The sequence below is a fragment of the Argentina anserina genome, chromosome 7 (assembly GCF_933775445.1).
Source record: "Argentina anserina chromosome 7, drPotAnse1.1, whole genome shotgun sequence".
Taxonomy (NCBI): domain Eukaryota; kingdom Viridiplantae; phylum Streptophyta; class Magnoliopsida; order Rosales; family Rosaceae; genus Argentina; species Argentina anserina.
The window spans coordinates 14,402,859-14,474,947 of NC_065878.1; the positions used below are offsets into that span (position 1 = coordinate 14,402,859).

At 37.1% G+C, this 72,089-nt stretch overlaps 4 protein-coding genes and 1 pseudogene across 7 annotated transcripts; 2 read left to right on the top strand and 3 right to left on the bottom strand.

The window, feature by feature from the left end:
* The first annotated feature begins 18,710 nt into the window (after positions 1–18,710).
* Positions 18,711–24,584, top strand: LOC126801905 (U-box domain-containing protein 33). 4 transcript variants are annotated; one of them, XM_050529392.1, is made up of 9 exons: positions 18,711–19,651; positions 20,086–20,207; positions 20,517–20,638; positions 20,790–20,897; positions 21,181–21,628; positions 21,773–21,913; positions 22,364–22,891; positions 23,169–23,933; positions 24,117–24,584. In XM_050529392.1, the coding sequence occupies exons 1-9, from the start codon at positions 19,396–19,398 to the stop codon at positions 24,297–24,299; spliced, it is 2,673 nt and encodes an 890-aa protein (XP_050385349.1). In that variant the 5' UTR covers positions 18,711–19,395; the 3' UTR covers positions 24,300–24,584. The 4 variants fall into 4 exon arrangements, with proteins under 4 accessions (XP_050385349.1, XP_050385350.1, XP_050385351.1 ...); XM_050529393.1 differs by having other exon boundaries at positions 18,712–19,651; positions 20,793–20,897; XM_050529394.1 differs by having other exon boundaries at positions 18,713–19,651; positions 21,776–21,913.
* A 1,885-nt stretch (positions 24,585–26,469) lies between these two features.
* Positions 26,470–33,376, top strand: LOC126801907 (signal peptide peptidase-like 4). Its single transcript, XM_050529398.1, has 15 exons — positions 26,470–26,591; positions 26,882–27,004; positions 27,783–27,941; positions 28,572–28,683; positions 28,993–29,112; positions 29,229–29,380; positions 29,505–29,687; positions 29,835–29,869; positions 30,136–30,298; positions 31,207–31,260; positions 31,663–31,755; positions 31,857–31,999; positions 32,326–32,396; positions 32,897–32,980; positions 33,097–33,376. Exons 1-15 carry the CDS (start codon positions 26,559–26,561, stop codon positions 33,207–33,209), a joined length of 1,638 nt encoding a protein of 545 aa, XP_050385355.1. The 5' UTR covers positions 26,470–26,558; the 3' UTR covers positions 33,210–33,376.
* Positions 33,377–33,934: 558 nt separating this feature from the next.
* LOC126801903 (putative receptor-like protein kinase At3g47110) lies at positions 33,935–37,434 on the bottom strand. Its single transcript, XM_050529388.1, has 2 exons — positions 34,694–37,434; positions 33,935–34,560 (listed from the first exon to the last, which is right to left on the bottom strand). The coding sequence occupies exons 1-2, from the start codon at positions 37,380–37,382 to the stop codon at positions 34,181–34,183; spliced, it is 3,069 nt and encodes a 1,022-aa protein (XP_050385345.1). The 5' UTR covers positions 37,383–37,434; the 3' UTR covers positions 33,935–34,180.
* Positions 37,435–56,857: 19,423 nt separating this feature from the next.
* Positions 56,858–62,255, bottom strand: LOC126803624 (uncharacterized). The gene is made up of 6 exons (XM_050531402.1): positions 61,569–62,255; positions 61,174–61,449; positions 60,092–60,302; positions 59,897–60,007; positions 56,999–57,057; positions 56,858–56,878 (listed from the first exon to the last, which is right to left on the bottom strand). The coding sequence occupies exons 1-6, from the start codon at positions 62,253–62,255 to the stop codon at positions 56,858–56,860; spliced, it is 1,365 nt and encodes a 454-aa protein (XP_050387359.1).
* Positions 62,256–67,430: 5,175 nt separating this feature from the next.
* On the bottom strand, positions 67,431–69,832 carry LOC126803625 (probable LRR receptor-like serine/threonine-protein kinase At3g47570; annotated as a pseudogene).
* Between the last annotated feature and the right edge of the window lie 2,257 nt (positions 69,833–72,089).

Sequence of the window (72,089 nt, forward strand, 5' to 3'; positions counted from 1 at the left end):
AGCTTTAGGGATCAGATATATTACAGTGCCATCTTGACGTTCTATTGGCTTGCTGATGTCATCCTTGAGTCTGGTATGCATGGAATGAGTAGATGGGGCGGGTGGAGCACGGGGAGGACGAGAAGCGGGAGTCGGCGGAGGAGGGGTCGATTGTAGATTAGCGGTATGGGATTCACCAGATTGAGACAAAATGGGAGATGGAACAGGGGCCGGATCGGGATGGGGATCAGCGGCGTGAACATTTGAGGTGGACCAGCGCTGACTGTAGGTTAGGATGACAGGGCGGGGGGCATTGGTGGAGGAGCCGGAGCGGATGAAGAAGGTGAAGATGGAGAATGGCCTGAAAGCGCTGGGCATGTGGGATATGTGTTGGAGTTTGATGGTGATACCGAGTCATGGGGAGGAGATGTTGGGCTCGGCAGGTGGGCCTGCAGTTGTTGCGGTTGTTGCGATTGGTGGTGCAATGGTCGGTGTTGGAATTCCGACCAGACTGGGCATAGCGGGGCTGGGACTCACGATTATCACACCGAGAAGAGCTATTGTGATGGAAAAGGGCAATGGCTGGCGGAGCTTCTGAGAATTGAGACTGTTGAGAATCAAAAGCAAGGATCCGAGCCCGGAGATCTGTGAAATCAGGAAGAGAGGCTTGCTGAGTTAAAGTCGTGCGGAGCATAAGGTAGTCAGATCCAAGACCCTGAAGGGTGGCAAGCATGAGATATTTATCAGAGACATGCTTATTGATTGCGGTCAATGAATCGGCAATGGATTTGGCATGACGAAGATAATCGTCAATAGTTTGGGAGCATTTATGAAGGCCAAGGAGCTGCAACATGAGACTGGAGGCGTTGGCTGCCGAGCGTTGAGAGTAATTACGAGCAAGACAATCCCATATCTCTTTGGAGGTATTGAACCCAACGGTGAGTTGGATAACGTTTTCAGTCAGCGTGGTGCGAAGGAGACTCACAATTTGTTGATTAACCTTAAACCATGCTTTGTACTCTAGAGTAAGGGTGGTTTTAGCGGGCTCAATGATGGTAGCGGGGGTGGTGGTGGTTGTAGGAGTAGGTTGAGGAACTGAGCCATTAACATAGCCTCAAAAGGTCAGTCCCATTGAGATATGGTTGAATCTGGTTAAGCGAGGAGAGATAATTGGTTTCGGTCAGCTTTATGAATTGAGAGGTATGTTGGGAGGGAGGGATGTGCTCGGCCATGGAGAATGGATAGGGGAAGACAAACGCAGAGGAAAACGACACAGAAGAAGCGAAACTTGAAAGGTTAGGATCTGTTTTTAGGCTGATACCATGTTAGGATTGAATTTCCATTGATATGAATGAATATATTTGATACACATATATAGTGCTGCAAATATAATTACAATGAATAACATTCATAAATGAGATGATTAACATTCCTAAACTTAGATGAACACATTAATGTTAATTGCATATAATCTGGATTCAATTAGGAGAGGTGAATCACTCTTGATTTGGAAATCAGAGCGAATCACTCTAATAACAAGCTTATATCTAACTAAGTATGAAAATACTAGAGTAATATTATATCTAAGCAAGTATGAACATGCTACTAGAGTAACTAATAAATTGCTAGTAAATCATCTACTTATTTGATAATACATGTAACTTCTAGTGAGGTATTCAAAAAACACATCCATGCATAAAACATTCCTCTTCATATCATAGTACTGATTTGGATTAGTTGAATTTCCATATCATGAATTGTTGCCATTTCATGGGTCCTAAAAGTGAAAAAGAAAAACTCAAAGAAATGATAAGGAGCAAAGGGCAAAGGAAAACAAACGCAGAAGAGAAAACAAAAGGGCAATCCAACTCATCTGATAAGATGATCTCCTAATGTCAACCCTAGGGTTGACGAGCTGGTGATGATGATGTGCACGTGTGGGTGTGGCATACTTATCATCATGATCATCTGGGTTGTGAAAAGACTCATCCAACCCCAGAATTGCATCATTAGCATAATGCCACCATGATGCATAGCACTAGCACTAGAGTTAGCTAACGATTCATGTTTCAATGGGTTTTCCTCAAAAGGAAGAACAAAAATTATGAAACATTGAAGAGAAAAAAATTATGATCCAGGGCCTCAGGCATGGATGGGATTATGGCATGATCCACTCAATGGTTTTGAGTATTAGTTTATTAGGCAAAGACGCAAAGTGATAAAGATGTTCCTAGTTGAGTTGAGAGAGAAGAAAGAGGGATTTGACAACCAGCCACTAACACTACAATATACTGCGTACATACTATGGCTCCCTTTATCCTTGAAGATATGATTATGAAGAATACGTCATTATGTCAATGAGGATGAAAACTCCATAGGGTTCACGGCTTCATGCTGTAAATGTCGTTTTGTCACCTCTCTGTACCCTTTCTAGCTAGGATTGTAATAATGGAAATGTAAGGGTACATACTCTTCAATTTTACGTACTTATGAAAAATAACCATATAATGTAGTGCATTTCGTAATGTAACTCTAAAAGAATTGTCATTTTATTGATTCTATTGATGTAAGATTTAATTCCACTGATTTATAAGTTTCTCCGATAAATACAAGCGGCGTATGCCGTCCAGTTTAGTCTAAATAAATATTAAGACGGCAACCTACGAGCAGTGTTCTAAATATTGGGATATATCGGCGATATATCGGCGATATATCGGTGATATTTAGAAACCGATAGGATAAATTCCATATCGCCTTAATATATCGGTCAACTCAAAATATCGGGTCAACATGCTATATATCGGCGATATATCAGTGGATTATTTTTCGTTTGACTTTTTTTTTTCGGTGGACTTTTTTTTTCGTGGACTTTCTTTTTCGGAGACTTTTTTTCGATAATTTTTTTTCGTTGACTTTTTTTTCAGTGATTTTTTTTAAGGAGACGATGTCGTTTTGAGGAATTTCAACGCAAATAGGTAGAATGTGATTTATGAAGATGATTTTATCTCAAAAGATGAGGATGGAGATAATGGAGAAGATGAGTTTAACTTTGATTATTATGATGAGAGAGTTTATAATGCATAATCAATATCTCAATCTATCTTTTGTGTACCTATTTTTGTTCAATTAGTACTTAGTAGTTAATATTATTTGGAATATTTTGAATATTTTAAAATATATGTTTATAAATATATTAAATTTAAATTAAAAATTAACAAAAACGATAAATCCGATATATCTCGATAAATCCGATATATCTCGATATATCCCCGTTATATCCTTATTTTACAAAACTGATACGATGCCGATAACCGATATTTAGACCATTGCCTATGAGATAGACTAGATCAATGTTATGAAGGGAGGATGAGTATTTTGTGTTCATCTCTATCTGCAGTCGCTATCTGGTTTGCTAAGGCCAACTCCAATGATATTGTCAAATGTGTTTGTGGAATTTAAATTTAACTTGTGACATGACATATATGACTTTAACATATTTTGACAATTGCAATCTCCAAGGATATAGTCAAATTCATATCTTATTTTAATGATTTTTAGTCACCAAAATAAAAATAAATTCACATAATAAGAAGGGATTAAGAGAAGTTAGGTGTAGTGATGTACATATAGATCCTAAACAACTTCAAATGATATTCCCATCTCCAACCAGAATGATATTGAGAATCCATGTGCAATTTGTATATGATGATGTTGTGGAATTTAGTTATATAGGAGTGAATGAAGGAGAGTGAGTTGAGAAACAGTTGAAAATCAACAGATAGAGTTATTGCAGGTGAAGGTTTTAAGGAATAAGATTTGTATAATCATAAACATGGTTAGTTGCTGCTATAGTTATTGCACACCATTACTAATGCACATGAACAGGTTAACCAAGAAGTACATATTATTGGTGTATTACATAAATATTTTTGAACATCTCATATATATATTAATCATTCACAACAACTAAATCTTATATACTGATAGCTAGTACATCAGTACTTAAAGCTTCCTAGAGCATCTCCAACAATTTTGATATTTTAGAGAAAAATTGAGATTTTGCAGAATATTAAGTTTTTTTTTCACTTTAACAGATTCTGCATCACATTCTCCATAATAGAGAAACAGAAGAGAGAGAAGAACTCATTCTGCAAATTTGCAGCAACTTGTAAAATTTTGCCGAATGCCCCATTAATTATGTTTCGCGACTCCCGAAGGCTCCTACCTTATTTTTTCCAACAATTACGTCAAGGACCCCAACAGAAAAAGACCTCAATACAACACCACCTCCTAATATTTTAGCACCGCCGAACATGGGAACACATACCATGCTCCAAGCTGATCTTGTGGAGCATTTGTGGCATCTTCATGAGGCTAGAATGAATAGGTAGATATCCATTCAAGTATATTACTGTGCTCACTTGCCTAAATTCTTTTCTCTACTGTATATTTATAACTTGTTGTGATATGTGTGTTTGGTAGTTAATTGTTGTGTATTATACATGGAGTGATGAAAGTGGCAGCAATTGAAGCAAAGGTCATTCACAACTTATGACTGTATGGAGATTTTGGAAAACGTCGAGTTAGATAGGTAGTAGAGGCTTGAAAAATTTTCAAATGGTTTGTTATAGTGAATTTGGATTGTCCTGTATTACATTTATATGTGAGTACTTATACTCAAACTATAATTAAATAATTTCATTCCTTGTCTCGTTCCACACTATAATTATACAATATCAGTAGTTCAATCTTTGTCATGAGACATACGTACATTTCTCTTAAATAGCTAATTGATTATGCATGACTTGTATCAATCAACCTACATATCAGGTAAGTGAGTGTCTGAAACCATCTCAGAAAAGGTTATCTCATCTCATTAGTGGACACTTGCAATATAATATCAAGTACTTTTTGAACTAGTTTGAGGGTAATTCATCCTGAATTGTTTTGGTGCATTAATTTCTTAGACTTGTTAACTAGTTGTTAAAGTAAGAGCATCTCCAACAATTTTGGCAAAATTTCTCTAAAATGGAGAAACAAATCTCTAAAATCTCTAAAAAAATTATGCTCTAACTCCAACAGCTTCTACATTTTGCATAATTATGCATTTATTTCACAAATGATTGTTGATGAAATCCTGAAACTCTATTGTAGGATTACGTGAGATATAAAGTCATTAATTGGATCTTCCAGTTCAGCATATTGTCTTGCTAGAGTTTCATGACCATTGGCCGCAATGCGTTCCGCACGTTCATCTTCAATTATCATATTGTGAAATATAACACATGTTTTCATAATATTTTGAAGAGTTCCACGATCCCAAAATTGAGTAGGATTACGAACAATTGCAAAACGTGCTTGAAGCACACCAAATGCTCTTTCTACATATTTTCGGGATCCCTCTTGAGCGTTTGCAAAATTCTTTGCTTTATCTCCTTGTGGACATGGAATTGTTTTGACAAAAGTAGATCATGAAAGATATATGCCATCAGCCAAATAATATTCTAATGTATAATCATGATCATTCACACTATAATTAACCGGAGGACCTCGTCCTTCACGTAGGTCGAAAAATACAGGCGAATGCTCCAATACATTAATATCATTTTGTGATCATGGTAATCCAAAAAAACAATGTCATATCCAAAGATCTTGTGAAGTAACATCTTCAAGAATTAATGAAGATGATCTCTACGAGAAAACATACATTTCCAAGCAACTTGGCAATTCTTCCAGGTCCAGTGCATACAATCGATACTACCAAGCATTCCCGGCTCTCTCCAATTGATAACAATCTCATGCTATCATCAGAAGTGGGTTTTCTTAAATATTCAGCCCCAAATACGTCAAAGACAGCTTGGACAAATCTTCTCAAAATTTCAATTGCGGATGTAATAACCCGATTTTTCGAGTTCAATTTGAGACGACCCGTCCCAAAACTAACCTAATTACGCACTAAAACCCAAATTAAAACCAGTAAACCGAAATCTAATCTAAAATAATTGTGGATGCACCCAAACCTTGTTTGGGCTGCCTACGTACCCTTTACGAGGGATCAAGCCATTCGTAGTTCAACTAAACAATCATTAATGACTTGACCACAGTCATAAATAATCATGACGATTAATAATCGTCTAATCCGAGATTTTACTAAATTAAAGCGAAAACACGCTTTCAACAAATACCACTCGATAGTGTAATATCGGCATATACTCAATTATTTACTTTTATCTTCAATATTGATCACATAATAATTACATAAAATTACTATGGACACCCATTTTATTTCTACCATTTTACCATAAAGGTAAATAAAGTAAACAAGGTATCCAAGAACCAAATCAAGTTTTCAGACCCTGATCATGGTTTCTCACAAGAATCTTACTTGATCCAAAGCCATAATTCTTGTTCACACTTGTATACAACAATACACTGAATTACATATCAATCCCTTAATAAAAGGAACTTTAATCAACACCAAATGCATTCATATATACAAAATCCCATCTCTGCATATTTCTTTCCTTCGATAAATGATCGTAAAAGGTGCACTCAATTGCTAAGGCCACCCATTTCATTACTAGCATGATTCCAATATGAAGCTAGATCACCATATTATGCTCATGTGTTCACACAATAACAACATTTGATGTATACTTCATCACCTTTAACGTTTTTGGAATTGCATGATTAACAATTGATCACCACTCAAATGATCAATTAACAACATAATAACTATAAGCTCCATATCCCAATTCACTGACTATGTCAACTTAATAGAATGAATAACCAGAAGAAATTCCAATTTCACGAATCAACCAGACATATATATATACACATCATCATCTTCAAATCCCTTGATGTTCAACAAACACACCACCAAGAGAACCCACTCCCAGACTAACCGTGTAGGCAATGATCCATCACCTCACCCCGAGTATATCAATTTAACTCGACAACCATTAACTAACTCAATTCCCACAGCTCAATAAAGAACTGAAATCAACTCAGGATATTCAAGCAATTTTCACCAATTCCTATATTTCCAGGTAATTGGAATTAACCAAACTTTACAGAGCATAAACACTTCCATTGTAATCCATTTACTAGAGACAAAATCATAGCAACACTACAATGAAACCAGGATTTGAATTCCAAAGCTGAAATCTACCTTTGATTTCCAAAACGGTGAGGCCTCATTGAAGAGCTCAGTAAGGCAGAGTGCAGCAGCATGCAGCCGTGATCAACTCAGTCCAAGAAGCTCCATAATCAACTTGAAGCTTCACACAGCATGCCAAGGAGGCCGGAATTGATCCGAGAGAGCCCTCGGTACCGAAGAACGACGATGAACAGTACGAACCATGAAGAACAGAGCAACTCAGATACCAATTTCGTCAAAATTCAATCAAATCCGAATGTAGAACACGAAGAGGAGGTGAAGATTGATACCAGAAACGAGCCGACGGAGGCTATAGACGCCGGAAAATGCTGAAATGTCGCCGGAGTCATGCAGGAGTTGTCGGGCTTTCCTTCTTCGTTTCCCTCAACTCCGTTGGAGATGGAAAGATCCGTCGACGCAGGAAGGAAGGCGACGAGGAGGCGAACACGACATGGCTAGTGCGTCGGCCGGAGCTGCGGCAACGGCGGAGATCGCCCTTGGTCGTCATACAGTCATGGAGGAACATAAAGAAGTAGTCGAGCTCAGTGGAGTTCTGATCGGCGGGACAGTGGGATGGTCGGAGTCGATTGGTGGTGGTGGTTTGGCTGATCGGTGGCCGGAGGATGGCCTTCCGGTACTGGCGAGGGAGGAAGAGGAAACAAGCTCGGGAAGAAGAAGGAAAGAAGTAAAGAAAGAAAAGGAAGGAAAAAGAAAAGGGGTACGACACCGTGGAAAAGAAGGAAAGTTTAAGAATTTAGGGTGTCTTAGTGAAAATACCATATTGTCCTTACATAAACTTAAATTACTAACAACTCTTACCTACAATAACCATTTTAAGCGTGCCGCGTGTCTACGAATTCGTATTGACGAGCTCTACGACTTTCGTGAATGAAGTTTTTCCGAAAAACTCACGCATCAAAAGTCAACTTTTAAAGTCGTCACACGTAGTACGACTCTCGTTCCGAGTAAAAGATAAAACTATTCGCAATGAATCGTAAACGATTCGGGTCGTAACACAAAATGTATGGATTCGTTGAATTTTTATGAACTTGGTAATTTCGATAAATCGCATTTTTCACTTCACTACGTTGTCGATTCGAAAACAGAACCGTCTTCGGAAATCTAAATTTGAAAAACGTTACGTTTCCACGACGCGGAAGTCGACTTTTACTTTGTCGCTCGCTTCTGAAAACTTCATTCACGAAAGTTATAGAGCTCATCGATACGAGTTCGTGGACATGGCACGCGTTCTAAACGGAAGTCGTACGTGAAAGTTATTAACGACATAAGTTTTTCCGATTTTGGAAAATGGTATAAAAATGAAATTTTAGGAATTAGGGTTTCCATTTTCGGAAACACTCACTTCTCTTTCTCATCCCCTGCAGTCGCTCCCTCTCTCTTCCCGACTCCCTCTTTCTCAACAAAATCGCCTCCGGCCTCCGTGGCCCTCACCGCCGACCCCAAAGGCACCGCGCGACCTTCCGCATCAACCCTCCACCACTACACGCCTTCATTCACCGCGCCGAAGCTCCCTCACCAAATCGAAGCTCTGTGACTTCCTTCGCCGTCCAAGCACGTCGTCGGCGAAACCAGGGCACATAGACCACACCACCATCGCCGATCCTCACCGTCAAAGCCATCTACAAGCAAGATTAGAGCTGAATCGCGCCACCGGTCTCACCCCTCGCAAAATTGACCCTACAGGCACCTCGAGCTCCTCCTGCAATTCTCGGCCGTCCTAGGGCTTCACATAGGTATGGTAATGCATTTGGATGATTGATAAGAGTGATTGTGTGTAGTTTGGGAGGATTTTGTGGAGGATTTGTGGTGAATCGGAAGAGGACGAGGAGGGGAGAGTCGCATCGCCGCCGTAGACGGCGCGTGAGGGAAGGTGAGAGGCGTAAGAGGCGGCCTTGGGCCGTGGGAGGGGAGGAGAGGAAGGAAGGAAAGGTTTTGGGCGGCGGTGGGCAAGCCACGCGCCGCCACGTGCGGCTGCGCGTGAACAATGATTTTTCAAAACATTAATTTTGGGTAAAAAGTGATTTCTGTATGGTGAATGTAAAAAGTAATTTATGTACTATAAATGTAAAATTATTGTACATAGGTGAATATAAAATTATTTTACGTACAGTAATTATAAAAGTAATTTCAGAAAAGTAAATCAGTGATTTGTATTTACTGACAGTATTTACTATAAATAGTATATTGTGTACATGAATACGTAAACAGTACGTATATGAAAAGTAATACATAGACATTGCGTATTTGAACAGTAATGTGTGAATAGTAATTACGTGAACAGTAATTTCGTAAAAACTATAAATTGTTGAACAGTAAAACATTATTACTGTTTCAGCATTTAAGGTTTTACGTAACACTTCTAAATTCAATTTTTATCTATTCTAGGTGATCGACGCAACAAGTAAAGGATTCGCTTGCGGAATTTTGTAAATTACGCTCATGAATATAAGGTGAGTAAAATCTCACAGTCACGAATCTACCCTTAGTGGAGATTCATACTTACGCTTATTTCAAAAAGATTGAACTATGATATGTATATTATATAGTGGGTTGTGTATGTGTATAATTGGTAAAATCGATACATATATATGGGTTGCTATATTATATACTGTCATATTACTGTTTTCAAATAAGTTCATTAATAGCATTGATATTTATTTTATTTAAGCATGTCACTTAGTTTTGTACAATAACATGTGAGGATTGTTTTGTACGTGGTTTTAACTTGAGTTATGTTAAAATAATTTTGTTGTGTTCGGACGTGTTGGCATGTCGGAACCTAGTCTTGGCCGGGCGGCGACAGTTACGATACAGTTAGAGCTCTAGTCTATCTGCCGGTGTACTGGCATGAGAGGTAACAGATGAGTTACCGGCTTATGAGTATCCATATTTTTTGGATTATTGGGTGACATATGGGTTGGCCAATGCCCGGCGGTGTACTGCATGAGGGGTAACGGATGAGTACATGGGTCTCATGAGTACCCATATTATAAATGTAATTGGGCAAACAGATGAGTTGCCTGATTTTTCATGAGCACTTATATTTTCATATATTATTGGACAACCAGATGGACTGTCCTTTAACTCATGAGTACATTTTTAATTGGATGTTTCAATATTCTCTCGTATTACTATGCATGTTATTTTGTTGTTTTACTCATACGAGCTGCAAAGCTTACCGGGTTTGTGTTTTGCAATCCCGGTGCACCTATTCGATGGTGTAAGAGATAGTTCAGAATGTGTAGATTAGCAGAATCGACTGAAAACTCAGAAGACTTAGAAGTTTATTTATTTATTTTGTGGTGAGGATTGAGAGAATTTTTACATTTCCATTTGATATAATGCTTGAATTATAAATTTGGCTTGTAATAATCAATTCGATTGAGTTGTACTATGAACTTAGTAACGATCGACTGTGACGATAAGATAATTTTGATTTATTGAGATTGTTTTAGAGTTTTTCATGGCTTCGATTTTTGAGTTTCTTACTCGAAATTTCGGGGTCATGACAAGTGCTTTCACCGATTCTAAGATAATCATCACAGAATCTGCTGCATATATCCACCAACAAGAATTCATATTGCAACCGTACCTTTTTGTAGAGAAGAGAATCCAAGTTGGCTTGACCTATCTCTATTTTGGACAAAGTAGGAGTCATGAGCTGTTACTCATCTAAGATTTGAAGAAACAAAGCTCAATGCATCCGAAACCTCCTCTGAAATACATCTTCCATATGGATCATATTTTCTGAAAAAATAATCTTTGTACAACTTTTGGTGGCCTTGAAATGTTTCCTTATCTTTATAAAGATGACTTGGAAAAAAAACCTCGACGCCTTTTCCTTCCCTTATCTTCTTGTAGAGCAACAATTTGCAAATTGAACAATTCTTTTTTCGATTAGCAAGATCCCATAACTCCTCATTCTCTACATCTAAGGATGAATCAGATAATTGAAAATCCATATTTCTTGATTTTCAACGAAAGAAGGAAGAAAGAAAGAGATATGGAAGAGAAAGAGGTTTGGTGACTTTGGTCCTATTATGGGTTTTTTGTGTTTAAGGGAGAACGAAGAAGAAAGTCGGGAACCGAAAGAAACAGTAAAAAAAAATGAAAGACTAGTTGCGTTTAAAATGTCAAATTTGACTAAAAAAGATTGTTATCAATTACACGTGTTAATTGATCGACTATATTGTTGGACTGTGTTTGGGCTATAAAATGTTTAGGGAAAAACTTGCGTACAAATTAGTATGTACGCGTGCGTCCAAACTCTCGTTTATTTACACACTTTGGGAATATAAATACATGATTTTAACCGTTCAAAAGTTTAGTTTATTACTAAAGATCATTTATGTAAAAGATCAACATAAACAAAAATCGTCTTCATAGTCGATTGCATCAAACAAATTGACGTTTGATCATGAGACTACTAACTTTCACCATAGCCATTCATTTGTTTGATGCAATTGACTATGAAGACGATTTTTGTTTATGCTGATCTTTTACAGAAATGATATTTAGTAATAAACTAAACTTTTGAACGGTTAAAATCATATATTTATATTCCCAAAATATGCAAATAAACTAGTATGTACGCAAATTTTTTCCAAATGTTTACATTGGGCTTGCCAGGTGGAATTGACTAGTCCGTTGGAGTTTGCCTAATGCATTCATTTATTTCCCAAAATAGTAATTACATTGATTTTCCTTAGCAATAAATACTGAATGAACCTAGTCCATGGTATAAAATTATCACCAGTCAGAAGATGCGGCATTGATTTTTCACATAAGGAGGTCCTTATCTTGACTTAAGGTACAGATTTTCATTTTTGACCAACTTGTCGATCGATTTTTCACATCTCCACCGTCAAATATCTAGGTAATAACGTATAGATCATCTCCACAAAATTTCAGCTGATTCCATAACCGTTAAGGTACTCATAACTTCGATTTTATACTCAAAATATGAACGGTTCAGGTTCGGTAAATTCAATACGTCCATTGGTTTTGATTAGTTCGATACCTTAACGATCATACAATCGGCTGAAATTTTGTGGAGATGATCTATACATTATAACCTAGATATTAGACGGTGGAGATGTGAAAACACGATCTAAAAGTTGGTCAAAAATGAAAATCCGTACCTTAAGCTAAGATAAGGACCTCCTTATGTAAAAAGCCATGTATATATATATATATATATATATATATATATATATATCAGGCCGCTTCAGGTGCGGACGTCCGCACCGTGCAGATTCGCCGATTCCGGCGACAGAAGGCCGCAACGGCGCGGCGGACCAGCACAGCCGCACTACCCACCTCCCGGCGATCCCGTATGTGCCGGCCGGAGCTCCATTGGTGGCCCACAGCGGCCGGAATCTGCAAAAATCAAGTTTCTGAGTAGATTCCGGCGATTTCGCGATTCCGGCCGTTGTGGGTCGCCGATGGAGCTCCGACCGGCACAGACGGGACCGCCGGAAGGTGGGTAGTGCGGCTTTGCTGGTCCGCCGCGCCGTTGTGGTCTGCTGTCGCCGGAATCGGCGAATCCGTACCTTACGTAAGGTACGGACGTCCGCACCTGAAAATTCTCCTATATATATATATATATATTAGGGAGTCTTTGGATATATTTTTTTGGGGTACGTTGATATGAACTAGACATGAACTCTAGCTCTTCCTAAGGCTATCTGGCTATGGAGAGTTGAAGTAAAGGAATCACATATATGGCCAAAGGTAGACCATGGAACACTCAAATTTCTCAATACATTATATACGTTTGCGTAAGCTAACTAAATACTTCTGCTAAAAACAGATTTGCTACAAGGGTTCTTCCTCTTCCTCAAATTTAATGATCATTATTCAAACCAAAGCAGAAGTTTCTTGGCGTAAAGGCTCGCTAATATGGGCTTCAAATAAACTAGACAGTGTGTGTGCATGTGTTATATGTGTGGCATGCGGTTTATTTCAATCAGTTGGGGAACAATATTCATAGTTTTCAACAGCTCACGATATATCCTAGTCGATCGCGTTTTCCTCAATCAAGGATTTGATAGCTTCCTTTGCAATTGTTAAGAATATGTTAGGTTTATAACAATTAATTAAGTCACAAGGGCATTATGTCATTAATATGTTAAGTCTCATTCTCCGATTAATAAAGACAGCCAAAATGTAGTCTTAAAATCTTCTCTGTGTTTTCTTTTTAATTTTTCTGTATTTCAATTCAACAAGTCTTGATTCCTATCGGTTATGTTGTGTTACAACTAACAAATTATGATTTGGTGTTATCAGTATATAATACTACATGTATGCTAGACATTGTTAAGTGCAGTCATTCACGTCTCTCGATCTAAAGTTGGTTAGATAGCAAAAAATAATACTCAAAGTTTACCATATATGATCTATGCCCTTGCAAGTTGCGGTCTAAAGTGGCTAAAAGCATAACTTTATATATCAGCCCTCGGTACAAATATGGAAATGCTTATAACTGAGAGGCTAGCTTATTTCTTATTATTAGCAGATCTAGCTCATTTTCATTTCCTCGATCAGTCTTATTTATTTGTTCTTCTCAATATCATCGAAAATTAACGTTGCTTGTAGGGTGTTCAATCTTCTGTCACCTTGCTATCTTTTCTATCCTTTCCCTTGGTTTTTTCCTGAAAAAAAAAACTTGAATTGGTAATTTGTTTTGACTACCAATTCATGGATATAAACTATAAACTATATCTAACTAGTTGTCAATTTTCCACAAGACAACGTACCCTATGTACGTTATAGCCATATGCAAGTATTACCATGTCTGCTTTACTTGTTGATAAAAATGAAATATTTTCTAGGTCCTGTTCATTGCATAATTAAAGAAGTGTTGTGTGATACCCCAGAACAAGTATAATTAGCAAGGATCATGCATAATTTAATCATGACCTCCTTTCTGATAAACCTTCATTCTGCATTTGTTTACAACACGATAATGACAAGTTACTTAATTAAATTAATCACATTCTTTAACTTCAACTAACTCTCATTGTCCAATAATAACATTGCTGTTTTGGTTGCTTTCATGAGTCGGTTTATGATCATTATATCACGCTTATCACCAACTTAATTAATCAGATAGATCAATGCAGGGAAAGGGAATCTGATCGACTGGAGGATAATTAAGATATCTGGTCAATTAGTGTACGTTTAAATATAATTTTGGACGAGCAATAATTTGAGGGGAAAAGTACGTTCGGCCTCACAAGATAACATAATTAATAGAGTATGTAAAGGTCCTATGTATGTCCTAACTCTAAATTACCAGGTTGTCGTTCCATTTTTCAATTAGTCGCCCTGGCCCTGCAACGTTCGTGTAATATAATAGTCACAACAGATTAATTACCGCGAGTTGAGTCACCGATTAATTGTTAGGCACGCGGATTAAGTTACATAAGTTTTGAAATCACTTCTAAACATAATCATATTTGAGAGAGTATCTAGACTTTGTCAAATTCCTGTGATTCGTACTTGATTTCCAAATGATTACAATATCCGTCATTGTATTCAACACGGCCAATGCAAGTGAACCCTACCCGGCCGGCTACCCTTTAAGATTGATTTTCCTATCTCAATTAGCTACAGGGAGCTATTAAGTGATCAACTTGAATACAAGAAGTCGATCAAAATGAGGATCTACGTGGAAGCATACGTATCAATCATATCATATCGTTATCTGCCATGTTCAATTGGGAATTAAGGACTTGAGCTAGATCGATCTAAATGACATTTGATAGCTTGGTACCAAAGATCCTAAGCATCTAACTAATTAAGGTGTTCAACATAATTCACACTTTGACTGTTGAAACCGCGTCCAAATAATTAATGATGATAACAACTCTATTTATATAGACAGTTATCTTCCAGATTAGAGTCCCGCTTTAAAATTAAAGTGTAGATTTTCTTATTTAATTCATTTTTCGGTCACATTTTCACATCTCCACCATTCAGTATATTGGTATATATGTACATATCACCTATACAAAATTTCAACTTATTTGGTGATCAACCACTAAATTGAATGAAATTTTGTATGGATGATCTATATATACATACATAACTATTAAATGGTGGAGATGTGAAAAAGTGACCCAAAAATTAATAAGAAACTCCGCACTTTAATTTCAAAACGGGGCTCCGCTTTAGAAGGGGACTATATACATGTATATATATATATATATATACCTCTTCAGGTGTGGACGTCCCGATTCCGGCGATGACAAGCCATAACAACGTGGCAGACTAGCACAACCGCACTACCCACCTCTCGACGATCCCGTCTGTGCCAGCCGGAGCTCCATATGCGACCAACGACGGCTGGAATCTACAAAAATCAAATTTCTGAGCCGAGAGGTGGGGAGTGAGGCTTTCGTGATCCGCCCCACCGTTGTGGCCTACCATCGCTGGAATCGGTAAATATGTGCTTTACGTAAGTTACAGACGTCCGCACCTGAAAATACTCCTATATATATATGATAACATCATTTAATTCAACTATATATTATGGTTTTTTTTCATCATTAGAAACTAATCAAGTATATGTGCTTTAATTTAGAACTTTCACAATTGAGTAGGCTCGGTACGAGAATTCCTCGTTCAATATTAGTTGAATTAAATGATGCATTCTATTGTTTCTGATGGTTTTATTGTCATCCAAGTTCCTAGCAAGCAGGTGCATCACATGGTCCTACATATATGCGTTGTAATCAAATGTCTAATCTCGTTCAAGAACTTATACACAAATATCGCAATTGGTGGTTAAATAAAAACAAAACAGAATAAATTAAAACAACACACATCATCTAGTATGGCCTAGAGGGTAGACTTATAAAAATCAACTTAAGTAATACCACCCATTTTTAAAACCATGGGGTATATATTATTATTAAGCAATAATATCTTAATTACTTTCATGAAAAAAAAATATAGAGGAAGAAAAGAATGAAGAAGTCCAAATTTTCCTACCTTAATCCTAGTTAAATGTTGCGTGATAACGTCACTTACATTTCCCTTGGGATAGGAAATATTGATGACGTACTACGTAGTACAGCTGCAATATGTATCATTTTATCAGTACATGAATGTTTCATCACTTAGGCGGCACTACAAGGCATGTTCACTTAAAGGCCAGTTTGGGTTTGAAGTAAAAAAAAAAAAACCCAAAAACTAAAAAAAAATAGTTTTTAAATAAGCAAGAGCTCATCTGCTTTAAACTAAATTTTACAACCAAGCATCTTATAAAATAAGTAATCAAATATAAAAATAATTCATAATAGTAAATATACGTGTTTTTTTGTTTTTACTCAAATCTCAATACCAAACTAAGTTTTAATTCTTTTACTTATTCATAATATATAACAGTAATCAAATCATTTGCTACAAGTGAAAATGACTGTTTGCGGGTGGAAAATAATATACTGAATGATCGAGCAGCGAACGAAGTCAATATATCTTATATATATACAGTTCCTATCCAGAGTGAAGCTTCATTCTGAAATTTTAGAGTGAAGTTCTAATTTTAGCACACTTTTCGGTCAAATTTTTTCACCATAAGTGATTCAATATTTAAGTATGTTATTCAAGATCATCTCTACAAAGTTTCATCCAATTTGACAATGGTTTGAGCTTTCAAAATTGAGATTTACACGAACGGTTCACGTTGAACAGTTTTAATTCATTTATTGATTTAATCTAATTTCAATACCTTAACGATGTCTGAATTAGGTGAAATTTTGTAGAGATGATCTTGAATAGCATACCTAAATATTGAATCACTTATGGTGAAAACATTTGACCGAAAAGTGTGCAAAAATTGGAACTTCACTCTAAAATTTCAGAGTGAAGCTTCACTCTGGATAAGGACTATATATATATATATATATATATATATATATATGGAAAAAGGCGTGGATCTCTAACTAAAACCATCATAACCATTACATCTATCTTGTCTATTTGTTTCACTATTTGCCTCACGAATAATATGTTGAAAATTAAAGTAAAAAAACTAAAAGCGTTAAAAGACCAACGACAATCATCCAAAATCCTCCTTATCACTGAGGTCATCATTTGCAGTTTGCCACGCTTAATTATATCAAATTCAAGCAGTCATTTTCAACAGCCTCTCATCTTCTATTAATAAAACCATAATATTGAATTGTTAAATTTTTGAATTTCCAAAAAAGACAACTGTTTATTAAATTCTTAAATCTATTTGGTTATGATTTAAGACATATAATTGTAATTTACAAAATACAATTATGAAAAAAGAGGATGATTTCGGACGGATGATAAAAGAGAAAAACATAGAAAATTCAATTCAAATGGATAATAACTCTCCACATTTAATGCTCCCAACTTTCCCCTCTTTTCTCTTCTCTTATGTTCAGTTAATTTTTTGTTTTTCACATATATGAGATGTGTTTGAGGCTAGTATATTCTTAATTAGTTTTGCCTAATTTGATGTGTACGTGGGTTTTCAAGATTAGAGACTGTAGGCAATGACGAGTAGACCATTCTATCAACTACGAATTGGTTTGAGCCACCCATCATTCTTTAGTGAAATTGGTTATACTTCTACACTTGATATAAAAATACATTCAAAGGTAATTTATCTAAAGCTTGAGAATGAAATATATGTTAAACATACAACAAAAACTTACTTTATCTTCTCAATGAAGTGAAGATAAAGGACACAAAAATGAACATTATACATAAAGAATCGAAGAAGAACAAGATAAACACAAGTCTAAGTTATAAAGAAAAGCTTAGGGCTTTGGCATTTCTTAATCAAACGAATGAAACGATGAGATAATATTTAAGCTAAGCCCTAAGAGCGTAAAGTAGAAAACCAATCAAATTCTGCTAAACAGAAAAAACAGTTAGTGATTGCTGGTTAGTGCAGTTGAAACAGAGCGGTGAATCCAATGTCTTGGTCGTTCCGAATTTGATCTCCAAATGGCCTGGAGCCATGGACGAAACAAAACCCTAGCAACACGACGGTTTCAAGGCTTAGGAAGGAGAGGATCTCAATCCCATCCAAAGAATATCCCACTTATTCCGAGTTGACTTTTACATAAACTCTTGGCCATAATTTTCTTTTAGACTAAGAAATTTGGCAAGAAAATAAAAACTCCTACCGATTTCATGGTATTTGTACAAGAATTAGAATAAAAATAGGAAGTCGGTGTTTCACAAAGAAGGGGCTAGACAGTAGACATTATAAACTTGAGATGAAGTTTGTGCTAGTAATGTGCTGCTTGTGTAAAACTAACTAGATTAGTTGTCTAGCTTATCATTACTGTATCATGTATTTAGAGTTTATACAAATTTGAGTGTCGCAAAAATCAGAGATATGTCATATGTTCATGTTAGTTTTTTTTTTGGGGTAAGAGTTTCTTATACGAGTCGGATGAGATATAAATTCAGCGGACCCTACCAAGCTTCGTCTGCAAAGGAAGTGTGACAGAGACTATAAGATAATATTGGAGCCCGCCAGGGAATTGTTTCGCAGCTTCTCTGAATTTATGAATCAGTCTACTTGTACCAAACTACCAACTTATATTAACAAGAGTCTGTGAGTTGAACAATCATTGGAGCTCAATTTAAGCAATCTCTTTTAGACTATCCAATCACATCAACTAGAGCCCTGAAGCCCCATTCATTTCTGTGTTCTTCCCATCATGATTTTGTAAGGCATAGCCTTCTCAAAACACAGAGAGAGAGAGAGAGAGAGAGAGAGAGAGAGAGAGAGAGAGAGAGAGAGAGAGAGAGAGAGAGAGAGAGAGAGAGAGAGAGAGATGTGTTTCGGGGTGAGGGATTGTTGTGGATTTCGTTAAATTCGAGGAGGTTTAGAGGGAAAAAGCTGACCTGGGTTGTGTGAAATTTTGAAACTTCTTTTGCTTCTTGAAGAATTGGGTTATTGGAATTGGAGAGTGAGTTGAATTGGGTTGAGTTGTCTTGTGTTTTTGATATCCAGGTTTAAGTGTGTTTTTGCAGTTGGAGAGTGAGTTCAATTGGGTTGACTGTGTTTCTGATGGCTTCTGTAGTTGAGGATCAAAAGGGAATTGGGTTTGTGGTTTTTAGTTTGAGAGAGTGAAAGTTGTTTGGGGTTTTGGGGAACATAGAATTTTTGAGAAACAAAGTTTGCATCTTTTTTCTGGCTTGAGGTTTTGATCAATTCGGATTTTGAAATTTGTTTTGTGATGGCTGTTGTGAGGTCTGTTCCTGCAATGATGCGACCGGCTGAGCCAATAAGGTATCCTGATACTTCAGATATGGCTAGTTTTGGAGAGATTGTGGTGGAGCCTGTGGCTCGGGTGATCCAAGATATGATATATGTGACAGTGGGGACTTCTGTGAAGGAGAGCAAGTCGAATCTGATTTGGACATTGCAGAACTCAGGAGGGAAGAGGGTTTGCATAATTCATGTTCATCAGCCTGCAATGATGATTCCAATGAGTAAGTCTGTACCATAGTCCACACATATGTATGTTTAATTGTCTATTTTTTTTGTATGATTATAGCAGTTCTGGGTTTTAAATAAATATTTATACTCCATGGGGTTGTAGTATGATTGCTGTGATTTAATTATTAAGTTTTTAGTTCATACCTTGTCGTCACTTGATAGTGCTTTGCCTCTTGAGTCTTGAGGCCGAGATTTGTTAGGTGGTCTGAGCAACTCGAATGAATGTGGGAAATTGAAGAATTGGAAATCTGAAAACTTAGTTGGTTCAATTTGTTAAATGTTTTTGGAACTTAAAAGTCATTTCATTGTGATCTGTGAAAGTTTGTGAAAAGACTTGTACCGGAGTTGGCTTAGATGTTGGTACAGCAAACTTGCAGTCTCTGAATTTTTGCTGAGATTAATATTCCACTTTTTCCTTGATTTTCAGTGGGAACTAAGTTTCCAGCAAGCCAAATGAAGGATCAGGAAGTCAGAGCATTTCGTGAAATCGAAAGGCAAAACATGCAAAAGATCCTAGAAGATTACCTTCGTATATGTCGTCAAATGGGGGTACTGTTACTCTTATCTTCTTGTTTGTTCCTTTGCCCTGTGTTGGCTTTACCTAGAATTATAATTTTCTCTTGAAAGAGCTGTTACTTTTCTAATAGTTTTAACATCATCAAGATTCCAGGAGTTGGGTTATGCAAATAAATTACTGTTCTTTTGGAATTGGTAGATAAATAAATATAAGGATAAAGTTCTTATATCATCTGTGGATGCAAGACTTTGACTATTTGTATATTTCAAAAGAAGATTTGTAATATTTGTTCTACGCATCCAAGCTTTATGATATGTTTGACTAATAACTGCTTTTTGCAGGTTCGAGCAGAAAAATTACATATTGAAATGGACTGTATTGAGAAGGGAATAGTGGAACTCATCTCTCAACACGGGATCAGGAAGCTAGTTATGGGAGCAGCAGCAGACAAGTCCCATTCAAGGTAGTTTAGTACTGATTCTGTTTTTGTGTCTGTGAAATAGAGTAATTAATAGTTAATTACCAGGTAGTAAATCTCAGTGACGGGTTTCTTTGTGTTTAGTATTTGTATTGTGCATCTTTTACCTGAGGTTGCTTCTCCTGAATTGACATAGCAGGAAAATGACGGACCTCAAGTCTAAGAAAGCCATATACGTGCGTGAGCATGCACCTATTTTCTGTCACATACAATTTGTTTGCAAGGGGCACCTTATACACACCAGGTTAGTTATACAACTTATATGTTATTTCCCAACTGAAATACAGAGAAATAGGAAATCTTGAAACTCTTCATATATAAAATTTTGTGAATGATTTGAGAAAGAGACACAATTATATGCTCAGAGCAAGCATATGGTTTTGGTTGTTTACATAATCCCTCATTAGTAATCTGCGAGGCTGATTATATTATTCTGACTGTACAAATAAGTTTCGTATCAATTTCTGAGTTTTATTAACTCTGCTGTATTTAATGATGACTAATATGCATGTGCAATGGCTAAATAGGGAAGCAAATTTAGATGCAATTGATACGCAAGTTGCATTGCCACCGCCAAGGCCAAGCCCCGATTCTGAACCATCACGACTTCATTTGAGATCAAGATCATCTGTGACATTTGGGCAGAATAATCGACTGCCACTCAGCAACCCAGCTCAAGATTTGTTCCGTCGGGTAAGATCGTCAAAAACTGACAAATATGGAGGAAGCACATCAGATGTTACAGAAGGGATTTCAACTCCTTCAAGCAGTAGGTTGGAAGCAGACGGGATTGTTGATGAATGGGATCGCCTGTCAAGGAGTGCTTCTGGATATTCATCATGCTCTTCTTCTGCATTGGGTGATTTACCTTTGATACAGTTTGAGAGGATTGAGGGAAGTGAAAATGGTTCAGGAAACTCGATTGCACTTACTCATCTCAAAGATCTTAATCGTTCATCCCCTCCCAGTGTATTGGTAAGTGCAAACTGTCCCTTGGTGGATGTTCCATCTCGTTGATTCATGATATGAATATAGATTTAAAAATTGTTATTCACTTGCCACTTGGGAATCAGCTGAGTTGGTTTCAGTTATTAGGATCTTAGAAATGTAATGGTTTAGCAGGATGGAAATGTAGACGATACTCTTTATGATCATCTTGACCAAGCAATGGCAGAGGCTGAAAATGCAAAGCGAGAAGCATTTGAAGAGGCTATTAGGCGTGGGAAAGCAGAAAAAGATGCTATAGATGCTATACGAAGGGTAATCCTTTTTAGTTGGCATTTAATATTACCTCCTCCACTGATTGCAATGAAATTTTATTTAAATTGGTAATAAGAAATTTAGAATTTTATCATTTCTCTCCACTTTTCGTCTTCTTTAATCAGCAACAGGTGTGATGTAGATAATAGATTGTTCATCTTAGAGGTGTAGTATTTTATATGGCAATATACAGTTGACTATTATATTACTGAATTATCTAAGCTCAGAAAATAGACAAGATCCAATTGCACTTTGCATGGAATTGATGTTTTAATATTGGCTCCTGTACTCCCAAGAAAAGAAAGAAAGATATGGAACTTGTACCACATATGTAGTGGTAGAAATAATGTTCAATTACCATACATGAAGTCATGAATCTATGTTCAGATGTTCTTTCTACCAAAGGAAACCCTCATGAACAAACTAATTAACCTGAAGTATGCATTACAGGCTAAGGCATCAGAGTTCTTATACAATGAGGAGTTGAAACAAAGAAAAGAAATTGAGGACACAGTAGCAAGAGAAAGAGAAGAACTTGAAAAGATGAAAAGGCAACGAGATGAAGTCATGGAAGAATTAAGTGCCGCCTTAGAACAAAAATCACAACTCGAGAGCCAAATTATTGAGTCTGATCGGATAGTCCAGAGCTTGGAGCAGAAGATCATTTCTGCTGTGGATCTCTTACAAAGTTACAAAAGAGAACGGGATGAGTTGCATGTAGAGCGTGATAATGCTCTTAGAGAAGCGGAGGAGCTAAGGATACAACAAGGAGAGGCCTCAAGCGCACATGTGCCACAGTTCTTTTCTGATTTTTCATTTTCTGAGATCGAGGAAGCTAGTCAAAACTTTGATCCTTCAGCTAAGATTGGAGAAGGTGGTTTTGGAAGCATTTTTAAAGGTTTCCTTCGTCACACTGAGGTGGCTATAAAAATGCTAAATGCTCATAGTTTGCAAGGCCCCTCTGAATTCCAGCAAGAGGTTAGTTATACACTTAGGAATCAGTTGATTTACATACATTAGGAATCCTATTGGGAATATTAACATGTTGGTAAATGTAAGCAGCTTTCATTGCTTTCAGAATTATTTAGATTTGATGGCTTTGAGAAGCTAAAAAACTGAGCATATAAACATTTTTGAAAATGCTTCTTGCAGATTATTGAACCATTTACTTTACACAATAGTTTGGGGAAAGAAAACTGCTTTTGAATTTAATCACATGTTTTTCATTTGATGACATAAGATGATTGTATCTCAGGTAGATATACTAAGTAAACTGAGGCACACCAATCTTGTCACACTTATTGGTGCCTGCCCTGAAGCTTGGACTCTGATCTACGAGTATCTACCAAATGGAAGCCTTGAAGATCGGCTAAACTGCAAGGGCAATACACCTCCATTATCATGGCAAGCTCGAATTCGTATTGCTACTGAGTTGTGCTCTGTCCTAATATTTCTACACTCCAGTAAACCACACAGCATTGTACATGGTGATTTGAAACCTTCCAATATTCTCCTTGATGCCAACTTTGTCTGCAAGCTTAGTGACTTTGGTATCAGTCGGCTATTGGCTCGTGGCCAAGGTTCAAGCAACAATACAACACTATTTTGCAGGACTGATCCGAAAGGAACTTTTGCCTACATGGATCCGGAGTTCCTTTCATCGGGAGAACTTACACCAAAGTCAGATGTGTACTCATTTGGAATTATACTCTTACGGTTGCTAACCGGAAGACCACCTTTGGGAATAACAAAGGAAGTACAGTATGCATTAGATTCTGGGAAGCTGGAAACCCTCTTGGATCCTTTAGCTGGAGACTGGCCATTTGTACAGGCTGAACAGGTAGCTCGCTTGGCATTGAGGTGTTGTGAGATGAGCCGGAAGTGCAGGGCAGACCTCGTGTCAGATGTTTGGAGGGTACTCGAACCAATGAGGGCTTCATGTGGCTCCTCCTCATCCTTCCGGCTGGGTACTGAAGAGCATTTCCAACCTCCCTCATATTTTATTTGTCCCATTTTCCAGGTAAATTCAGCTCTTTATTAATTAAAATCAGAAGTACATCTTCTTAGTACATGCATGACATTTTAGCTATAAGCGAGTTTGTGGTAGACTTTTACATTCAATAGTTCTTTACTTGTTTATGCCGTGGTCTACCTCTCTACTGAAATTCTTCCATGTCAAACCTTTCTTTTTCCAAACGTGCAGGAAGTCATGCAAGATCCGCATGTTGCAGCAGATGGTTTCACTTATGAAGCAGAAGCTCTGCGAGGATGGATGGACAGTGGCCACGAAACTTCACCTATGACAAACCTTAAGCTTGAACACAAGAATCTCGTCCCCAACCATGCTCTTCGCTCTGCAATTCAGGAGTGGCTGCAACAGCACTGATAATCTGGTTCTTCATCATAGGCATATATAAAGATATACCTGCATACATACACGAGTAAACGTTTATTAGATCAATATAATCACTGTTTCAGACCAATCGAGAAAATTCTTACTCCATTCATTCTTGGAGCATATGGCCATACGGACGAATGCGTTTACATAATACCTCATTTGTACGTAATACCTACTTACATATATCAAATGTAGACAGGCGTTACATTGCTTAATCATGCACGTTTGAGATTTATAATTGAAATATACTGTGATATTATCATTTCCTCTTCGGCTCTTGCTTTGTTTAAGAATGAACACTACCCCTGTTGAACTACCCTGATACCGACGGCTCCGCCCGCTGCCGCCGCTCTCTCTTTTTCGTCCATCTTCTTATCTCTCCAATGTCTGCAAAATTTCTTCTTGGTACATGAGAATACTGGCCCAGTGTGTTACCACTTCGAGCTAGGATCTCATTTGGAATAAATTTTCTGTAATGAAACGATGATCGAACTTGGTGAGTCTATTGATTTGGTTCTCATTAACAACAAAGTAATTCTAGCATGTTTTTACCTTTGGTGGGTAAATTAATGATAAATGATAGCTCGAGTGAAGAATCATGATCAAAACTAACAAAGGGTACACTAATCCAGTCAAGTCGGAGAAGAAACCAAAAACGGTACAGCTGGAGCCCACGCACGTGCGTCAATCGCCTTCCGCACGTGTAATCCCACCATTTAGTACGGAGCATGTGTGGGCTAGCTGACCACAACTAAAGTGCATTTCCCATGTGCGGGCCCTACTTTATGGATTTAGTGCCGTATGTTTAACGAAACTGAATGCTCCCATGAGCTGCACCCCATAAGGTCGGACAGGTGTTGCTTTCTGATTGGACATTTTAACGAAACAGATGATAGGAATCATAGGATGGAAGGATCGCTGACTTTAATTGGAATATTCCCACTTATGATGCTGGACACGTTTGAGTGTCATGGTGAGGCTGCAGTAGAGGATCTGAACTGGAGTAATAATTTATTGAGTCGTCTAATCTGTACGGTCCATACGGACTTATTTATCACTTCAGACGGTAACCGGTGATATCTGAGGAAATGTTAAGAGTCTATTCCACGCGCTTTTTAAGGATATTCTCTTTTGTTATTTTATACTATTGTGATGGAATAATATTTGATAAATAAAGAACATGTCAACTGTGAGTTTAAACTTTAAAGAGAAGAACCCCCTGAAGAAAGTTTCGAATGATCCAGACAGTTAGAATAGCTAAGTCAAAGATTCGATGATAATTGAATTAGAGAAATTATAGGTAATATTATAAGGAAAGTATGAGTTTATGTTTTTTATATTTCCAGTTCTAATACATTTCTTATGTGGGGTCCGAAGAAATAGAGGGGACAGTCTAGAAATCGGGCATCATAGTATACTCATGGCGGGTCATATGAAATGGTTCAAACCCGAAATTTCACAGGGTGCCCTGGTCATAGTAATGTCCTCAATACCCCGACTCAAGACCATATTGTAGTTTAGTTAGAAACAAAGAGCTATGTAATGCATCCGCCAAAGATCGAACCTATAACCAATGCCACGTTTTAAGCCATAGTCAAAGAGTTGTCGCGGTCAGAAACCACTACACTACACTCCGTGGTTAAGTATGAATTTATGTTTATCGCCTAACATTTGTTTGTCCATTGTGATGATTATATTTAAATATTAAACAATTCAAAATTTTATAAGTTGTGTAAGAACTTTTAAGCGTCACACGGAGAAAAAAAATAGACAAAAATGAGAGTACTGATACATTAATAATTGAACATATCATGACATGAAACACTTCATTAAGTATGTACAAATTAAGTAACATCAACTTTGAGTACTTTATATGAGTTTTGTTATATTAGCTTGTTTACATATTGTGATTTATTATCAATCCGGTTGTTTGTAAACTGTTTACATTTTTTTTCCCAGCAGGTTCTCATTTCATTTCATATATACTTGTTTACCCTATTTGGACTCTTCTCAAAACATTAACTTATCTCAATCATAGTCAACTGCCACAATCTAACGTCCCTAAAAACAAGCCGATCACCATTCACTCTATAATCCAAAGATTAAAGAGAGAAAACAGAACATACCATATAACCCCCAGAGGCTCTCTTGAGTGTGACAGCCACTCCCTCCCAGATTTCGCACTTTCTGAACAGAGCTCATTCTTTTAACTGCCCCCTCTCCCTCATTAGCAGCAGCTTCTTCTTCATGGCACGTGCCTCCCACGCGCTCAAAGTGCCGGTAAGTAAACTCCATCCCTCTTCACCTCGCAGCCGACAGGCCGAGCCAGTTCAACGGTTTCACAACCAAATGGCACCCAAAACGACAACGCGGGAAACGCAAAACGCAGACGCACACAGCACTTGATATTTTTCCTCTCTCTCTCTCTCTCTCTCTCCTTTTCATCTTCCATCTTCTTCTTCTTCTCTGACTCAACTTCTCTCTCTTCTCTCTCTCTCTCTCAAACCCTAACCCCTTTTTTTAAGTATGATTTTTGCTTGCTTCAAATTCGGGAATAAATGAATTGGCAGAGAGGCGCGTGGGTAGTGGTGGCGGTGGCGGTACTGAGCCTGAGCCTGAGCTCGGCCGGAGATATAGTCCACCATGATGATATTGCTCCCAAGAGACCTGGCTGTGAAAACGACTTCGTCCTGGTAAAAAGAATCTACTTGGTTTGATCATTTCAGCTTCGATTTCTGTTCAATTTGAGTTTGTATATTTCGACTTATTGTCAATCAATCAGCTAATTCTGGATTGCGATTCGATTCGGCTTTGGCTGTTGTTGAAGCTGGGAATTTGAACTTAATTTTTTTTTTGCGCTTTCCGTTTTCGGCTTCTTGTTCAGTTTGAATTTTTTTGTTTCTGTTTTGGGAAAGTGGCAGAATTTTGTGAAGGAAAAATTTGATTGGCTGTTATAAATTGAGGAAATGGCAGAAATGAGGCTATCGGTGTTTTGGAGGTTATGATTTTTTTTTTTGTGTGGAGTGAATCTGGAGATCATTGTATAGCATACTTAATCGAGTAAAAAATTAGGAAATTTACTTGAAGAAAAAGTATTGAAAGCAAGAACTTTGTATATTCATGGAAAAAACTTAATCATTGATTGATCAGGTTCGAGCGAATTCATAACAATTACCAAGCTGGATTTGGTATAGAAATCATCCTTACGGTTTCCAAATGCTACCATTTTTGGAACACCGGCCTTTTCTGTTATTTAGAATGCTTTTTGGAATAATATTTTGGGAAGTAAAAGTTGACTGGGAGTGGAGATTTTCAGTTCAGTTTTTGTTTTTAACATATTACTATGTCATGCTTCAGTTCTGTTATATCTTTTAATGTAGCGTAAGATTATGGAGAAGGGATGTACTTTGTTTTCGTTGCCTATTGTAACGTGTATTTTGACCGAAGTACTATTTTTTTTTTGTTCCATAGGTAAAGGTCCCGACTTGGATCGATGGTGTAGAAGCCAATGAGTATGTAGGTGTTGGGGCTCGATTTGGACCTACCTTGGAATCCAAGGAAAAGCGTGCCAATCATACTAGAGTGGTTCTGGCAGAACCCCCTGATTGTTGTACCAAACCCAAGAATAAGGTATACTTGTTATGATCTTGCGTTCTATAACATTGATTTGCACTACAATTTTATAAGTCATTGGAAGTAGTAATCTTCCTGATTGGAAGCTATCGCATATGGTCATCTGATTGCTATGATACACGGGTATGGATACATGGTGCGTGATACGTGATACGGAGATACGTGATACGTGAATTTTCAAGAAAAACATGATACCTGATACGTTTTTAATTATTAAAATAGTATATACTATAATATATATAAAAAAATATAACCATTATTGAAACTATTGGCATAAATTTGCACATATAAAAATAATGGAAAAGAGGTTAGTTAAATTGTTTGATATAAGCTTTACTAAAATAAGCAAGAAGTTAACCAAAAAAGGAATTAAAAGAATAGGGTTTTATCTTTAATTGATGAAGAAAGACAAAATGACCCTAAAATGTATCCAAAAACGTATCTCTGAAGTGTCTATTTGGTCAAACGCGTATCCAAAGTCAAAGATACGTCAAAATAAGTTTGGACACGTATCTAAGGCGTATCTAATCCGTATCCTTATCGGGTACGGATACGATACATCATTTTAAAATTTCTTCCGTATCCATGCATCATAGTCTGATTGTGTAGTGTGTTGCTTTTGGGTAGCTTGCACATGACGTCATTTTGGTACACCGAGGAAATTGCAGTTTCACTACCAAGGCAAATATGGCTGAAGCTGCTAATGCTTCAGCCATCCTCATCATAAATAACCGTCCAGGTATTTGCTTCTAATTTTTCTTATTGTCTGGATAAGTATCCGTCCTGAAGTTCTCTAAGTTCTCTTGCTGAGTGTCCAATACAATTTTACAGTTGATATGGGCGAAAACAGTTGCAAGTGAAAAGAAAATTTCATTGTTATAATTGCTGTTATTTATTGTGAAAAAATGTCTGCAAAGAAATGAACTCAAGTGAAAATAACTATATGTAACATTAAGTGTTGCTGTTTGTTCTGTAGGAAAAGATAGTGATCATACTGATTAGGTGAAAATAAGTACATGTTACAAAAACTATTGTCATGTGTCTGTAGAACTTTTCAAGATGGTCTGTGAAGAAGACGAGCCTGATATCGAGATAGGCATACCTGCTGTTATGCTTCCCAACAGAATTGGTGAAATCTTGGAAAATGTTTTAACTAACCATTCCGTAGGTATGCATAACCTTTTCTGTTTACACATATACCTAACTGTTTGCTTATAATTTCACATTCTCTTAGAATGTGTTCTCTTTTGTTTGTACTCATGCCTATGCAATCCCTTTCTTCAGTTTCTGTGCAGCTATACTCTCCGTTGCGTCCACTGGTTGACATTGCAGAAGTATTTTTATGGCTTATGGCTGTTGGTACCATCTTATTTGCCTCTTATTGGTCTGCATGGACTGCAAGAGAAGCAGCCATTGATCATGACAAGCTATCGAAGGTTATGCTATGCCTTTTTTTGCAGCTCTTTTGTAATTCCAGTGAAGTTACTGTATCTATGGCCTCAATTCTTGCTGGTTGTTGACTGATTCTTTCAATTGTACGTTGTTAATTGCCGTATGCAGGACGCTTCTGACGAGCCTTTACATATGGAGGGTGAAGGTGCCAGTCCTTCAGTGGAGATTAGCACCATGGCAGCAATTCTTTTTGTTGTGATTGCCTCATGCTTCTTGGTTATGTTTTACAAACTGATGTCCTTCTGGTTCATCGAGATTCTGGTGGTTTTGTTTTGCATTGGTGGGATAGAGGTATCCTGCTTTTATATTACAGTTTATTTTATTTTTTCTTTTCTCTATGTAATAAATTCTAAGTTGAGCATATATACTAGTTAATATTATCTTCAATCTGTCTTCTGAGATGAATACTGAACCTTGCAGTCGCTTTGTTTTTTATAGGGCCTACAGACTTGCTTGGTGGCCTTCTTATCATGGTAAATATCTTTTTCCTCTTTGTTTTAGTCCTGAGCCTTTATGATGCTCTTGTACATAATATCAATTATTCTGTGAGAAACGCTTTTACTTAAAAGTTAGAACTGCTCTGGACGGAATGCAAAGATTAGATGCCATAGATAAACTGATGGGCTTTAGAATGTAAGCAAGCATCATTATTCTGGAAATTTAAAAGAAAAATTTATCTGGTGTTAAATGTTGTTTGTAAAGTCTCCTGCATATGAAGCTGACAACTAAGCATATATAGTTTCAGACGGTTTAAACATGCTGGAGAATCATATGTTAAGGTCCCCTTCTTTGGAGCTGTTTCATATTTGACACTAGCTGTTGCTCCCTTCTGCATAGCTTTTGCTGTTGTTTGGGCAGTGTATCGTCGTGTGTCATTTGCTTGGATTGGCCAAGATATCCTTGTAAGAAAATAAATTTTCATATTTTATTTTGATATTGATCTGGTCATAAATTATTGATTCTCATTTTCTGTGTGCAAGATATAAGTTGGCAATTAATCTGGTACTCTTGTCTTCCCAGAAAAATAGAAAAATACAAAATTCAGCTGAGTATATATATATATATATATATATACAAGCCATTTCAGGTACGGAGGTCTGTACCTTACGTATGGTACGGCTTCGCCGATTTCCGGCGATGGCAGGCCACAACGGCGCGGCGCACCACCACAGGTGCAGTACCCACCTCCCGGCAAACCCATCTATGCCGGCCGGAGCTCCATCGGCGACCCACAGCGGCCGAAATCTGCAAATTTCAATTTCTGGGCAAAATCCGGCGATTTTGCGACTCCGGCCGCTGTGGGTTGCCGATGGAGCTCCGGCCGGCATAGACAAAATCGCCGGGAGGTGGGTAGTGCCGGTGCGCTGCGTCGTTGCGTCCCAGTGTCGCCGGAATCGGCGAATCTGTACCTTACGTAAGGTATGGACCTCCGCACCTGATCAACATTCTATATATATATATATATATATTTTTTTTTTTTCATTTGGTTGTGCCCATTGCTGTTCTGTTAAGTATCATATTATCAAAGATAAGATAAGTCATTGTTTAACTAGTAATCATAGCACTGATTGCTCTATGGTACCTAAAGATTGATTTTGCAATTAAGAACAGCAGAGTTCTGTTTATGATGAGAAGGAACTGGTAAATAGATCATGCTTATCTTGTTTATTTATATGGACTGCACTTTCTTATTCTATCATATTTTATGGATACTTGAGACTGATAACCGCACTTCATCTTTCACATTGAGGTGATACTTGTAACTTGTATTATGCTTGGTCGGCACTAACTTGTGCTGACAAATAATCAGGGTATTACACTGATAATCACCGTTCTTCAGATTGTCCGCGTACCGAATCTCAAGGTGATGATTCACAATCGTTTCGTTTTTTTCTTTCTGATTGTTATCGAGCAAAATGTGAATTGTTTCTTTCATCAGTTATTATGCTGCTTACTATTGATGATTGTGTAAAAAGATGCAAGATCATGTTTATTGATAATGTGATATATTCTTTTCCTGGGTTCAATCTGTAGTTCTGTAACCTTAGCATACCGTCAAGTCCTATAGTGTACCTATTTTATTAAAACCCAACAGTGTGGCTTTTGTAATTTTATTTTATTTTATCTTGTCAATTGTACTTTCAATTGGAGATGCTCTTTTTTTGTTTTGAGGTGAACTGGGGATCAGATTGTGTCTTTTTTCGTTACATGATCACTACCTCCCTAACTCTCTCTCTCTCTCTCTCGCCTCTCTCTCTCTCATTAGGTTGGAACAGTTCTTCTCGGCTGTGCCTTTTTTTATGACATCTTTTGGGTATTTGTTTCTAAATGGTGGTTCCACGAGAGTGTCATGATAGTGGTGAGTAAATCAGAACTTCTGTGCCATTCCAACTAAAGATTGGGTTTGGGTGTTGATACCTTTTCTCTGAAGACATTTAAATAATTATCTTTTCTATATAGGTGGCTCGTGGGGATAAAAGTGGAGAGGATGGTATCCCAATGCTACTAAAAATCCCACGGATGTTTGATCCTTGGGGTGGCTACAGCATCATCGGGTTTGGTGATATTATCTTACCTGGATTGGTTGTGGCCTTTTCACTAAGGTTTGTACTGGTAAAGTATTGTATCTTTTACAATTGCATTTAAGTACCCTACAAATGAAACCTTCATCTAAAATATTGCAGAAACTATCTTTTTTGGGTCAGATATGTCCATTGAATATATATTTTTGATATATTTATGGGATTTTTATAATGAAAATGAAAACGGTACTGTAGCATTGATGAGTTTGGGAATTATTGTGTTATTCACAGAATTTGAGTCAATTGATAATTAAACCATGGGACTTGAAACCAAATCATGATAACAACACTTCAGCGATTATCACATTGTCCAAACAGATACTTAATTATGACAGTACATTTTACAGGTATGATTGGTTAACAAATAATACTCTTCGAACGGGTTACTTTGTGTGGGCGATGACAGCTTATGGTGCAGGTATGTGGTTTGCTAAATTTTTGCATATACTGCACTTCTGTATATTTTCTAAGCAGATGTTGCACCTGACATTTATAAAATGCACCTATTGAGCCATCTAATAATTTTTGGGCAACTTAACAACTGTTGTTTATAGTGTTTATGATAAACAGAGCTTATATGAACGTTTCAAAATATTTTTAAAAATTTAGGACATAATGACATTAAATTTCCATTGGAGAAAAACGAGCAGTGTATCACCAGAGGGAAAACTTCCCTGCATAAAAAAAAGAGTGAGATGAAAGTTGGGGGCAAGCCACTGAATGACTGAAGGAGCAAAGCAATTTGTCCACTGTAAAAGAGTCCCATTCTTTCTCTATATAATAGTTATCAATTTATCATGCTCATGTGGAAAGTCTATTGCTCTATTGAGCAAATATATGCAATTGGTTAGCGAGCAACTAGAGTAGATATACATCATTGTTTCCTCTTCAATGATTGCTTGGCAATTTGCACTGCAGGTCTGCTAGTCACCTATGTGGCTTTGAACCTGATGGATGGACATGGTCAACCAGCTTTGTTATATATTGTTCCATTCACACTTGGTAAGATGCTAAGCTTGAATAATTAGGCAGCAATAACATGCACTGTGCCCCAGACCTTTCTGCACTAGATTTTTCATACCATGAGCAGCCGTAATAAAGCTAGTTATGGTCTGCAGGTACCTTTATAACCTTGGGACATATGAGAGGTGACCTCAAAGTTCTGTGGGCAAAAGGAGAACCAGATAGGCCTTGCCCGCACATACGACTCCAATCTTCTCACTCGCAATAAAAAGAATCGGGATAAAGTAATTGTGTGGTAGTTGGTTAGTATACTAGATTACTAGTTAGTAAATCAAAAACTCGCATGTCAAAGCTGTAGGAGACCATAATACGATTAGAAAATATGCACTAAGATGATATTTTTTAATCAGTTGATATAAAGAGAGGCTTACAACACCCAACTTGCGCAACCAAGTTTGATAGAAAGGCAATATCTCAGAAAAGTTTCAACTTTTGCCACTTAACCCCTGGTCCAGATTGTATGCCGAGGCACACTTTATTTTTGACTGTCAATTGTCCAATACGTTTAAAGTCGCATCATCACAAAGTTCATGTTTTAGAAGACCCAGAAATAGTCAGATGGAAGATTGAGATCCATATCAGCTTGGATGGTTGTTGGTTTTCCCAATGGGCCTAGGAAAGTGCCATGATTTCATAACAAGGTCCATAATATTGGCATGGGACTCTTAATTTCCAGAAAAGTGTACAAGGGCACACTCGTTTCTTCCCTGAGTTTAATTTGAAGCCTTCAATTAGGAAAAGAACACATTATTTAAATAAATGAAAACATGATCGGAGGTCTGAATATAATTGCCTTTTGCAGAATCACTCTTACATAATCTAAGCATGATATAATAAAACACACAATGTTACTGTTAATTTTCAATTATATCCCAGCAATTGAGGCAGAACCACAAAAATCACACGCAGCACAAAAGTTATACACGCTCAATATCGATTTCATGCTCATTTGGTAAACTACAAAATACACCACAATTTATTGAATCGACACGGTACAACTGATCAAGCAGATGACAATAAGTACTATATGTGAAGTTCTTATAAATTGCAACAACCACTATTCATAGTAAGCAATATAGCTTTCAGAGAGAAATCACACAATTCGAAAACTGAACATGATAGATTCAAGACACAACAAATCACTAGCTCTCACAAAACATTAACAAATTTGAAAAGGCTCTAGCCCAGAAGATTGCGCCTTATGGATTGTAATTCAGATTCAATGCCACTGATATCCTTTCTGTTTGTGGGGGATTCAAAAGAACATGCAACTCCTACACCAAGTATCAAAGTCAAGCACTCTTCAACTTTCTGTGCTCTCACACTCAATCGGCTGTGCATGTGAGATTCGGTGACATTAGTGGCCCTTTCTTGAAGAAATAGTGATTCTGATATCTCCGAAACACGTTCCGAAAGAGTTGTCTTCACATAAACATGAAGATTCAGGCCATCACGGAATATATGATCAGTGGGCCTCTTCCCGGTAAACATTTCTAACAAGAGAATGCCAAAGCTGTAGACATCCCCCTTTGCGGATACCTCACTTCCCATACCATACTCTACAATTTATAAATATCACATATACTTGTCACTACATTTGTGCATAAATCGAATTCAAGAGTTCTTATTGTTGTAGAATTATATTATACTAAAATATGAGAAAAATAATTTGAAGCATACGAGAAAAGTTACCTGGTGCAGCATAACCAACCGATCCTCTAATTCCTATGGAGCTTGATTGATTTCCACCAACACTCGTAGTTGGCACTGGGAGAAATTTTGATAGCCCAAAGTCGGAAACATGTCCAATCAGGTTGCTATCCAAGAGGACATTGCTTGGCTTGAGATCGCAATGAACGATCGGTGTCTCACAATGGTTGTGAAGATAATTTAATGCACTAGCAACATCAATGGCGATGTCGAGCCTTTGAACAAGACTTAAACTCTTGGGTGCTTCTATTAGCTCTCTAGTTCCGATAGATGGATGTAACCACTCCTCCAAGCTCCCGTTGTCCATGAACTCGTAAACAAGAGCCTTAAAATCATTGCCATTGAAATCAATGCTCGAACATGTAGTTATTATCTTGACCAGGTTTCGATGTCTGATATTTCTCAACACCTCACATTCGGCCATGAAACTCTTAGATGCTCCCCGATGTAACATGTTAAGTACCTTCACAGCCAGAACAATTCTATCATCGGCAAGAATTCCTTTGTAAACAGACCCAAATGCGCCCACGCCAATCAAATTAGCTGGAGAAAAGCTATCGGTAGCTTTTAGGAGTGTAGCATATGAAACTTGCAAAATAGAGTTCCCCAAAGTGCTTGATTTAACTTCTTTCCTTTTATTACGAAGATGGAAAAGAGACAGCACCAAAACTAATCCCAAGAGAGTGCATCCAAATACTAACGAGATCGTAAGTATAATTCTCCGAGACAGCTTAACTCCTTTAGACTCATTAAGCTTACATAGCGGAAGTTTGAGACTAGCCATACCTCCGCAAAGTCTAGCATTTCCAGCAAGTGAAGCAGCAGTTGTATTCCTAAAAACACCACCAATTGGTACTGCTCCTGAAAGCTGGTTGAAAGACAGGTTCATACGCGCCAAGTTTAATTTCTCAAGAAATTGTGGAATAACACCTGAGAAATTGTTGCGAGAAAGGTCAAGATCTCGAATACCTCTCAAGTCCTGCATGGATTTAGGGATTATCCCGTTGAAGAAGTTTCCTTGCAAATGTAGGACTTCAAGACTCTGGCAACTACTTAGGCTACTAGGAAGTTCTCCTGATAACATATTGTTAGAAATGTCTAGCTTACTTAGACTCTTCAACTTTCCAATCTCAAAAGGAATGGAACCAGTGAAATTGTTTGATGACAAGTTGAAAGAAATTGATAAAGAGTGGAGACCAGTAAGTAGTTGTTGAGGTATTTTGCCATCTAAGCTGTTTTCAGAAAGATCCAAGTCTAGCAACCCGTGACATTCTCCTAGACTTGAAGGGATGCTACCTTTGAGATTGTTTCTATTCAAATAAAGTCCGCCTAACATTGTTAAATTTCCAAGAGAAGACGGAATACTCCCGGAAAAGTTGTTGCTAGTAAGATAAAGTTCCCCAAGCATTGAAAGTTTCCCGATATCTGTTGGGATATTACTGCTGAAGTTGTTTTCATTCAAAATCAGTACCTGAAGGTTGACAAGATTCCCTAATCCAGTTGGGATGCTTCCGTGTAGATAATTTGTTCCTACTGATAGCCACTTGAGATTGGTTGAGAGATTGTATGTTGTCGTGGGAAAGGTGCCTCCAAAATTGTTGCCGCCTATCCCCAAAACTGTGAGCTGTGTGGCATTGATCAAGTCTGAGATAAAATTCAAGTCATCATCTTTACGACTTCCAAGATTATTACGACTGACTTTGAAACCCACAAGGTTATAAAGATTTCGTAAATTAGGCACCTGTCCACTATGATTATTATCTGAACATTGAAAGACCATAAGATTTGTTGCATTGGATATTGATAGAGGGATGGGCCCAGTAAATTGATTTGCGGCATTGGAAAACCATCGAAGGTTGGGAAATGCATTGCCCAAGTTTGAGGGAAGACTTCCTTTAATTCGGTTCAATGTTAACTCAAATGCAACTATACCAGAGAGGTTATAAATGCAAGAAGGGATGGTACCAGACAACTTATTTCCGCCTAAATAGAAAATTGTTAATTTTTTCAACTGGCATAGAGAAATAGGGATGCTTCCTTCTATATTATTCGAAGTTATACCAAATTTTTGGAGAGAAGACATGTTCCCCAAAGAAGGAGGGATCTCTCCTGTTAAATTATTATGTCGGAAACTGAGAAAATCTAGCTTTGAAAACGAACTGATTTGGGGAGGAATTTGACCCAGGAGATTATTTCTACTAAGATCCAGAGAGTTGAGTTGGAAGCAACTGGAAATGTTGGGAGGAATGGAGCCAGTAAGTGTGTTATTGTTTAGATACAATACCTGCAATCTATGCAAATACCCGATTTGAGGAGGGATTTGATGAGTGAAGCTATTATTCGCGAGATTCAGCACTCTTAAGAAGCTTAAATTTCCTACGTGTGGTGATATGGATCCTACCAATGCTGAAGAATTCAGGTCTAGCTTTGTCACCCTTTGGTGATGTAGTCGACTGCAGGTGACGCCGTGCCACTGACAGAAGTGAAGGGATTCATTCCATGAGCTTGTGACCCGGTTCGGATCGTGAAGTATTTGAGCTTTGAAGGCAAGCAATGCCAGCCTATCCGTCTCATTCCCCTGATGTCTCGGATGGTTCATTTGCATGGAGCCACAACAGTTTAGAACTAAAGAGGATATCAAAACCAAATTCATAACCAAAACTGCCCCCATTATTAGATTTTGGTCTCTGGACTAAAGAGACTGAGGTAAATATGGGTGGTGTTGGGTTGTGAAATAGGTAGTTTTATGTAAGCCATGACAATCTAATTTATATGAAGAATTAGAATAGGTGATCAAGAAGTTCTATAAGGGTTGGAAAACCACCGTTGAAAGTTCTTTTTCTCTTCACCGAAGTGGAGAAACCAAATAAACAACCGATATATCACCAATATAGAATGATTCATCGCTTCTTACAATTGAAGTCCGACCTCATTACTTTAAGAAAACAAAAGAAGACCAACTTAAGTCAATGAAGTCCTTTCCATCTAAAGACTACTCAAAATAAATGTGATCCCATACCAGCCTCACTACGAAAAGTATGAGAAAATAGCACGTTTTTGCCGTTCGATTGGCCAATCGGGCACGATTTTATATGTATACATCAGCCAAAGTGCAGCCACTTTATATGTAAGGAAACTACTTGGGTATTGCATATGAGCCTTCCTCTGGCAGACTAACCACACATTATTCTAAATATAAAGGGAGTTACAAGATTTCTTCCACAAGTTATATTGCAGGGTGTGCATCTAGTTTTATCTGCTCAAAGTTCATTGAAAAATAAGGACGCAGTCAAGCACTCATTACTTATTCTCCATCATATTCAACATTGCTCATTTGTTCCCTTATTATATACAAGAGCCAATTCAGAATGACCAAATTCAGCATTGGTCATTTATTCCTTTTCTCTTTGAATTTTTTTATCTTGTTGATTATACTTTAATTTGTAGCCACCCCTTATTTGTTTGTTTACTTTTTTTTTCTTTTTCCGGTGAAATGGGGACCAAAATACATATGTTTGTATTCTACGAAGTGAAAATTTTAAAAACAGTACCTGACAAAGGTACCGCTCTAACTTAAGGGTAATATAGTTTGGTTAATTTCAAAACAGTACATGACGTTTGAAATTTGACCCAATAATTATACATACCGTCAAACTCTCCATTAGTTTCATAGGATTCTGTCTATTTGACAGGGGTGATTTTGTCTCTTCCAATTTCCCGCCAATTCACACAACATCTCTTCTTATTTCCCTCCAAAACAAAAAGCTTAAGGACCCCATCGTCAGCCTCACAAAGTCCAATTTCCCGCTAATTTACGCGTCAACTCATGTTTATTCCCTCCAAAACAGAAAGCATATGGACCCATTAACAACCTCACAAAGTCTTATTTCTTGCCAAAGTCCTTTTTCCTGCGAATATATTGAGAATGACAATAATTGAAGGGTAAAATTGAATTTTTCTACCTTAACCTTGACATTATCCTATTTCTAACCACTTGGGTTAGATAAAGTCTCCACCACATACTTTCTTTTTCATTAGAAAAAGGCTGAGAGCTCAATGTAGAAAGATACAAACAACATGGATCAACAACAAAAAAGTTAAGCAATCTGAATCTTATCTACTCATGGCGAGCCATTGGAGGTACTTCAGGCTTGATGGAGATCCACATGTTTTTGCAGGTATAGAAACTGTGCCTTTGTTGGTTAATGTTGTCATTTTATGGTTTTGTCTCCATGTATGATGTTTTTTTGTTGGTCTGATATATATGTGTGTTTTCCAGATGATGTTTTATACTTGTTTACGAGAGTGCATTTATCACTTTCTAGGGTTTGGTGTATTCAATCAATTTCTTCTTAGCCATGTTGTCATGTTGATATATTATATGTAGACAATATAATGAACAAACTTTAATGCCATTGTTTGTTGCAGCTTAAGGATTTTAAACATCAGATTGATTATTTCGACTTCTGTTTGGTAGCTGATGCACACCCAAATGCATTTAATGAATTTTGATTATTGTTATTATATATATTTTTTATGAAAACTTAATAATGATATAGAAAAGTAGGTATCTCATTTTCATTAATTTCGATGGTTAATTTTTAAATAAAAATTATCAATTATCTTTTCTTTTATCATATTTTTTATTTGAGATAAAAAAATGATTTTACTGAGATCTTTACTTTTACTTATTAATGTATATATATATATAGAAAACAAAAAGTAGAAATTTTTTTTGCTCTACCGTTTTGGTCTTTAAAGCCTTCTTTATTTGAGTGTCTTGTTTTGGTAAGGATAAGATTCGAAAGAGGAGACGATGGATGAGATGAAAGAGAATAGAAAAAAAAGGAGGGAGAGGCATGAGGGGTGAAAAGGATGATTAAGAGAGGAGAAAGTAGAGATTGGAAAAATACCTAGAAGAAAGAAAGAGAAATTGAGAACATAAAAGAAAGTTTTGGAGTTTTTTTTTTGTGGAAAGGTTTTGCTTATGGTTTATGTTATCTACCTAGAATCGTTGCAAGGCAAAATGGAGAAATTTCATGGATTAATTGAATTAGGTTTGGGTTTGCTTATTGATTTCGATGGTTTTCCCTTACTGTGAGTTACTTTCTTATTGATTTGAATTGGTTATTTACTCATTATTCTCTTATTATGAAGTGAAAAATGAAAAGTATGATTTTCCTTGATTGCTTTTTTGCCTTTGAATCGAGATGCTTATGGAATAATGTGAATATTTTTGTTAGTTTTGATTTGCAAATAGAGATGTAGTGTACTCGTATACTCTATTTTGTATGAATTGAGATGGTAATGAGCATATGACTCTTTTCTTGCAGGAACATAGGTTTTTATTGTTGCCATCCATTATGGTGGTTGGTTCCATAGTAATGGTGGTGTAGATATGGTGTATCGGGGTGGAGTAGTTGTTTAAGTGGATGGTGTAGAACCAGATAAGGTCTCAATTCCCTTGATTACTAATTGGGCACATGATCTTGGTTATCTTAGAGGACCAATTGGCTATTGGTTTAGGATCCCTGGGTCTGAAGATGACACTGGGTACCTACACATTTCTACTGATGAAGATGTGACAGATATGATATAATTCATTCCCAGTTCAAGGAGGATTGTGGATGTTTATATAGTGTGTGTGGCTAGCAGGAGACCACTTGAAAAGTCTGAGCTGGAGCATTTTGATGGTGTTTTCGACCACTCTAGTTATTTTGGCCATGTCATTGAGGACCTCCCTCTAATAGATGATGAAACCCAGACTGCTGTTGAGTCTTTAGTGGTTGATGAGGATCACATGCCTGATGAAGAGCCTATAAGAGAGGTACAACCAACTCCTGCTCCACCGCCCATGGATATGGTTGCAATATTTGGTGCCATGTTTGTTAATGAGGACTTCTTGAATGAAATCTTTGGGGGTGAATCCCACAATGGGCCAAGGGCAAGTGCTGGGATTCACATTAGAGAGCCTACTGATGGACCAACTGCACTAACTTCAAAAGTGGCGATGAATAAAAGCAAGGGAAAGGAAAAAATGGTTGAAAAACAAAAGAAAAAGGTTGGTAGACCAAGGACACAGAGACCGTATGATACTAGAAGTGGTGGAGAGTCTTCCAAGCATGTACCCATTCTGTTTAGTGATTCAAGCAGTGAGTTAGATGATGCAGACTATGATGTTATAGTTGATAGTGACTTTGAGATAAATGAAGAAGATGATGAAGTTCAGTTTTATGCTCATGTGGATGGTGAACCAAATGAAGTTTCCGAGTTTAATGAAATGAGTTTTGAATGCAACATAAGTGATGAACAAGATGCCGACTCAGATGGTTTCCAAAGTGTGCATGATTCTGACAGTGAGGGTGAAGATGTAGGACCTTTCAAAGTTAAGGGTAAGAAAAGATTCTCTAAGTGGATTGAATTTAATCCGAAGACTGATATGAAGAATCCAAGGTTATGTCTTGGAATGGTTTTTCCTAACTCTGTAGTTTTTAAGCATGTTGTAAGAAAACATGCAGTGTTAACCAAGAAGGAACTCAGGTTTCGGAGAAACACCAAGCACAAGATGTTGGTCAGATGCATAACATCACCAGACTGTCCATTTTGGATCTATACAAGCAGCCCAAGTGATGATAACCCAACTCTTCAAATACAGACATTCCGACCTGAGCACAAATGCAACTCTATTGGGAAAAAGTCTACCATTGACATGCCCCATTTTTGGCTGCTGAATACAAAGATGTTTTCCTTGCGGATGGAAAATGGTCATGGGAAGGGATCCAAAATGTTGCCAATAGAGACTTTGGCATGGAGATTGGATATCAACTGCCATATAGAGCTAAAGCAAAGGCTAAAAGGATGGCACAAGGGACTGTTGAAGATCAATACAACCTGGTTGAGTCTTATGCTCATGAAATGAAGAAAAGGAATCTGGAACCAAGTGTTTGCATTCATACAGAACTTCGAGGCGAAGTTGCTTACTTTAAAAGGATTTACATATGCTTTGCTGCTTTGATAGAATGATGGATTGCTGGATGCAGACCCATCATTGGACTAGATGGGTGTCACCTTAAAGGAGTTCATAAGGGTCAGATATTGTCAGCTGTTGGTATTGATGGAAACAATGGCATTTACCCTATTGCATGGGCTATTGTGGAGGCTGACATCAGGGAGACATGGACTTGGTTTTTTTTGAAAAACCTAATGGAGGATTTACATATTCATAATTCCAGCAATTATGCCTTCATATCAGACAAGCATAAGGGTTTAGGAGATGCTATTAAAGATCTTTTTCCTGAGGCAGAGCATAGGCATTGTGTCCGTCACTTGCACAACAATTTCAAAGGTGATGGACATACTGGATTAGAGCTTAAGCAATTGTTGTGGGCTGTGGCAAGAGCAACTACCATGAACAATACAAAAAAGCAATGGATGATATGCAAAAGGCATCATTAGTAGCTTGGAAGTGGTGTGTTGACAGACCTGCCAAGCATTGGTCCAAATCTCACTTTGCTGAAAAGTTTCAATGTGACATTTTATTGAATAACCATTGTGAGTCATGGAACAAAACCATATTAGATGCCAGGAAGAAGCCTATCTTACCTTGTTTGGAAGAAATCAGGGTAGCTAGCATGGTCAGATTGGCTAATAGGAGGAATTCTGCTGCACGGTGGAGATGCAATGTTGGACCAAGGATTGAGAAATTGCTGAAGAGAAATACTGCATGGGCCTCTGAGTATAGGGCTCTGGAGTCTACTTCAAATAGATTTGAGTTACAAGGCAGATGAGTGGATTGTGAATCTGGAGTAATTGCACAACACACTGTGCAATTAGACACTATGTCATGCACTTGTAGAAGATGGAATCTTAGTGGACTACCATGTGGTCATGCAATTTCTGCTATGTACTCTAAAGGTTGGAGTCCAGATGACTATGTCTCCGAATGGTATACTCAGGAGAGGTATATGGAAGCTTATGAAGTGACACTTAATCCTATATCTGGTGTTGGTGAATGGGAACACATTGAGAGAAAGATAGCACCCCCTGTGTATAGAAGACAACTAGTGAGGCCCAAGACAAAAAGGACTTTGGAACTAGGTACTTTATTACATGGTGTTTGTGTTTTTACTATCTATATTTGCCAAATAGTGCACAACCTAATATGTATTTGTAGGTGAAGCACCACTACCTGCTGGAATTAATAAGTTGCCGAGAAGCTATTACTCTCAGGTTAATTGTGGAGAATGTGGCCAGCCTACACATAACAAAAGAACTTGTGCAAGAAGAAACCAGGTATTGATTAAATTGATTCAAGCACAATTGTGTTTTGGGTTATGACTTTTCTAACATGTTGTGTTCATTATGGTTTTGGAGGTTCCCAATGACAATACTGTTGAAGAAGAAAACCCTCAAGCACTTGTGCCTGAACAAAATCTAGCTCCACCTAGAGTTAATAGTGACATATCTATGTCATCTCCACTAACTAATGTGGTCCAGCCAAGTTCTCAGGTAGCTTTTATATTAAGATACGTTCTTTGGAATAAGTTATTTGATAGTTGACCATATGAATGAGATTGTTATATTGTAATGCATTTAACTTCTGCAATGTCATAGGGTGCATCTGCTGCACAACCAAACAAGATGCTTGCAAAGCCAAATTCGTCAGCCCGGGTTGCAGCTAGAGGCAGACCAAGTTCCCAATAACCAAATGCAAAAGAGGTTGTGGAAGCCATGAAGACATGTACTATTTTATATATGGGGTTAATTGTCAAAGTAATGACTAGGGCGTGCTAAGGGTCTGTTATGGTCTACATAGCACAAAAGCTTGGTTGGACGACCGATTCCCGCTTCGGAAGCAGAAGCGGGAGCGGAAGCGCTCAAAAGCGCGACGGAAGCGCGATTCCGAAAAAGGTGGGTTTAGAAGCGCGGCAGAAGCGTTGGCTTCCAAATTGGAAGCGCGATGAAAGCGTTGGCTTCCAAATTGGAAGCGCGGCGGAAGCGTTGACTTCCAAATTGGAAGCGTGATTCCTTCTCTACCTCTATTTCATCAATCAATGTCTTGAGACTCTTCTTGTCGTCTCATTTTCTTATTTATTTCGTTAAGCGGTTAAAGATGATCAGCATCAATCAATCTAATATGTGTCAGAAATAAAGGGGAGATATATCAGGAAAATCTAGATGAGAGAGATATAAAGAGAAGACAGAGAGTTGTGGAGAGATATGAAAAAAAATCCATATGAGAGAGAGACAGAGAGAAGACGGACTTTTTTTTATCAATTTCATCTAAGTGATGTCTCTTTGACTTGCACGTGCCCAACACCTTCACACTATGTTGTACATTCTTTTGTTTGAATTTTGAAATGAAGCTTTAATAATGCTATAATTAAAGATAATCATGGGTTAGAAAATAAGTCATTAATAATTATTTAGTTATTTTAATACTAGATAAAATAATTTAAAAATAAAATATAAAAATATTATATAATATATATATATATTATTCCGACGCTTCCAAAACGCACCTGCTTCCTTAATTTTTGGGAAAAAAACGCTTCCGTGTTTCCAAACGCTTCGCTTCCACGTACCCGCACCCGATTCCATGCAGCCTAGGTTATGGTGGCATTTCTCTTATTTTGTATTTTGGAACCTTGCAAATGCCATGCTTTTGATAAGCCTGTGTAACATATTATTTTTTTGGTTTTGAACAATGTCAGATGCCCTATGCTTAGATAATATATGTATTGCCGATTTGCTTATGACTCATTTTCTTATTGTGTTGACAATATATATATATATATTATGATATGAGTGGTGTTTTTTACAAATCCGTTTACATTTGCAGCCTAAAATTTTACCCAATTTCAACAATTTTGAGCTACCACAAGGACTTTATGAGGCTAACAATGGGTCCATGCTTTCTGTTTTGGAAGGAATTAAGAATAGCTCGTGCGTGAATTGGCAGGAAATCGGAAGAGACAGAATTATCCCTGTCAAATAAACAGAGTCCTATGTAGCTAACAGAGAGTTTGACGGCATGTATAATTATTGAGTTGAATTTCAAATGTCGTGTACTATTTTAAAAGTAATCAAATTAAATTACCTTTAAGTTAGAGTGGTACATTTGTAAGGTACTGTTGTTGAAATTTTCACTTCTACGAAAGCGTCTAAATTGGAACTTCTCTGCCACCCAAAGTCCAAATAAACATTTGGTTTTGGTGCTTATAACTTTTCTTCAAGTTGAAGACATTGAAATATTTATATTTTCTATATAGGTGCTCGTGGAGATAAAAGTGGAGAGGATGGCAATGCTACTAAAAATATGCCCACGGATGTTTGATCCTTTGGGGTGGCTACCGCGTTCGGTGATATTTTATATTACCTGGATTTGTCGTGCCTTTTTCATTGGGGTCTGGTTAAGGGACACATAATTTTACACTGTAAGCTCTTGGATTTTAATGCATTCAAAGGCTTAGATTAAGTTTGAGAAATGACATGGCATTTATTTCTTAACAAAAAAATTTATAAATAAAAATGGATTAAACTGTGTTATGTATTTTCATTGGAATATGAAAACAAATATATTGGAATTAGAACATGGAAGAACACGATCACAGAAACCTGACAATCGCAAGAAACATCAAGCAAAGAATCAAGGTGTTCATCTTCGTTTGTCATTTTCATACAATCACACTCTTCCATAAAATCAATTCAAACTCATCCCTCCTTATCATTAAACCCTTTATTAAATTCTTCTGATATTGTAGATGTGTTTGGACCTATATCTAGACCCTTCAATTCAAAATATTTATCACCGTTCAATTGAAATTTTCATCTTTTTAATCAATCCTCCCTCAACTTGTACAAGGATGAAAATCTTGGGTCAGTGCCCAGTTTTTTTTCCTTGTTCTGTGTTGATGACATTCAAATTATACAAACAAAAGTTGTGCAAGGTTGAGTATTTTTTTGGGTAAATTCCTTCTATGGTACCTGATGTTTGGCTACTTGGACAATTTGGTACCTGATGTATGAAACCGGACAATTTGGTACCTAAAGTTCTCAAATTTAGGTCATTTTGGTACTTATGTCAATTTTGACCATATTTTCAGGGTTATTTCCGTCATCTTATCTCAACTTTAATTCATTTTTTTATAATACCTCCAAATTGCCTCTAAGTTATCACTAAAAATTTGATAACTTATTCACTTAGTATCTGTGATGATTTATGTATATAAGTTTTCATAATGTAGCTATCAATCTAAATTAATTTTAATTATAAGTAATTAAAAAAAATTTGATAAAAATTACAATTGCATAAAGGCAATTGATTTCCTTTGCAGAAAATAATTAGGATACAATAAGTATATTAAGAAAAAAAATTATTTTCGATATATGCGAAGTAGATGCTTAGTGGAGTAGATATATCAATTTAATTATCTCCAAAAAGAGGCAATTATAGGAAGAAATGAAAAAAATGTGAATTTAATGAATTTAGGACTAGAATGACGGAAATAACCCTGAAAATATGGTCAAAATTGATAGAGGTTCCAAAATGGCCTAAATTTGAGAACTTTAGGTACCAAATTGTCCGCTTTCATACATCAGGTACCAAATTGTCCAAGTAGCCAAACATCAGGTACCATAGAAGGAATTTACCCTTTTTTTTTCCTATCGTGCATCATGAATCTTAGTTTCAATACTTGGACTTCTGGGAAGGTCATGATGAGACTTCACAACTAACGAAGCAATTTGGTGTTCTTGTTCATGTTATTCTCTTTCTTAGTTTATTTATTTTTATATATTTGGTTTAATCTTTATTATTATGTGTTAGGAAATAAATATTAATGTCATTTCTCAAACTTAATCTATGCCTTTGAATGTATTAAAATCCAAGGGCTAAAAAAGTGTATAAAATTGTGTAAAATGGTGTGTCCCTTGAACCAGACCATTTTCACTAAGGTTTGTATTTTTTATCTTTTACAAGTCCCTTTTACAATTGCTTTCAAGTTTCCGGTACCCTTCAAATACCGTCCCTAAAAAAAAACAAGTACCCCTACAAATGAAACCTTAATCTGAAATAGATCGATTTTTTGGGTCAAATATTTCCACTTCATACATATATATATATATAGGACTAATGAAACACCACTGTATCACTGTAGCAATCATTAAGTATAAAATGTAATGCTTGTCAACAAAACATTCGTCAGACTAAGAAAAAGAAACTAATCATTGGAGGTGAAATTCTAAGCTTTATAAGTTTGATTGTTGTAGTCATACAAAGAATCAATGACAAAGAAGATATATGAAATCATATTCAATGACTGATAAAGTAATTGAATCTAAAGGTATCAAATTTGGCAGAAATGCAATAATAACTTCTACTTTCAATCTAGAACCCATCCAGTCAAATGCATAATCCTACTTTAATTAAAAGAGGATGAAAGAAGAGTACAAAATCAAAAATGAAGCTTACATATGAAATCACATTACAAAACTAAACAAATAAAAACCATCCCCTCTTTAGCTGCAACACAATCAATTTCTAGCTAGATCAGTTTCACACACAATAGACTTAACATCACCACAAAAAATCTAGTCACCAAAAGAGCAACAAATCCTTATATCAGTTTTCCCACTAACTCTGAACTCAATGTGCATCAAAGGGTGCTTCAATTCCATCACTTTTTCCAAACCCACTTACTCTTTACTCAAATTGACCAGGCATAACGAACAAGTATGAACTAGCATTGAAATTTCGTTATTCCTCTAAAAAAAGTACGAAAGCATCAATTTTGGGGTGTTGATTAAATATTCAAAATATTGATTGAAAAAAGGAACTAACCAAACAGATAATTATGGGGCTTGAGGATGATCGTTGCACCGCTGGATCTTCATTGAGGATGTGATCTGTTGTATTTAGTGATGCGATCTGAATTCCGGTGGAACGGTGAAAATGGGAATAAAGGCGTTGTGATGGTGGTCTTGTTTTTCTTCGATATGTGATGGGGTAGTGATTAGCTGAAACCACAAAAGGTATCCATTAGTATTTTAAAATGTTCATTAATTCGCCGCTACAGTGCTTGGATGCGAGTGCTGGAGAATTAGAAGTGGCTTCTAAAATTCGGAGAGTCTTGTGTACACGGCCGTGGCTGTACATGGCCTTGCGCTGCACACGTGAACGAAGGGAAGATGTTAAATATAAGGATGGCGTTAGCCAGACTAAATCCAAAAGACTATTTACTTTTTTTTACCGTAAGCAAACTATCTCGTTTTCCAGAAACTAGCTAGTCGTTCATTTCGACCCTCTCTCTCGAGACTCCCATTCCGATTACCTTCCTCAAGCAATTTGGTTGACATGAGGACCGCTTGGTTGTGGAGAATCTCCAGTTGCTGACTCTAATTCGTGCAGTTGAACCCGACACCCAAAATCACAATATTTGGAAATTCCCAACATTACTTCTTTATTGAAACTGACTCAATGGGAAATTGGAGATAAAAAAATGATTCTTGTGTTTCCGAATTCGCAGCTGATTGAAGAATTCATCTTGTTGGTTGTAGCCATTCAATTAATCTATATAGTTAATTATCTATCTTCAAATGTTTCTCCAATTTAGTATGTTTGGAGGATGATGCTGCAATTGTAATAATCAGTATATAGTCTGGCTTGGATAAATATGATCACCATGTATGCAACTATGCATCTTCAGTTCAATTCCCTTCAATTTTAGCTGGTTTCACTGATTCACATTGTGAGATCTGGGTTTATTAAATGTGAAGGTTATTGTTCTTCAATGAAATGGATTTCGAGTTCCTATGTATCTTTCCTGCTCAAATTAAAATACCACCCTTGCTAATCTCTCATAATCATCTCTTAATACTACTTTCTATGCATCTGCCAATTGATATGTAACAAGGAAATAGATAGAGCAGTTACAAGCTGCATGCGATTCTTCTTTTCTGCTTTAATTGCCAAACCAAAAAATGTCCCTGCCCCTCGAAAATGTTCCAACCCGGCTTGAAAGTTCTGATCTTCAGACCTTTGCTGCCACTGAATCCCGATGGTAGAAAAGTCGCAGAGGTGCACACCGGTAGCCGAGTCGGGGAAGACAGTGTATTATGAAGATTTTACCATGAAAAAGTTTTGCCCATTTTAATAATTTTTTACCCCGCTCACGTAGTCATGTTGACTGTTGAAAAATTAAGCCTGAATCTACGGCTCAAGTTAGTGTTTTCTCAGCTCTATATTAAATGCTTTGATCAAGACACGTATTTATAAAACCTGCCGTGTAACTTTACTGCCACGCATAGAAGAATTTTCGTCTAAAATTGTGTTATTCACAGAACTTGAATCAATTGATGATTAAACCATGGGACTTGAAACCAAATCATGATAATAACACTTCAGCGATTATCACATCGTCCAAACAGATACTTACTCATGACAGTACATTTTACAGGTATGATTCAAGTGAGACTCTTCGAACGGGTTACTTTGTGTGGGTGATGATAGCTTATGGTGCAAGTATGTGGACATGTGGTGTGCTAAATTTTGGCATATATTGCACTTTGGTTATATTTTCTAAGCAGATGCTGCACCTGACATTTATAAAATGCTACGGGGGTGGAACTACAACAGTCCAACCTGGGACTCAAGTCTCACCCAAAAGTTTGAGGGAAAAAAATATCTATATTATATGGGGTAATTGGGTTGTTAGATATATTAAGTTCCACCCAAAACAATAAGTCCTAATCCTACAATTATGTATTAATAACAACACCCCAAAAACCCACTAACTTAGTTGCAATTAAACAAAAGTGAAAGGTGCCGATCTCTCTTCTTCCAACCAAAGTGAATTATTTTGTTTGTTCGGTGCAGTGCCAATACTACTCTACTCTTCAAAACCAGTCACTCTCCTCCACTCCAAGGTCTCCACTTGAGGTACTCGTAGTTTTTGGGTGGGACTTACATTATATAGGTTTGCATATATATATTTTTCTACTGTAAAAACAGTACGAACACATTAAGATGATTATGTACTATCTATATATCGATCTTATTTTAATTTTTTATATTAGAGTACCATTGAATTTTTTTCAGTGCAAATTCAAGTCTCTCCATAATTCAATTCCTGGATCCTCCACTAAATGCCCCTATTAAGCCATCTAATAAATTTTAGGCGAGTTAACAACTCTTGTTTAACGTGTTTATGATCAACAGAGCATATATGAACGTTTTGAAATATTAAAAAAAAAAGGACATACTGTAATGAAATTGAATTTGTATGAACAAAAAAACCAGTGTATCACGGACTATCACCAGAGGGGGAACTTCCCTCAGTTCCCTGGACAAAGAAAAAGTGAGATGAAAGTTGGGGACAATTGACCAAATAAAAAAAGAAAGTTGGGGACAAGCCACTGAAGGACTGAAGCAATTTGTCCACTGTAAAAGAGTCCCCATCTTCCTCTATATAAAAGTCATCACGCTTCTGTGGAAAGTCTATTGCTTACTTAGCAAATATATATATGTGAGCGAGCAACTTGCCAAGCAAAGCCGGAACAAAGCCACATAGGTGACCAGGAGACCGGCAGTGCAAATTCCCAAGCAATCATTATATATTTAGGTGCTCGCTAACCTATTGCATATATATATATATATATATATATATATATATTTGCTAAATAGAGCAATAGACTTTCCACAGAAGCATGATAACTATTTTATAGAGGAAGATGAGGGCTCTTTTACAGTGGACAAATTGCTTTGCTCCTTCAGTCCTTCAGTGGCTTGCCCCCAACTTTCATCTCACTCTTTTTTTGCAGGGAAGTTTCCCCTCTGGTGACACACTGCTCTCTTTTTTTCCATGAAAATTCAATGTCATTATATATGTCCTAAATGTTTTAAAATATTTCAAAACGTTCATATATGCTCTGTTGATCATAAACACTATAAACAAGAGTTGTTAAGTTGCCCAAAATTGATAGTGTTGGCGTCAGAGAGGTTATAGAAGAGGGAGGGAGAGTCCCGCAGAAAAAACCCAAGCCTAATAGTACATTGGTGCACAAGGTGCAAGCCTATCCATTTCATTTCAGCAAATACAGAACCCAAACAGTGAAAAAGATATAGAAAATAGAGCAATGGTCTTTCAAATGTGGAAGTGAAAGTGGTATGTTTGATTAGAATCAGCTCAGGCATTACAAAAGTAAACCTGACTAAATGTAATTGTTAAGAGCCAAAATGGCAAAAGATAAATTAGATGTATATTATTTCTTCCAAGAGACTAGAAACAATCAGCTCCCATACAAGCCTTTGATAGCCAGAATTTAGCTCATGACAACAAATTATGTGATAGTTTATTTGTTAAAGATATACAAGTACAAGAGCTTCCCCTGAAAACTGTGTCCTAGTTGTGCCAACAATGGAAAAAAGAATTAAATTCTAGAAAACAACAAAAAAAAAATTTACATTTGATCCAAGTAAATGATAGTAACTCTTTGAAGGCTGTTGGCATTTGGTCAAAATTGTTCGAGCCATTGAGGGATAATCATGTCGTTAGAATCATTTGCACTCTGAATTCGCTCCTCTATATAACAAAGGGAACAAATGAGCTATGCTTAATATGATGAGTGGTTGACTGTACATCCTTATTTTTCAATGAACTTTGAGCATGATTGTGGAAGAAACTTCAATTTATATCTAAAGTATTGTATGAAGTGCGCATGATTTATATCTAAAGTAATGTTTGGTTTGTCTATTAGAGCACTCGGCCAGCAAAAGAGGAGGTGGTGCTCGAGCAAACCTAGTTCTGATCTCGCAGTGGACGAGATTTGCTCGCCCAGTCAACCGGAAGGATTTTCTCGCCCCTCGACTCGAGCAAACTTTGCTCCGGCGATTGCTCGTCTGTCTGGCGGAGCCCACAACACGTGGGTGACGTCATGTGCGTTTAATTTTTTTTCTATTATGCGCGTGCATTGCACGCGCCAGTATAAGATAAAAAAATAACGAGCCAATGAACGGCTGACACGTGACTTACCGAATGGCCCAACGATTTAATAGATCTGGGTCTTCCATTTTGAATCAGAAATTTCGATCAAACGGTCATAATTAATAAGCAACGGTTACTATTTGATCAAAACGAAAATAAACTCAAAAAATAGTAAACAAATCCCAAAATTTTCAAAACTCTCCCAAAAAATTTCTTATAAATACCACTTCAATTTTTGATCAACTCATACCAATTTGTGCACAAAAAAATTCACATTTTCCTCCATCTCCTCTCTCATTTAGTATAGCATTTTTTTTCCAAAATAATGGGCATCCCTTGGCTTCCTTCCGAAGATTTACAAATGTGCATCTTTTTTGTCCGCCATAACATTGATGAATATGACGGTAACAAACAAAAGAGGGACAAATTGTGGGAGACAATTCATGTCGATTATATGCAAAATTGGGAGCCAACACAAGGTGAGAAACCTCCGAAGGAGCCGAGGACCCAAATCATGCTCGCTTCTCACTACAACAAGTTCAAGCTACTCTTGCAAAAATGGGGCGAATGTTTGGCGGTGTCACGACAACGTATAGCTAGCGGCACTTCGCTAATGGACGAAGTAAGTTTACATTGTTTTATCATATATTATAATTTTTATTTGATTATATGAATTAAATTATGTAATTTATATATCTAATTTATTTAAATATTTATCATTGTTTACATTATTTATTTTAATATATCTAATTTGTTTACATTATTTATTTTATCCAATTTTTTTAAATTATGTAATTAAATATGTAACTAATATAAGTTTTCATTAGGTCAAACGAGCTCAATCATGTTACTATAATGCCAAGAAGAAGGTGTTTACACACTTTGAATGTAGTGGTTAAGAATCATAGATCTTTCGTTGCGGTGCTACCTACTACTCCATCTCCATATGTAAGTAGTTACCATGGTACTCATTCCGCAACCGAATCATCTCCATCCATCAATTTGGATGACGAACAAGTGAATGAGACACCTCAAAGCAACACGGTAGCTCCATCTCTACTGATTGGCTCAAAAATAATTTGATTTCCTTGTGCATTCACCGGCCCATCATAAACCCCGAAAGCCTTCAATGAGTTTTGCAAGTCTTTTTCTTCTTCCTCATCCTCCACGTACTCTTTCTCAACAATCATGTCATGCAATATCATGCAAGCTAACATGATGATAGTTATTACCGATTTGTGGTGCAATGTACAACTATGACGTATAATTGCCCATCGAGATTGCAAGATGTCAAATGCCATCTCCACATCTTTCCGGAATGCCTCATATTTCTTTGCGAATAGCTTATCTTGTAGCGTTTGGGGATTGGAAATTGTTTTGGCAAATGTAGATTACCTTGGATATATTTCGTCAGCTAGATAATAAGTTGTGGTGTACCTCTTTCTGTGGGCTTCGTAGACGACAGTTGGGCCTCTTCCGACAAGGATCTCTGAGAATACATTCGATAGGTGGAGCACGTTAATGTCATTTTTAGCTCTAGGACATCCCAAAAAACTGTGTCATATCCACGTATCATACGAGGCCACTGCCTCTAGGGTAATCATTGGGCGAACCTTTCGCATTGAGTATGCCCATTGATAGACTGTTGGACAATTCTTCCACTCCCAATGCATGCAGTCGATGCTTCCAATCATACATGGAAAACCTCGGCGTTCGCCTTTAGCTAGTAGTCGCGTGAGATCTGCCGGTGTTGGACTGCGGAGGTATCTTGGACCATAAAGGTGAACCACTTGGCTGCAAAACGCCTTCATACATTCCAGTAGGGGTGGGCACGGGACAGGATGGGACAGGACAGGGCTCATCCCACGTCTCATCCCACGTCTCATCCCACTCTTTTGAATCGGGACGGGACGAGGGTTTTTAAGAATGCATCATACTCGGGAATAATCCCGGTTGGGACGGGACGGGATGGGACGGGACAAATCACACATTCCTATGAAGTTAAAAAAAACCTATATTTTTACTTTTTCATTAACAAAGTAACATTCAATAATGAAATTTTAACAAAAAAATGCATATTATGTTCAAAATATTATAATTTACCATTACTATTTGAGTTGATATAATTTTTGAGTTATTAAGAACATAAATTAGTTTCATTTTGATACAAATATATAAGAATTTTTAAGTTTTCATTAAAAGTGGGACGGGACGGGACGAAGCGGGATATAAATTATTCGTCCCACGTCCCGTCCCACTATTATGAAACGGGACGGGATCGGGACGGGACATACGTTTTTAGACCTTCGTCCCGTCCCGTCCCTATGAATTTCGGGACGGAATCATGATTTCCGTTTTTTATGCCCACCCATACATTTCAGGGTAGTCGATTCCCCAATCCTTGTAATTTTAGTATATTGATCCGCGACTGACCCGTACGCTAGCATTCGTAAGGCCGCGGTCATCTTTTTTTGGTGAAGTAGCCCTAGCAAACCAATGGCGTCTTCTCTTTGATGCCAAGACAGGTTGTGGTTGCATAGATCTGTCATGATAATGTTGAATCGGTCTATGCTCATCATGTACCTCCGGCGAAAGTCTTGAGCGTTGAATATTGGACGTTCGATGAAGTAATTTTCCATAAGATTGCATCTCCTAGATAGCCTTTGACTTGGCTTATTCGGGTTTTTACCACAACGTGAACCGCTTGGTGGTGTTGGTTCATCATCATGTTGTGCTTCTGCCATGACCACCTGATTGACGAATGATTGCTCTATATCATCATCCTCTTATTGTTGACGTTGTCTCCGCCTAAAAAAATTGTGTAAGCTTAAAGGATTCATCAGAGTGATGAACAAAGAAATGTTGCTAATTATTTAGATAGAAGAATGAGTTATATGCTTGGATTCTTCACAATGGTGTGAGTATAGAATGAGTGATATTATACGTTTTATAGCCAATTGGTCGAAAATATTACCAGAAATCTGGTCCAATTATTTTGTCGACACTAACATGTGGCAGTGACACATGTCAAATCTCTATTAGTCAAAAATGTTATCGGAAATCTGCTCCAATTATTTTACCAACAATGACACGTGTTACTGCCACGTGTCAATTCTCTATTAGTCAAAAATCTTATCGGAAATTTTGGATAATATCGTGTCGATAACGACACGTGGCACATTATTATTGGTTGTAAATATATCTGGTAAAAAAAATTAATCATTTCACAACAAGACAAAATTGAATTGCTCAACCAAATTGTGAATTAGTGTATGCAAAAATCGATTTGCTTGAAACAAAATTTACTTCTGAGCCCACATTTTGCTTGAGCAAACCCATTTTATGGGTGCGGATACTCTTAGGTGTGCTCATATGCAATACCCAAGTAGTTTCCCTATATTTTTTTTCCTCTATATTTTGCGCCTCATCAACATATAATTCATTTAGTTCTTCCAATAACAAATAGATCATTTGACAAAGTGAAATTTTTTGTAAAAGAAATATGGATTTGAAGTAGAGTGAGAAGAAAGAGAGCTTAGACACAGGAAAAATGGAGAGGTGTCTTATTCATCTCACCCATGAGGTTTATATAGGAGTACCTCATGGATATACAAGGCAACAATTAAGTAAGTACTTTAAACCTTATCTGCTGTTACAAAATAGGAATAATGGGTGATTAACACAATGAATATTGTAACGTCTATGACATGAATAACCATATTTACAGCACTTCCCTTTGGATATTTCATGTCCATGTGTTTCCCTTGCTTTATGTTTAAATCTTTAGAGATGGATGAAGGATTCCTCGAAAAATGTCTAAGGTGACGATACACTAATGATGCTACACCAAAACCTTACCACGGTAAACCCAGTGGGAAAAACCCGTGGTCGAAGGGAAAAGATGAGCATATGTGTATATGTCGAATTAAATGCACATTTAGGATACAATGGACAATATGACCATTTTAAGTATGTGTCTCGTTAAAACCTTGCCAGGTAACAAAACCCAGTGGGACAAAATAACCCTGAACGAATGACAAAAGGAGTACACGATGGTCCAGTGAGTATGCTTCAGGATATTCCCCCTGATTTCTACTTCCCTGAAAATTACAGGTTAGGTAATACAGATAACTTGCGCAGACCAATACCTCGTACATGTTTTTGGAATGTAGACTTTGGTAACGACTTGGTGAAGAGATCTGCATTATTGTCCTCAGATCAAACTTTCTTAACTTCATAATCTTCTTATGCTCCAATTGTTGTTGATCGAAGAAGAATTTTGGTGCTATGTGTTTGGTATTATATCCTTTGATGAACCACGTCTTCATTTGCTCGATGCAAGCAGCATTATCTTCATGGATAGTGATTAGTTCATTGGTAGTAGAATGCAGTCAACATGTGCTTCTAACATGATTTGTAATAGCTCTCAACCATACACATTGACGATGTAGCAACTAGAGTCTGTTTCATAGACCTCCAAGAAATTGCAGTATTCTCAATGGTAAAGACATAACCAGTTTGAGAACATGCTTTGTGTGGGTCAGATAGATAGCTTGCATCAGCATACCCAACAAGGCGAGCATCATTATGAGGTTGAATAGAGTTTAATCCATTCTTTGATGCATAGGGATAAATAAGCCCATATATGATGTCCCTTTAACGTATAAAAAATGTCTTTAATGCCAGCCAGTGGCGGCGTGTTGGCACAAAACTATATCTAGTTAATAAATTCACTGTGAAAGAAATGTTTGGTCTATTGCATTGTACTAAGTACAATAATTCACATATTGTACTTATATATGGCACTTCTGGTGCCAATATCTCTTCGTTATCATTTGCTAGACGAAACATATCTTTTTTAGAATCTAGACTACGAATGACCATGAGCTTGCTTGATGGTTTCACTTTATCCTCATTGAATCATCTTAACATCTTCTGGATATAGTTTGATTGATGAAGTAAAATCCCATCAACACGGTGCTCAACCTCCAGGCCGAGGCAATAATTTTTTCTCCCAAGATTCTTCATTTGGAATTTAGACTTCATGTGCTTAGTTGTTTCCTTGATCACTTCTAGAGTACCAATCAAGTTCATATCATCAACATAAACAACTATAATTGCAAATCCAGAAATTATTGTCTTTATAAACACGCATGGGCATAATTCATTGTTCACATATCCCAACCTGATCAAATATTCACTTAGATGGTTATGCCACATCCATCTAGATTGTTTCAATCCATATAGTGAATGCCTCAAATTAATAGAGCGTGTTTCGTGGTCTAGAACTATTTGCATCAGGTACCTTAAGTCCTTCAGAAACTTTCATGTATATCTCTGTATCAAGGTCCTCATAGAGATAAGCTGTAACCACATCCATCAACTGCATACTCAGTTTTTCAGACTCTACCAAGCTAAGTAGGTAGAGGAATGTTATAACGTCCATTATAGGAGAATACGTCTCCTCGTAATCAATTCCAGGGTGTTCAGAATCCTTGTGCCACTAGACGAGCCTTGTATCTTACAATCTTGTTTTTCTCATTACGCTTCCTTACAAATACCCATTTGAGTCCTACATTTTTAACATGAGGAGGTGTGGGAGCGACATGTCCAAACACTTTTATCTTTGTTAAGGAATCTAATTCGACCTGGATTGCCTCTTTCCATTTTAGCTAGTCGTCTCTACGTCGATATTCATCAATGAAGCGAGGTTCAATGTCATCGCAAGTTATAATTTCGATAGCTACTGCATATATAAATACACCATCGATGATAATCTCATTTTGATTCCAAACCTCACTTAAGCATGCATAATTTACTGAGATCTCTCTATTGTCGATAATGGATTCAGGCGTTGGAGCATCCCCCAACATCGTCTCTTCTAGGACATATCCACAATCCGGTATTATCTCATGAGATGGATCATTTGAGATTGCGATGTCCAATGGATTCGTTTGTGTCGATTTTACCTTCTTTCGGGGATTAAAATCCTTTGAACTTTGGGGTCTACCTCGCTTCTGGGCAGGGATATATGAGTCGTTAGCCGCAATAGTCATACCTCGTCCATCGGGGACGATACGTCCTACATGGAAATCTATCCTTGCATGCACATTTACATCATATATATGTGATCTTGTCACTTTTGCTAGATCTAAGAACGCGTCTGGCAGATTTTATGCTACACTCCTTCGCACTTCATTTTCACATTGTGCAGTTTGAGGATCGAGATGAGACATAGTGGGGGACATTCCACGTTAATTCATGTCGTTCATCTAGAACAATAGTGTTCTTATCTCCCCTGAACGACGAGAATCTCATTAAAGTGACAATCTGAAAATCTAGCGGTAAATAGATCGCCTGTCAAGGGCACTAAACAGCGTATAAAGGACGGGGATACATATTCGACATATATGCCCCTCCTTCATTGAGGGCTCATTTTGGTATGTTGTGATGGTACAATTGGCACAAAAACTGCACACCCAAATATCTGTAAGTGTGAAACATCAGGTTCGTACCCAGTTACTAATTGTAACGCTGAATAAGTTTGAGTGGCAATAGACCTCAATCAGACCAACATGGCTGCATGTAAGATGGCATAGCCCCATGCAGATACTAGAAGTTTAGTGCGCATAACTAAAGTTCTTGCGATCTTTTGTAAACTTTTAATGAACGCTTCTGTGAGACCATTTTGGGTGTGAACATGGGGAACTGGATGTTCAACATTAATCCCAAGGAACATGCAATAATCATTGAAAGATTTCAAAGTAAACTCTCCAGCGTTATCAAGTCTTATGGACTTTATTGGATAATCTAGGTGGTGAGTCCTTAATTTAATAATATGGGCAAGAAGTTTAGCAAACTTAGCATTTCTGGTGGACAATAAAGCGACATGTGACCATCTTGTCGATGCATCAACCAAAACCATGAAATATTTAAATAGTACGCATGGTGGTTGAATAGGTCCACATATATCCCTTCTCTACTTCTACTTCCTAATCAACATTTCAGTTTAAACAGGCAGTATCAGACGTCTTGAAAAGCATTCTAGTGAACCAATTGTTATAAATCTGATCGATCACTAGCACAATAATGATTTTATTAGAGAGAGAGTTTTGAAGGAAGACCCTTGGTATTGGTTGATAAAAAGTTGTCTGCATGTTCTTAAGGAAAACAAAAAAGAAAGTAATTTTAGATTTTCTGATACGTGCATGGAGGCATGGAGATGATTCAGATGAACCTAATTAAACTTCAGTTTTGAAGTTCGGTTGATGCACGAAAACTGATCAAACTGACAGCTCCAAGCCTACTTCGAAGTGATCTCAGAGTTCAGTCGACACATTACTCTATAACCATGGTTTTGGAGTTGGGTCTAGCTCCCGGTTAACTTGTTAACTCCAGAAGGACCAGAAAGAATTATTTGAGATAGCTCACCCATTTATGGTGTATGTTTAAGCACCATGGTTTAAAGTCAGTGAGGTTTATATCAGGGTTTGATTTGATGCAATATGAAGGTTGATTAACGAGTTCATAAAATACATGCTCGATCAATATCAATTTCATGCTCACTTGGTAAAATACAAAATTCACAACAAACCAGTAGAACCCATGGGGTGTACTGATGATCAAGCTGATGACAGCTCCAACCTGATCCATTCCAATGTTTTCAGATGCGAAAGCGAAGGCGAAGGCGAAGGCGACATGGTCAAGCCTCATAAGACGAGAGCATCGACGTGCAAAGGCGATTTAAGGTGATCGCCTTTCCAACAAACATTAATTTAATACAATACATTTTCAAATAATATGAATATCCTTCAAAATATATAAATATGTTATTATAACCATAATATTCATCCAAAATAAGGTTCTAATCAAATTATAGAATTAATATATAGAGTCAAACTAAATTAAATGCAACAGCTACACTTCAATGCGTTCAATCTTATTGTTCAATCTTCATCGTCATATCCACTCACACCACATGAATATCATTACAATCATCAATGTTCAATGTATCAATATGTGGATGTAAAGTAAGGTCTTCAATCTCATCTTCACTCCTAAATAATGAATCCAATGTTTTCATTTTCTTCTTGGATTTGAATTTTTCTTTACCTAAAAACAAAAACGTACTAGTATAAATATGGATTGATACATATATTCTAGACAAACTAAATAACATGAGGATGAATAAGAAAGTACTTACTTGAGCTTTCAACATTCTTCATTTTAGAAGAATGTGCGTAAGAGGGCTGATCAAATCTCATGTCATCATCCGACAAAGGAACATCATCTATTGTTGGCTCATCTAGTGGCTCTACACATATAGGAACTCTAATTGACAAATTTTGTTCATAACATTCAATCGGTACATTCCTTATAGATTCCACCTCAAACACACCTTCTTCAAGCCAAGAGAGATCATCTGGCAATATAGGATCTTCCACCTCTGATATCCATTCATCATCGGAATCGATTTCTTCCACTAAAATGGGATCAAGCTTCTTCACTCGTCTTCTAATGTTTCTTTCCATTAGTAAAGAGTTGTACTTGACATAAACCAATGCATTTAATCTTTTGTGCTCAAGTCGGTCCTTTTTCTTAGTTTGAATCTAAAACAAACATAAAAATAAATTTAGATGACATAAATATGCTACTGATTATATAAATTGGTAATGATTAAGCAATTCATTACCGACTCAAAGGTACTCCAATTCTTCTCGCATCCAGAGACACTACATGTTAGGCTAAGTACACGGATAACAAACTTTGTCGACTCAAGTGTTTCCTCTCCAAAACGCTCTCACCAACTCGCTGAAAATATAAATTATATTTAAGCTGTAAATAATAGAATATAGAAAATTGTATTATAAAGAATAATATATGAGGCATTACCTGGACTTCTTAGCTTCCTGGAATGTATTGCTATTTTACTTCCAAACTCTCCAAGACATTTATCAAACATCTCCAATTGGATATCAGCCCTTAGCTGATCCTCATGTGACATCATTCTATCCATGCATTCATGCAATCCTTTCTTAACTTCTAAAACAGTTGAGAAGTTATCTTCATAATGTAGTTGAGGGTTTAGAAAATATCCGGCAGCATGCAAATGTTGATGTAGTTGAGGAGTTCACCTTGCATCAATTTTGTTCCAAATTGGTTGATAATGTCTAGGGTTCTTCTTCAATCCAAATGAAATCTTCTCCTTTGTGGCATCCATCAATTCATATATGTAGCCCATAGCAGGTCTTACCTCCGAATCAAACTCCCTCAAAATACACATTAATGGCATCACACCCTTCACACAAAATGACTCCAAAAGTTCTTTTCAAATATAACAATTGCACGAGCCCCTATGCCTTCATGACTTTTTACAAAAGGACCATCAATCTACTTCATGTTGTTAAACATCATTTGAAGAGGTTGTTTTTGGTTATAGATACTTTGAAGGGTGAGAAAGGAAGTTGCAAAGCGAGTTACCGTCGGACGAATGATCTCACTGTTGTTTGTGAATTCCCTCATGAGAGAAATGACCCATGTGTGTCCATAGAGAAACTTCACCACTTTCTTAGCACTTGCAATGGTCTTCTTAAAGATGATTAGCTTGCTAATATCTTCAAGCATAAGATCAATAGAATGTGCTGCACATGGAGTCCACCACAACTTCAACATCCTTTGCATAAGTCTAAGGCCCGCATTTTTATAATTTGATGCATTATTGGTGATTATTTGAACTACATTCTCTTCCCCAATTCTCTAACCATTTCATCTAAATACTTTAGCATTAAACTATCATTTTTTACACTACCGGATGCATCAATGGACTTAAAAAAGAAAGTACCCGCCGGACTATTCACAAGAAAATTAAGAAGTACTCTACTCTTTCCATCGGTCCAATAATCCGACATGATAGAACACCAATACTTCTCCCAAGCTTTCTTATGCTCTAACAAATATTTATCAATATCTTCAACTTCTTCCCTAAGAATCCAAGTTCTTAATTCATGCATAGAAGGAGGCTTAAACCCTACACCATACTTGGCAATTCCCTCTACCATAGCTAACCAAAATGGATCATTAATCGTATTAAAAGGAAGCACCCTAGAAAACATAAAACGCCCAACCATCCGACAAACTTCTTTTCTTAACTCTTTTTTGTAAGCTTCATTCAATACGGTTTGCCTAGGTTGAGAAGACACAAAACTATCAAGTGGTCCTTTGACTTTTAGTTGAGTAGCACTACTCCCACATTCTTCTAATGGAGAATCTATACTATCACTTCCACCACCAATTCCTTCCCCAAGCTCACGGAGCATAGCACATCTCTTAAATTTCAAATCCTTAAAGTCCTTTATAGCTAATTGATACTCATTCTTCATATCAGAAGGGACTTTATTACAAGCTTTCATACCACCCGAAATACCTGCTAAATGATGCTTAAATTTAGAAATAGTGCCACTGCATACTTGATTACAGAAAACACATCTAAAATATTTCTCCTCTTCCATCTTTTTTGTAAATTTCCATGCTTTATCTCTTCCATCTACCCTTTTCTCACTCATGACTAATATTCACAAACACCAACAAACATATACAACAAATGCTCACAATACTGGAAAAAAGTTCTTTTACAGCGTGCATGACTTGCGCGCTGTAAATACGTATTGTTTACGGCAAACATTCATGTGCGCCTTAAATGTATTAAATTTTTATTCACTTACGGCGTGTTTTTTGGGAACGCTGTAAAAACTACACCAATTATATGGCGCGAAATTTTTTAGCTTTGCCTCCTTTAGTTTTCCGATCCCCAATTTTCTAACATAACACACTTCTAAAAAAGAGACACAAATCTATTGAGAACTAAGGAACGGTTTGAGAGAGAGAGAGAGAGAGAGAGAGAGAGAGAGAGAGAGAGAGAGAGAGAGAGAGAGAGAGAGAGAGAGAGAACTGAACAAACTCAGCTACGCGGGGGAGGAGAACTCAGCGATCTCAGTTACGCAGAGAGGAGAACTCAGCTTTGAACTCAGGTACTTCTCCTTTTCTATATGCGATCGAACTTCTTTTGTTCTCCCTTCTCATTTGCCAAATGAATCTTCTTCTTCTAAGCCTAATTTTAATTTGGGTAAACAAGTTTTGACCAAAATTGAACAAAATTGCAATTGTAAATTGGAATGGGTTTGTCAGGGTATGATTCACATATATAGATGTTTGGGTATGATTCTCATATGGGTTTGTCTGGGTATATATTGAATGATATATGGGTTTGTTTAGTCTGAATCGATACATGTTGTGTTCCTGTGAGTAATTACTATGATATACCACAACTGCCATCAAATGTCAGCTCCTAACTGAATGCCATGTCGGAATCAGATGCGATTAGGGTAGGGCCGCCAGAGTGAAGGTGAGAACGACATGTCGTGCACAGTTGAATGCTAGCAGCTTTGATGATATTTGTGAGCCCAAAAATGAATGTGGGATGCTCTTTTTCACTCCTTATTTTATTCAATCAAAATCATAAGGATTATAAAAATCTCTATAAAAAAATGTCCTCTCTGCTCAGCTAGTTCTTCTGATACAATGGGACCCTCCATGGTTCATATTATTGCTTCATGTACTGTATATGCTTAGTGATTCTAGGGTCCGGTCAGGGACGATGTGCAAAGAATTAGAAAGATTATGAATATTTGTTGGACATTTTTAAGGAACTTGTGAGGGGAGTCATTGTGTTTGTCAAGTATTTGTTGCAATTAGCTGTTAAATTTACTTGTCACAGTCTAATGGATCATATAAGTTATAATTGGGTAGGTCTTTGGTTGGGTGCTGATCTTACTCTTGTAAAGCTTAAAATGTTCGACTGACACTCATTTAGTAACTTATAAGAGGAGTTTTATGTACTGTTTTACTGTCAAAAAGGATAGATTACAAACCTTAATGCTATGTCATGTTAAATTCTATTTTTGTATATATACCATTGCTTATCAGTTAATCAATCTAATTTGCTAATCTTGTTTCTTTTCCATTTTTCATTTCGGAGTGAATGAAGAGAACTAGTTATATCAATTGATGACCTTTTTCAATCAAGAAGGGAAGGCATCTAGACTTCAAATAACACTAAGCAGCGACTTTGTATTGTAAGTGGCTTATTCTTTTTCCTATATTTTTGTTTTTGTTTATTTCTGATAGCATTGATGGCTTTTGCACTACTCCTAGATATTGCATGTTCAATTTATATCCTTGACATGTATTAATATTTTACTGTTTATATAAATGCATGTGTAGAGTGTGGTCTTTGGGATTGTTTATGTCCTAAAAACGATTCAGCTAGAGATGATCTTGTATTGAAAAATATACACTATGGACAAAGAATGGGTCAATTATAAAAGGTAAATTTAGAACTCCCATTAAACTGAACTTTAGTTATTGAATCAAGATTTACACAAGGTAACATTAATTAGTTTTTGTTTTTAATATAGAAACACTTCGGAGTATAGACATGGTGCACGTAAGTTTGTTGATACTGTTCAGGCGAGTTTGGGTAATCCAGAAAAAATTAGGTGTCCTTGCATTGATTGCAGAAACACAAAATGTTATAATTATAACATAGTATATGACCACTTGATTGTACCTGGAATGAATCTTTTATACACTAAGTGGATATTTCATGGGGAGGGGATCACAAAGTCCAATAAGGTTCCAGATACATATCGAATGTTTAGAGATGCGTGTTTCGAAAATGATGATGTAAGGGAACCTACAGACAATAGATCTTTACCTGATTATGATAACTTATTAGAGGAGGCAGAAACTCCCCTCTATGGAGGATGTGACTGGACAAAAATGTCAGCAACAGTAGCCTTGTATAAGTTGAAGGCAAGACATGGTTTATCAAACGTTGGTTTTGATGAACTACTTGAGGTGATTGGTGGATTTTTACCAAAGGATCACACTCTTCCAAATTCTTTATATTCAACAAAGAAATTTTTGAAGGAATTTGATCTTGGTTATGAGAAGATACATGCTTGTGTGAATGATTGTTGCTTTTTTGGAAAACAAAAGAAAAAGATGTTGTGTGTGAAACATGTGGTTCCTCACGTTGGAAAGTTGATAAGCACACATGAGAAATTAATGAAGGCATTCCTGCAAAGGTTTTAAGGTATTTTCCAATTAAATCAAGATTCAGAAGAATGTTTAGAAATGCCGAATTAGCTGAACAATTAACATGGCATGACACTAACAAGAGTCAAGATGGCATGATGCGTCATCCAGTTGACTCATTGGCATGGAAGAGCATAGATAATAAATGGCCTTCCTTTGCATCTGAGCCTCGTAACCTCAGACTTGGTCTTTCTTCTGATGGATTCAATCCTTTTGGTGATTTTAGTTCTTGCTATAGTTGTTGGCCTGTGATTTTGTATACATACAACTTCTCCCCTACTATTTGTATGTAGAAGGAAAACTTAATGCTTACATTACTCATCCCTGGGCCAAAGCAACCAGGGGATGATATAGGTGTTTATCTACAACCACTTATAGATGATCTAAAAGAGTTATGGTTGGATGGGATGAGTGTGTATGATGCATTTAGGAATGAAACATTTAACTTGAAAGCTTTGTTGATGTGGACTATAAATGATTTTCCTGCATATGCCAACTTATCTGGCTATTCCACGAAGGGTAAAAAAGCATGTCCAGTTTGTGGTGTTCAAACTTGCTCAAAATGGCTAGTAAAGGTAATTTTTCCAATTGGTTGTCTTACATAGTAATTGTTGAATTAAAGCCTTAACTGCATGTGTTTTTTCCTAGGTTGAATGAAAACAGTTATGACCATTTGATTTCATTTTACTCTTTTTGTGTTTTCTTTGGTTATGCAGGCAAATGTTGGCATCACATATATAATATGAAGATCTTCAGAAGGGCAAAGCATGGATTATGTAGTATAGATCTATCTTTTTGAATGAGTAATGACAATCTGTTTTTAAGATGCTCCTTCAATCTAGAATGCATAACTTTTTAGTATATGATCATAACAAACTTGGTTGTATTTTGTCCCTCATGTAGCACTGAATTGATGTTGGCATATTAATTTATATTTTTGAGTTTGATGCTTGCAATTGAATTTGTTCAACTTTGTCATTGTGAAATGACATTCCAAATGGATTAGGAAAACAAGAATTAATTGGCAAATAAAAGTATTTTCTGCAGTTGCATTCACAGCGCGTTTGTGCTAACAATTACGACACACCTATATGTTAATTACGACGTGTTTTTATAATGTCATAGACTCTTTTACGGCGCTCTTTTACGTCTTTCACGACGCGCTTGTATACTCTTTTACGGCGTACGGGTTGCGCGCCGTATATAATTTTTGTCTTTTACAGCGCATTCATTTACGACGCACTTTTGTGCACCGTTAATTGTCTTTTATGGTGCACTTTGTGGGCTGTGAAAGACATTTTTTCAGTAGTGTCAGAAACTATTAATCAATTTTATGGTATGTAGTCAACTAAAAGCAAACAAATAAATGCAAAAATCAAATCAATTATAAAAAATGATTAAAGTTGACTAACCTCAAAGCTAAGTAAATCTTCAAGTTTCAAATAGGCAAAATATAGGCAGCAAAAAATTTGATCTTCAATGGAGAGGAAGAGAGACTCACGGAGGTAGAGGGCATAGAGAATGAGGGAGGCAGAGAGAGTATTAAGAAAATGACATGCTAGGTTGAAATGTTGAATCACTTGAATGTATAATTGATTAAACCCTTTTGTGTCATTTGAAACTATTCAACACGGAACCGTTTTGGTTAAATGAGAGGTGCTAAAACGATGTCGTTTTCCCTAGAGAAAAAAAAATTGCATCTTCCTCTTCGACCCAATAATCGCGCCGCCTGCGATGCTGCGATCCAAGAAGAGGTCATGCGAGGCTGCGACGGCTGGAGCACTGGTGTTCCTTCAATCAAGACGACGGCCGGAACACTCTCGACTCTTCGTCTCTTGGAGCCAGAAGAATCCTGCGAGCCAAGAAGAAGTCCTGCCTCCTGCGAGGCTGCGACGTCCTCGGCCGGAGCACTGGTCTCTTCAATCAAGATGACGGCCAGAGCACTCTCAATGAACCCAAACCGACCTGTGACCTGGGTAGCTGCTGGGTCGGAGATTGAAGTCGCTTCCCTTCGCGTCGCTCCGGCGGTCGCCTTTCCATCACCTCGCCTAGGTTTGAAGCTGCGGGGATTTTCTCCTTCGCTCCGCCCGAAGGCGCGCACCGGCGACACCTCGGCGTCGCATCTAAAATCACTGATCCATTCATCAAAATGATTAGATAATGTGCGGGTTTAGGATAAGAGATTTACACAATAACTAATAATCTTTCTCATTCTATTTAGTACATTAAAATGCAAATTTCACAAACAACTATATAGTAGAAACATCACTTTCAAACAAAAACTAAAAGCATGCAGAAGTGCAGAACATCAAAGAAAACAAAAGACATACAACAATTAATTATCCATCATAAAATTTTAATAAATTTAAATATCTAACCGAGAAGGTGGCGCCTAATGGATTGCAATTCAGATGCAACATCACTGATATTCTCTCTGTTTGTGGGAGATTCAACAGAACATGCAACTCCTACACCAAGTATCAAAGTCAAGCACTCTCCAACTTTCTGTGTTCTCACACTCAATAATTGGCTGTGCCGGTGACCTTCAGCGACATTGGCGATGTCTTGAAGAAATTCTGATTCTAAAATCTCCGAAACACGCTCTTGGAGAGTTGTCTTCCCATAAGTATGAAGGCCGTCATTGAACATGAGATCAGTGGGTCTCTTCCCAGTGACCATTCTAACAAGAGAATGCCAAAACTGTAGACATCCCCGCTTGTGGATACCTCACTCCCTATATCATACTCTACAATATAAATAACACCAAATATATTTGTCACTACATCTGTGCATTAATTAAATTTAAGAAGCTCTCAATGTTTTCAAAGAATATTACACTAAACCTATGTTGCACGGATACGGACACGTGTGTCCGTATTCGACACGATACGATACGCGGACACGTCAAAATCTCAAGTGTCCGACTTGGACACGTAGTTGACACGTTAATTAAATTTTATATTAATAATATAGTTTTTAAAATTAAAACTTAGTCAATCCACATTCAAACTAGACATAATTCTAGTTTTCCTGTCATCTAATTTGAATGTTGTTATATGCAGATATTAAGTTTCTAAGTTCCAATAAATGTTCATCACCAGGCACCCAATTCTCGGAAACTTCCAACGGAGGAAAACGAATGCGGTTGTGAAGGCTGGATGACCTAATATTTATGTTTTTTCTGTTTTTCTGTTAAATCTCAATTATACCCCTGCGTGTCCTTGTTATTTTCGTGTCCAGTCCAGACACACACGTGTCCAACTCGGACACTCACGTGTCCACCGCGTGTCCAAAATCAGACACGCGTGTCCGAGCGTATTTGCGCGTGTCCGCGTGTCCAATACGCGTGTCCGTGTCTGACACGCAATACGCGACCATTTTCGCGTGTCCGTGCAACATAGCACTAAACCAAGGGAAGAGAATTCTGAAGCATATGAAAAAAGTTACCTGGTGCAACATAACCAACTGATCCTCTTATTCCAATGGAGTCTAATTGATTTCCACAAACGCTCGTGGTTGGCGTTGAGAGAAATCTCGATGGCCCAAAGTCAAAAACACGTCCAGTTAGGTCGCTATCGAAGAGGACATTTCTTGGCTTGAGATCACAATGAACGATCGGTGTTTCACAATGGTTGTGAAGATAATCCAAGGCACTAGCAACATCAATGGCAATACTGAGCTTCTGAATAAGAACTAAACTTTTGGGTGCTTCTGATATGTCTTCAGTTTCAGTTGATGGATGCAACCACTCATCCAAGCTTCCTTTGCCCATGAACTCATAAATAATAGCCTTGAATTCATTGCCACCAAATCAATACTTGAACATGCAGTTAAAATTTTGACCATATTTCGATGTCTGATATTTCTCAATGCCTCACATTAGATTATGAAACTCTTAGATGCTCCTCGATGCAACATGTTAAGCACCTTTACAGTGACAACAACTCTATCATCACCGAGTATTCCTTTGTATACAAACCCCAATGCACCCGCACCGATCAACTTAGTTGAAGAAAAGCCATCAGTAGCTTTCAAGAGCGTAGCATATGAAACTTGCAAAAGGAGGTTTCCCAATCTGCTTATTTAGTTTCTTTCCTTTTCTTATCGAGAAGAAAAGGAGACACCACCGCAACCAATCCCAAGAGAGTGAACCCGGAGACTAACGAGATCATTAGCTTCATTTTAAGCGACAACCCTTCATCATTAGACCCGTCAAACTTGCATAGAGGAAGCCGAAGATTAGCAATACCACCACAAAGTCTGGTGTTTCCAACAACTAAAATTGAACTTGCATTTTTAAATATACCATCAGTTGGTACAATTCCCAAAACTGGTTGAAGGATAGGTTCAAGCTCCTCAAATATCGAAAGCCCTCCAAGAACAACGGTATACCTCCTGAAAAATTGTTGCGAGAAAGGTCTAAATCTTCAATGCCTTTAAATTCGTTTATAGATGAAGGGATGACTCCATTGAAGAAGTTGCCTTGCAAGTGTAGGACCTTTAAACTCTGACAATCACCGAGGCGACTTGGAAGTTCTCCTGATAACATATTGTTAGAAATGTCCAACCCACCTATATTCTTCAGTTTTCCAATCTCAACGGGAAGGGAACCAGTCAAGTGATTGGATGACAGGTCTATATACAATGATAAAGAGAGGAAACCAATAAGTAATTGTTGAGGTATTCGACTATCCAATCTATTTTGGAAAAGATCCAACACTTGCAACCGGTTACATTCTCCTAGGCTTGAAGGGATGCAACCACTCAAGTAAAGATGGTTTAACAATATTAAATTTCCAAGTGAAGAGGGAATGCTCCCGGATAATTTATTGCTCAAAAGAGAAAGTTCTACGAGACTTAAAGCTTTCCCAAAATCTGTAGGGATGCTACCTCTGAAATTGTTTTCTTGCATACCCAGTACTTGCAGGTTCACAAGATTCCCCAACCCAATTGGTATGCTTCTGTGTAGATAGTTTCCTCCCATTGTTAACCACTGGAGGTTCACTGAGAGATTGGATTGTAATACCCCAAATTTTCGGGTTGGCTTTGTATAAATTCATGTAAATTATTAAACTTGGAAATTGAATAAAATCACATTTTTCGTTTCCTCGTCGATGTCGAACGAAACAAAACCAATTTCGGAAAATTTAAATTGAAAGACATTACGTTTCCTGTGACTCGAGAGTCGACTTTTATTCAGTTGCTCGTCTCCGAAAACTTCCTTCACAGAAGTTGTAGAACTCGTCGGTACAAGTTCGTGGAGACATCAAACACCTTAATCGGACGTCGTATGTGAAAGTTATTGTCGACAGAAGTTGGTTTCCGAATTTGGAAAATGTATAAAATGATGTTTTTTAGAAACCCTAATTTCCTAATTTGGAAACAGCCTCTCTCTCTCTCTCTCTCTCTCTGACCTCCTTCCCAAACTTCACCACAGGCGATCTCCCCACTCCGGCGACCGTGACTGTAACGACCCCAAAATTTCGAGCTTAAAAACTCAAAATTTCAAAGTCGTTAAACACTAAACAATTTCAATGAAATCGAAATCATTTAAAATGCACAGCGGATCATTACTGAGTTCTCAATACAACTCAGAAAACCAATTATTACAACCCAAATTTATAGTTCAACATTACATAAGATGGAAATGTAATAATTCTCAAAAACTCTCACAAAACTCACAAATAAATCCACACCAATCCTCACACAAATCCATGCTAGAAACCTCACCACAAGCAGGATATGAACAACTTCGAGACTCCAGAATCGTCTCTCAAACTCCACTAATCAACATCTGCAGAAGTATCCCCTACACCATTGAATTGGTGCACCGGGATTGTAAACACAAACCCGGTAAGCTTTATAGCTCGTATGAGTAAAATGAAAATATAAATCGCATATTACTATATATACGAAAATCCACAAATCAAACAAATATAAATGCACTCATGAGTCAATGGACGGCCCATCTGGTTATCCCAAAGAAATATGAAAAGAAGCGCTCATGAGAAATTAAGTAACCCTTCTGGTTACCCAAATGCATTTATAATACGGGTACCAAGAACGCTGGTACACATCTGTTACCCCTCTCGTAATACACTGCCGATATTGGATAGCCACCCGCTACCCAACATCCAAAACAATCTGAGTACCCATGAGCAGATAACCACCCGTTACCTCACATGCAGTACTAAGGAAGACAGACTAGAGCTCTAACTGTATCGTAACTTTCGCCCGGCCAAAGGCTAGGTTTCGACTTGCCAAACACGTACAATAATCTCACATCATATTGTACTAAACATCAGGTCCGAAGACAATTCACATTTTAACAATCTCAATGTTAAAAATCACGTACAATAATCTCACATCATATTGTACAAATCAAAATCACAATAAAATCATAACAGTATATTATATAGCAAACTATATATATATATATACGTATTTATTTACCATTTGTACGATATATATATATATAAAATTCATTATATCTTATACATGTTATAATTATAAACACGTCCGAAGACAAAACGTTTAACAATTTCAATATTAAACTCATATGCTTGTCATCAAATTGACCTAATCCAGATGAATTCATAACAGTATACAATATAGCAAATTATATATATATGTACTTATTACCATTTATTACAATATATATAGAATCCATTATATTGTATACATGTCGTATTTCAATATTAAAAACTCTTGCAAATATCTTAGAATCACCGCAAGGGTAGATTCGTAAATATGTGAGATTTTACTCACCTTATCGAGTCGAGCGTAATCCCACAATTTCCGAAGATAATTCTTTTCCTCGCTTTATAGATCACCTTGAAAAGATAAGAAAAGAATTTAGAAACGTTTCGTAAACCTTTAAATGCCGAAACAGTAATAATCGGTTACTGTTCAGCAATTTTCGGTTTTACGAATTTACTGTTCACAGTTACTATTTACTGTCACTATTCACTGTACTGTTCATGTGTTACTGTACAAATACACAAAATAATACGAATTTCTGTACGTATACATACTGTTTCTGTACGTATACATAATGTTTACGTATTTCTGTACGTATACATACTATTTAAATGTAAATACAAACTCAGTAAATAAAATTTACTAAATTACCTTTTACAAATTACTTTTTACAATTATTGAAAGTAATTTATAATTACATTTACCGTACGTAAAATTAAATTTACATTTACCGTACGTAAGTAAATTACCTAAATACCCTT

Excerpts from the sequence above, each read along its gene's own strand:
- LOC126801905 (XM_050529392.1), top strand. The coding sequence starts at position 19,396 with ATGGCTGTTGTGAGGTCTGTTCCTGCAATGATGCGACCGGCTGAGCCA. Across the intron at positions 19,652-20,085 it reads TGCAATGATGATTCCAATGA|TGGGAACTAAGTTTCCAGCA; the intron begins GTAAGTCTGTAC and ends CTTGATTTTCAG. Across the intron at positions 20,639-20,789 it reads GCAGACAAGTCCCATTCAAG|CAGGAAAATGACGGACCTCA; the intron begins GTAGTTTAGTAC and ends GAATTGACATAG.
- LOC126801903 (XM_050529388.1), bottom strand. The coding sequence starts at position 37,382 with ATGGGGGCAGTTTTGGTTATGAATTTGGTTTTGATATCCTCTTTAGTT. Across the intron at positions 34,561-34,693 it reads GGTTGGTTATGCTGCACCAG|AGTATGGTATGGGAAGTGAG; the intron begins GTAACTTTTCTC and ends TATAAATTGTAG.
- LOC126801907 (XM_050529398.1), top strand. The coding sequence starts at position 26,559 with ATGGCACGTGCCTCCCACGCGCTCAAAGTGCCG. Across the intron at positions 27,005-27,782 it reads GTGAAAACGACTTCGTCCTG|GTAAAGGTCCCGACTTGGAT; the intron begins GTAAAAAGAATC and ends TTTGTTCCATAG. Across the intron at positions 29,381-29,504 it reads ATCATGACAAGCTATCGAAG|GACGCTTCTGACGAGCCTTT; the intron begins GTTATGCTATGC and ends TGCCGTATGCAG.
- LOC126803624 (XM_050531402.1), bottom strand. The coding sequence starts at position 62,255 with ATGAGTGAGAAAAGGGTAGATGGAAGAGATAAAGCATGGAAATTTACA. Across the intron at positions 61,450-61,568 it reads GGACCGATGGAAAGAGTAGA|AGAATTGGGGAAGAGAATGT; the intron begins GTACTTCTTAAT and ends TGAAATGGTTAG. Across the intron at positions 57,058-59,896 it reads GAAGAATGTTGAAAGCTCAA|CTTATCTCTATGAGGACCTT; the intron begins GTAAGTACTTTC and ends ATGTGGTTACAG.